This window comes from Delphinapterus leucas, chromosome 9 (genome assembly GCF_059928025.1).
Source record: "Delphinapterus leucas isolate spDelLeu-1000000601 "Yukka" chromosome 9, BTC_Dleu_Yukka2, whole genome shotgun sequence".
NCBI lineage: Eukaryota > Metazoa > Chordata > Mammalia > Artiodactyla > Monodontidae > Delphinapterus > Delphinapterus leucas.
Window position 1 is genome coordinate 84,314,844 of NC_143137.1, and position 72,089 is coordinate 84,386,932.

Consider the following 72,089-nt stretch of genomic DNA (forward strand, 5'->3'; position numbering starts at 1 on the left):
CAGCTGATAAATAATAGCACACACAGATAACAAAATGGTATGACTTTGATATTTATTACTACACTGTAAATGTGATTTACTTAGGGCTATGGTCAAAGTAGGCCTTAAATGATGAGGAGGGGCAGGGAAGGAGAATATTTCTCCCCAGAGCTCACCTTGTATTTTCCTGTTGATAATGCTACTTTTAAAGAAAGGATGAAATGTGAGAGAAGATTGAAGAAGGGAAAGAGTAACGGGAAGCTAAAGAAAACGTTGAGAAAACTTCTCTAAACTGAGTTTTGTTACTTCAAACCTGGGGAAATTATATTAAGGATCTAAAATAAAAGCCTGTCACTCCTTTTGGTCCCCTACTTTGAGTACTACATAGAGCATATAATTCTGAAGCAAGAGAATGTTTTGTTTAGTAAGAAATGCCTCAATATGTTTGGCAAGCTACCAAATACATATTCATTATTAGGATGGTTGTTATCCTAAAAAGACTAACACAAAATTAAAATACATTGACTCTAGTATTATTGTAATACCCATGTTCATCAAAAAATCATATTTCTCTAAGGAATATAGGAATGATTAAGGATAATATAATATCTCTGCCTTGTAAAAAACAAAAACACCTGTTTTTTAAAAATGTATCAGTAAAATACTATGTGTTAAACTAAATTGTGACACTGGATTGGGATGAAACAATCTCTGTGGTTTATCTTTTAAATCTTGCTTTCTTAGCATTTAGCAATAATGAGCGCACAGATACATACTTTAAAACGTAAAAGATGGTCTTAGAGAATAATTAATTTTGTAAGTTGGCTTTTCCAAGACAACAGCTCTTCAAAATGAAAAGAGTAATTCCTGGAGTGTACGGAATAGCAAACACTCAGAAATATGAGGTATCTTCTTAAATTGGGAAGGGCCTAAATCATCAAAAAAAGTAGTGTGAGAATCTAAGCATTCTTATTTGTTCAAGTCTTGAACATTAGGGGTTTCCCCCCCTCTTATTCTCCTTTTATTCTATTCTGCCGTAGTAGAAGCAGCATATTATGAATTCATTTAGCTTTATGTTTGTTTAAATGTGTTTCTATAATGGAATTATATCTTTTGCGACCATACAATCATTTGGAAGAGAAATTACCTCATTTTTTATAATAGGTTTTTGTGAGAATATTACTTTTCTAATTTTTAATTTTATTGCATATACTTTTTATTACTGAATAGGTGGTATTGATATTGACATTGCCCTTACCCGTAGCTTGCAGGTCACTAGTGGCTTAGAATTAGTGAAAACAGTATCCTTAAAACTTCTAACTCATGTTCTGAAATACACCATATTCTTGATTCATAAGGAACAAATGTGATCTGTAAACTTATTTATAGTTTGAAGAGGGAACTAAGTCAGTTTGTATATAACACTAGTTGATTTTTGGATGAATCCTGTAATCTTGTCCTCAGGTACACCACTGACAATATTCTGCACCTCTAATTAAACTTCATTTCCTTTTGGAAAACAAGAATGACGATGGTTGTAAATGCAGAGTTGTTTACAACCTATGGAGATCATGATTTATTACTTGTCCTGTATGTCTAGTGCCTTACAATTTATAAATGGATTTCACATATATCACTTAATCTGTGGGAAGGCAGTGTAGGAATTCTTAGGTAAGATTCAGATTAAATTTCATATATATACTCATAACAACATATATATATTCATATACATATATGTGCGTGTATATATATATACAAAGGTATATATCTGTAACACTGGAGCAAAGCTTACTCTTTCTCTTTGATGCTTTTAAATTCTGCATCTTGATGGAATAAACATCTACGGCAATCTAAGTCAATAGCCTCTCTTCTCTCTCTCCTTCATTTCTTCTTCCTCCCTTCTGCCTGCCTTCACTAGCTTGAACTTCCTGTTTCTCAGTCATTCATTTTCTTACTTTCTTATTCGTTTTTCACTGTATAAAATCACATATCCTCAAGAAAGCCCCTTTTCATAGGCATGAAAAGACCATTAGCTCTTTTCATTGTCTGGAAATTGCATCAATCTGATAAATTTTGTTTGAGGGAACTGATTACAAAAATAATGGATGTGTCTTTGCTTCTTTGAGGTAATCTCCAGCAATACTAAATTTAACTACTAGGTCGTATGTATTTACTGATAGCCATCTAAAGTTTGGGGCCTTTTGACCCAGATTTATACTGCTGAAAATAAATACTACAAGAGATAAAGATAATGATGTGTCAGTTCAATCTAATCTAAGAGAGCAAACTTTGTCCAAATTTTCTTCCTTCTTCATTAAAATTTTAAACATGATTACCCTCTTTCCTTAGGAGCTATTTGTATTTCAGGAACATGCCAAATCATTTACTTTTTCCCTCCAAATCTTTTCATATATATATTTGAAATATAATTCAAAATAAACAGTTTCAGTTCCTTCAGTCTTAAACTTATATTAATTATATTAGACAAACTCTAATAACTGATTTTTTTTTTAATTTGTTCCCTTGGATTTTAGCATCAGGTGGTTTAGTATAATCTCTGATTTTGTCAATTTGTAGTTTCTATTTCTATATTTAACAGTTTAGTTAAGGAAATGTGTTTATGCTTTAAGGATGTTGAGGATAAAATTCTGCATACAATGTGACCCAATGGGTAAATTTTCATTGTTGAGGCGGTGGGTAGAAGGAGCTCTGGCTGTTTCAGGCACAGAAAGGTCTGAACTCGCGTCTTACCCAGTTTCTTAACTTCCCTAAGCATGTTTTCTCAATTCTAAAATGAGAGGAGTGCTTCCCAGAATTATTGCAATGATCTAACTATATTACATAGGTCAAAAGGATTTCTAAAGGTTTACTCATAGAAGGCAATTGCTACTGCAAGACTCATAAGTTCTTTTTTTTTTTTTAATTGGGATATAGTTTCTTCACAGTGTTGTGCTAGTTTCTGCTGTACAGTGAAGTGAATCAGCTATTTGTATACATACATCCCCTCTTTTTTGGATTTCCTTCCCATTTAGGTCACCACAGAGCACTGAGGAGAGTTCCCTGTGCTATACAGCAGGTTCTCATTAGTTATCTATTTTATACATAGCAGTATATATATGTCAATCCCAATGTCCCAGTTCATCCCACCTCCCCCTTCCCTCCTTGGTGTCCATACGTCTGTGTCTCTATTTCTGCTTTGGAAATAGGTTCATCTGTACCATTTTTTCTAGATTCCACACGTGTTAATATATGATATTTGTTTTTCTCTTTCTGACTTACATCACCCCATATGACAGTCTCTAAGTCCATCCACATCTCTACAAATGACCCAATTTCCTTCCTTTTATGGCTGAGTAATATTCCATTGTGTATATGTACCACATCTTCTTTATCCATTCCTCTGTTGATGGACATTTAGGTTGCTTCCATGTCCTGGCTATTGTAAATAGTGCTGCAACAAACATTGGGGTACATGCGTCTTTCTGAATTATGGTTTTTCTCAGGGTATATGCCCAGGAGTGGGATTGCTGGGTCATATGGTAGTTGTATTTTTAGCTTTTTAAGGAACTTCCATACTGTTCTCCATAGTGGCTGTATCAATTTACATTCTCACCAACAGTGCAAGAGGGTTCCCTTTTCTCCACACGCTCCCCAGCATTTATTTTTTGTAGATTTTTTTGATGATGGGCATTCTGACCTGTGTGAGGTGACACCTCATTGTAGGTTTGATTTGCATTTCTCTAATAATTAGTGATGTTGAACATCTTTTCGTGTGCCTCTTGGCCATCTGTATGTCATCTTTGGAGAAATGTCTATTTAGGTCTTCCACCCATTTTTTGATTAGTTGTTTGTTTTTTTGATATAGGGCTGCATGAGCTGTTTGTATATTTTGGAGATAAATCCCTTATCAGTGGCTTCGTTTGCAAATATTTTCTCCCATTCTCAGAGTTGTCTTTTTGTCTTGTTTATGGTTTCCTATGTAAGGTTTTATACATGTGAAGCAAACAAAAATAAAGTCCTTATAATTTGGTGTCGTAGAAAGGAGGAATTCATTTTACTAGCTCAAACTTAATTTCATTTTCTTTATAGGAATTAATTTTGCTTGTTTTTGTATGGTGTCTGGTTTTTCTCAGTACACATTCATTCCCAGTTCACCGAGTCACTGGGTAGTCTCTGCTACTGTGCTGTGGGCCACCACGGTTAATAGCATGAGCCTGGAGCCAGGCTGCAAGGTACAACTCATTCTTCTATTGCTTTCTAGATGTGTGACTTCAGACTACTTACTCAACCCTTTGTGCCACAGTTGCTTCATTTGTGTGCTGGAATCAAAACAAAACCTCCCTTTTAAGCTTGTGCACTTAAAGGAGTTAATATATACAAAGTACTTAAAGCGTGGCACATAAAAAGCACTGTGTAAGTGTTTCTAATACTAAAATGATTACACTATAGAAAAACATAGATAAACACACCTCAGACTTCCTACTACTATTGCTTCTAACCTCTCTTCATCATCCTAGAGTCATAAATTGCAAAGGTGAAGCAAGAGGATTTATGATTCACATTGATTAAAAACTGATGAGGGGGCTTCCCTGGTGGCGCAGTGGTTGAGGGTCTGCCTGCCGTTGCAGGGGACACGGGTTCGTGCCCCTGTCCGGGAGGATCCCCCATGCTGCGGAGCGGCTGGGCCCGTGAGCCATGGCCGCTGAGCCTGTGTGTCCGGAGCCTGTGCTCCGCAACGGGAGAGGCCACAACAGTGAGAGGCCCACATACCGCAAAAAGAAAAAAAAAAACAAAACAAATGATGAGGCAAAGTGTTAAAGTATGGAATACATGTTTTTACCATGTTTTTAGCTATCAAATTCACAATGTTTAGTTTTGCAGCATTAATTTGGGAGAATCTGGGGCCTAAAATCAGGCACCTCACATATGATGGACATGCCATAAATATTTGCTTTTGCTATTGATTATTTGAAATCCCTTCCAACTAGAGAAGATCCTGTTCTCTTCTGATTTAGGATCAGTCTACTTGATGCCAAAATCGTCTATTAACTAAACACTCTGCTGTACAACCATGTATAATAAAAATGCTTTACTGGGGACTTCCCTGGTGGTCCAGTGGTAAAGAATCCGCTTTACAATGCAGGGGATGCAGGTTCGATCCCTGGTCAGGAAACTAAGATCCCACATGCCGCAGGGCAACTAAGCCGGCGTGCCACAACCACTGAGCTCGCGCACCTCAACTAGAGCCCACGTACTGCAAACTGCAGAGCGCATGCGCTCTGGAACCCATGTGCCACAACTACAGAGCCCATGTGCCCTGGAGCCTGGATGCCACCACTAAAGAAGAGAAAAACCCGCACACCACAGCTAGAGAGAAGCTCGAGCGCCACAACGAAGAGCCTGCGCACTGTGAAGAAAGATCCCGCATGCCTCAAGGAAAATCCCTCGTGCCGCAACTAAGACTGGATGCAGCCAAAAATAATAAATAAAATAAATAATAAATAATTTTTTTAAAAACATGAATATAAAACAAAATGCTTTACTGTTTGGATGGATTTTTCATTTATTTCCAGTTGAATTAGTACTATGCAAAAAAGCCAATCTCCTTATTAACTTTTAACTTACAGAGTTTTATTTATATATAAAAGGTACACAATAGAGCAAAGAACATTGACTGCCTAACATCGGCAATGTTCTACATGGTAGTGATTGGCTACTTTAATTTAAATCAGCAGGTCATTTCTTAGTGTCTACAATGTACTCTGTTTGTACTTCATTCATAGGACTCTTATGAATAGTATTAACCACATCATGTCCAATAAAAGTGAAACAATGAGCATTTGAAATATTGGTAAGGATGTTTAAATAATTCTGGTGGGAAATGAAAATAGAAATTTAAAAATGACAGTGATGGTTAATTTTTTGCGTCAACTTGACTGAGCCATGGGGTGCCCAGATACTGGGTCAAACATTATTCTGGGTGTATCTGTGAAAGTGTTTGTAGAAAAGATTAACATCTTAATTGGTGGACTGAGTAAAGCAGCAGATTGTCCTCCCTAATGTCCTCATCCAGACAGTTGAATATCTGAAAAGAACAAAAAAATGCTAACTCTCTTAAGTAAGAGGGAACTCCTCCTGCCTGATTGTCTTAAGCTGCAGTGTGTTTTTTCCTGCTTTAGTACCCCATTTGAAACATTATCTCTTCTTGGGTCTGGAGCCTGCTGGCTTTCAGACTAGAATTTACACCATTTCTGGTGAGTCTCCAGCTTGCCAACTGCAGATTTGGGACTTCTCCAACCCCATAATCAAATAAAGTAATTAATTAATTAATTCTGTTTCTCTGGAGAGCCCTGACTAAAACAGTGACCAAAAGCGTTTTTAAAAATTTTAATATCATTAATGAGATTAGTCATTGACATATTGTAATGGTTTCTGTGATGGATCCAAAATGAAATACATATGTGAAATTTGAACTCTATGTAATTGATAGATTGATAGATTGTACTGGTGATCAATAAGTGCTGAAGCAAAGTGATTGGTTAAGTTGAAAAGGAAAACTTTGGAAGATTAGTTTTAACAACAGATGGGTTAGTAATTTAATTCAGAAGAAGGCTAAACATTTATTCCAAACTTTCATAGACTAATCATGATAAAAGTCATGGGTAGAAATTGTTGCAAACTCCCAGATGTTTCCAGCAGTCCTGGTTTTGTCAGACTCTCATAACTTGGAGACAGTGGCGAGGGGTCAGACCTTTGAAGGGAGTGGTCCACAAACTTATATGCATCAGAATCACCTAAATGGCTGGTTAAAATGCAACTTGTTGGGCTCCAACCAGGGTTTCTGATTCAGTAGGCCTGAGGTGGGGCCCAACATTTTGCATGTCTGACAAATACCCAGATAAAGCTGATGTTCCTGGCCTATGAGAACCACATTTTGAGAACCACTGTTCAAACTAAGGTGTTTCCTGAAATATCTTTATCATTAATCATGGTTGTTAAATGCCTCAACAGGTTTTCTTCAGAGAGATGAAATTGACTTTTTTGCAAAAAGATTCTTGGTCGAATGGGTATCAATAGAAAGAAGACCATACCTTCTTCTTTCTTCCTGCCTTATTTAAAGGTCTTTCAAACATGTAAACATTTGTAAGAACAATGGATACTTCTACATAATGAAATGCTTTGGGAATTGCAGTCTTAAACTTACCTTAAAAACAATTCAAATTTAATCACTCTGCACTTAAAAAACAATGAGAATTATGAATCACTTTTTGGAATCTGTTCATAAGTAGAGAAGCTGCTTTTTATGCACAGCTTCAATTTAGCTGCCCAATTAATGTCGTCACATAGAAATATAGAGGTAAAGCATGGTATCTTCATTTTTAAATTTCCTGGAAGTACTTGTAAATGTGTAGCTTCATGACTTGGTTTTAAATAATCACAGACTTGGTGAAGAAAATCTGATGACTCTTTCTATATACTGGCTCTAAACAGGGCATTTAGAATCCAAAAACAACAAGTATCAGATGGTTTTAGCTGTGTTTACATTTCCTGTGGAATTCTTTCTTTATGCAGTGCCAAATGATTATAGTTAACTTTCATTTCCTTGGGGATTATCAAGTTTGAGGATACTTCTGTTTCATGTCTTCCCTCCTTTACCCACTGGCTGGCTCCAAAAATGGCAAAGCTCAAATCAACCAGTTTTTCTGCAAATAACAGTTTTGTTTAAATGAGAGGTCAAAATTGCTTTTTGAAATTAAATGTGGGGCACATCCGTGGATTTCAGTCACATGTGCTATCTCTGCCTTCCCCTACCATAGAAAACTAAGAGTTGATTGTAATTATTTTATGCACTTTACATTTAAAAAATTTTTCCTTGTTGTTCTGAGATACAGAGTAACTCCTTGGGGAGAAAAAAATAGCCAAGTTATTGACTATTTTTAAAGAAAAGAGGCATAATTAAATATTACTCTGCAAGCCTGTGGAAGAAGCAAATCATGTATACATGATTTGCTCGTTGTATACAACTGCTGTGCAGTTGTCTGGAGATGGGAATTTGAGGGTCAACATAATAAGCAAATTTAGAAGTTATTATAACAGAAAGCAAATTGATCAAATGCATGAGAATAGTATTGGTGATTAGACTTGATAAACTTCTGCTAAAAATGCTCTGTAACTTAGTTTTTCCTTGCAATGTCCCTTAAATGGCATCAGGATCAATTGATTAACATTAAAATTTATTAGAAAGTGCTGGTGTCATGGAGTTCAAAAAGAAAGCCCTTTCAGCTTGGCTTTGGCTTCATCTATTCTGTTCTATTTGACATAGTTGAATACATATTTGGAACCCCCAGTGGTCTAAGTAAGCACTTGAAGTTTTTAATGATGGGTTGGAATGTCCACAGACTTATTGCTGTTTGATGTCTTTTACTAAAAGGTTAGACAGCTTCAAAGCACGATTTGTTTTCTTTTCATACTTGTCTTAAACACCCAACATGGACTCTAAAATATGCTGTGGTTTAAAATATGGTTTCCATGGTCTTTAAGAGTTTTTCCCATGTGTAGGGGTCTTTCTGACCATTCTGATCACTCAGAAAGAATGTCCAGAGGTGTTAAGGAAACTGATATTAGTGGAATATCACAAGTATCAGTGGAGAGTCTGAAGACCTCACGTCTAGTATGACACAGTTATTAGATGGGTGACCCTAGGCAAGGCATTTCACATTTTAATTCTTCAACTCATTCTGTTCAATCAACTAGCTTTTAGTTTTCATTTGAAAACCAATCTCAGATACTCAGATACAGATACCACCGTAATAGGGTGTGTTGACCCTGTTTCTTTCTTGTGGAACTGTGAGCTCCAAGAGGATATGAACCATACCTCTCTGATTCATAATCATGTTCCCAGTATTTAGAGCAGTGCCTGACATCTAATAGGTGCTTGATGAATATTGGTTGAAGGAGTAAATGATTGAATGAATACATGAATTAGTAAAATAAAGTATAATTGTTTCCACGTATTCTCTTGATATTTAACACCAGATATGGGATTCCTTTTTTTCTCTCCTATTAGTTTGATGATATGGTTGTTCTAAGACTGCGTAAATTCTCAAAGCAGATTTTACATTTGTTTTCAAGAGGTTATGTTCTCTATAAAGCCGAACAGCATAGTTTTCAAGTAATCCTTAAATGCCAAACCCATCTACTTTAGATCCATAAAGGTTATGATGGAACTAAAAGTCTTGAGCCAGTTCTGGCTCCCTTCCCAACCAGATCATCAATATACAATGTACAGCCAGGCAAAGAGTGTTGTATATTAATAGAGCTTGTATTATTTCTTCACCCTCGGCCTCACCTACCTACTTTCCCTGCTTTGCTGCCTTTGACTTCTTTCCCATTTCTAGATGTTGTTATCCACTGTTAAAGAGTAACTATCCCACATAAATATAAAGCCGGATGGATATTTGTGACACATTCCAAGTAGTGCTTTTACTTTATATTTGAAACATTTTTTTCAAGCTTTAATACAGCTTTTTGAAAATAATTTGATACTATATATCAAGAGCCTTAAAACTGTTTATAATCAGTAATGTCACTTCTAGGAATTTAAGGAAATAGTGACAAATATGGGCAAAAATTTGACCTTGTTTGTTGCAGCATGATAAAAGCTGAAACATTTTAGTCTACGCTGAAATGTATACTAATAGGAAAATGATTAAATAAAGCAGGATATATTAGTAGTGTGCAGTGATCAAAATCATGCACTTGAAGACACTGTATGCGTCAGAGAAATTTACATATAATTTGATTGTATCAAAATATCAAATTATATTCATAGAAAGAATATGGAAGAGTAAATCATAGGAGACCATATTCCTCTTAATATTTTCATTATGAGACTATAATATTCTTAAAATCGTAAAAAATTACTTTAAATAAAAATTGCTTTAAGTGTTAATCGTGGCTTAAAGTAATACACTTTTCTTTTCCTTAGAAGCTGCCGGTATACACTTATTTTCTTAAGCATTTATTGACAAGTGTTAGAAAAAAATAACGTAGAATAAAAAAATGTTAACATATCTTAGCATTTTCATTTTATTTAAAAAAAATGTAGAAATCAGGGCACTAACACTAACAATGCAGAGTTAAAGGTTTTTTTTTGTTTGTTTTGGAAGCCAAGTCAGTTTTATTAGAGATCTGTGCCAATAGTACACTTTGTGCCTGCCCAGGATTTTCTTTTTTTTGTTGTTAACTTTTATTGAAATATAGCTGATTTACAATGTTGTGATAACTTCAGATCTACAGCAAAGTGATTCAATTTTACATACAGATATACTGGGCTGGCCAAAAAGTTCGTTCGGGATTTTCCAAAACCTCTTACGGAAAAACCCAAACGAACTTCTTGGCCAACCCAATATATATGCTTATTTCTCCCCTCAATGAGTAGCAGCATCAGTACTGCCAAGTACATTAAGGTATAGTAAGGCATACATAAAACAGAAGATGATTACAGAGTACTGTGAAAGTTCATAATTTACAACCCTTAAGAGTATATGTAGATTTTAGTAATCACAGTAGATAAATATTGCTTTTAAACTATTTACATGAAACTTCTGAAAGAATCAGTCTGTGAAGAAAAGCTTCAAAACATGAAATTTTTTATTCACTGGCATTATCTCTCCTTTTCCAGTAATTAAAGGAAATGTCCTTAAAAGAACTGACAAGAAAAGGACCATCACTTCTTTATAGTAGGCAGATAAAATTCACTACTGATACTGGGTTCCTCTCCCTTCTAAGCATGATAGGCAGAATAATAGCCACATAAAGAATGCATGTCTAACTGTGAATATGTTAAGTTGCACAGCAGAGGGGAATGAAGGCTGCAGATGGAGTCAAATTTGCTAATCAGCTAACCTCAAGATGGGGAGATTATCCTGGATTATCTAGGTGGGATTATCTGCTGTCACAAGGGTCCTTATACATGAAATAGGGAGGCAGGAAAGTCAGTTAGAGACACAACTGAAGATGTGACACTGCTGGCTTTAAAAATGGATTGGGAACCATGAGCCAGGAATGCAGGCAGCCACCAGAAGCTGATAAACTGAGGAAGTAGATTCACTCCTAGAGTCCCCAGAAGGATAACATTTGTTTTTTTCTGTTTTTTTTATAGTGCATGTATCATTTCAAGATAATTAAAAATGTTAATCTCATTCTTAATATTTATACCAAGTAAAGTATTCAAAGTTAGAGAAAAACGAGTACATAAAACTTTATCTCAGAATTATCTCTGAAAGTAAAGCTCCTTTAAATTACGGATGCATGTCTAAAATAAAATTGGATCGTTGAGATGTGCATTTTGCCCAGTTTCCACAGTGGGAGCTACTTCAAGGAGGCAGCCCTGAGAGAGCACTGTGGTGTTGAGACCATCTGGACACAGTACGTGTGACTCAAAGCAGCTGTGTGGCTGACAGTGTCTTGCTGCTCTGGCCTGGTGTCAGGCCTGAGCCTCTGAGGTGGGAAAGCTGAGTTTAGGATATTGGACCACCAGAGAGCTCCTGGTGCCATGTAATATCAATCAGCGAGAGGTCTCCCAGAGACCTCCATCTCAATGCTAAGACGCAGCTCCACCTAATGGCCAGCAAGCTCTAGTGCTGGACGCCCTATGCCAAACAACTCTCAAGGCAGGAACACAACCCCACCCATTAGCAGAGAAGCTGCCTAAAATCATACTTTCACAGACACCCCAAAACACACCACCAGATGCAGACCTGCCCAAGAGAAAGACAAGATCCAGCCCCACCCACAAGAACACAGGCACCAGTCCACTCCACCAGGAAGCCTACACAACCCATTGAAGCGACCTTACCCACTGGGCTGGCACCAAAAACAACAGGAACAACGAACCTGTAGCCTGCGAAAACAAGACCCAAAAAACAGTAAGTTGGGCAAAATGGGAAGACAGAGAAATATGCAGCAGAGGAAGGAGCAAGGTAAACACCCACCAGACCAAACAAATGAAGAGGAAATAGGCAGTCTACCTGAAAAAGAATTCAGAGTAATGATAATAAAGATGATCTAAAATCTTGGAAATACAATGGAGAAAATACAAGAAACATTTAACAAGGACCTAGAAGAACTAAAGAGCAAACAAACAAAGATGAACTACACAATAAAGGAAATTAAAAATTATCTAGAAGGGATCAATAGCACAATAACTGAGGCAGAAGAACGGAGAAGTGAACTGCAAGATAAAATAGTGGAAATAACTACCACAGAGCAGAATAAAGAAAAAAGAAAAAAAAGAATTGAGGACAGTCTCAGAGACCTCTGGGACAACATTAAATGCACCAACATTCGAATTATAAGGGTCCCAGAAGAAGAAGAGAAAAAGAAAGGGACTGAGAAAGTATTTGAAGAGATTATAGTTGAAAACTTCCGTTAACGTGAGAAAGGAAATAATCAAGTCCAGGAAGTGAAGAGAGTCCCATACAGGATAAATCCAAGGAGAAACATGTCAAGAAACATATTAATCAAACTATCAAAAATTAGGGCTTCCCTGGTGGCACAGTGGTTGAGAGTCCACCAGCCGATGCAAGGGACACGGGTTTGTGCCCCAGTCCAGGAAAATCCCACATGCCGCAGAGCGGCTGGGCCCGTGAGCCATGGCCGCTGAGCCTGCGCGTCCGGAGCCTGTGCTCTGCAATGGGAGAGGCCACAACACTGAGAGGCCTGTGTACTGCAAAAAAAAACTATCAAAAATTAAATACAAAAAAAATTATTAAAAGCAGCAAGGGAAAAATAACATACAAGGGAATCCCCATAAAGTTAACAGCTGATCTATCAGCAGAAACTCCGTAAGCCAGAAGGGAGTGGCAGGACATATTTAAACTGATAACAGGGAAAAACCTACAACTAAGATTATTCTACCCAGCAAGGATCTCATTCAGATTCGTCAGAGAAATTAAAACCTTTACAGACAAGCAAAAGTTAAGAGAATTCAACACTACCAAACCAGCTTTATGACAAATGTTAAAGGAACTTCTCTAGGCAGGAAACACAAGGAAAAGACCTACAAAAAACAAACCCAAAACAATTAAGAAAATGGTAATAGGAACATGCATATCGATACTTACCTTAAATGTAAGTGGATTAAATGCTCCAACCAAAGACACAGACTGGCTGAATGGATACAAAAACAAGTCCCATATATATGCGGTCTGCAAAAGACCCACTTCAGACATAGGGACACATACAGAATGAAAGTGAGGGGATGGAAAAAGATATTCCATGCAAATGGAAATCAAAAGAAAGCTGGAGTAGCGATACTCCTATCAGAGAAAGTAGACTTTAAAATAAAGACTATTACAAGAGACAAAGAAGCACCCTACATAATGATCAAGGGATCAATCCAGGAAGAAGATATAACAATTGTATATAGTTATGCACCCAACATAGGAGTATCTCAATAGATAAGGCAAATGCTAGCAGCCATAAAAGGGGAAATCGATAGTAACACAATCATAGTAGGGGACTTTAGCACCCCACTTTCACTAATGGACAGATCATCCAAAATGAAAATAAATAAGGAAACACAAGCTTTAAATAACACATTAACATGATGGACTTAATTGATATTTATAGGACATTCCATCCAAAAACAACAGAACACACTTTCTTCTCAGATGCTCATGGAACATTATCCAGGATAGATCATATTCTGGGTCACATTTCAAGCATTGATAAATTTAAGAAAATTGAAATCGTATCAACAGATTTCAATCGGTTTCCGACCACAACGCTATGACACTAGATATCAATTACAGGAAAAAAAAAACTCCTAAAAAATACAAACACATGGAGGCTAAACAATCTGGTACTAAATAACCAAGAGATCACTGAAGAGATCAAAGAAGAAATCAAAAAAATACCTAGAAACAAATGACAATGAAAACACGATCACCAAACACCTATGGTATGCAGCAAAAGCAGTTCTAAGAGGGAAGTTTATAGCAATACAATCCTACCTCAAGAAACAAGAAACATCTCAGATAAACAACCTAACCTTACATCTAAAGCAATTAGAAAAAGAAGAACAAAAAAATCCCAAAGTTAGCAGAAGGAAAGAAATCATAAAAATCAGATCAGAAATAAATGAAAAAGAAATGAAGGAAACAGTAGCAAAGATCAGTAAAAATAAAAGCTGGTTCTCTGAGAAGATAAACAAAATTGATAAACCACTAGCTAGACTCATCAAGAAAAAAGGGGAGAAGACTCAAATCAACAGAATTAGAAATGAAATAGGAGAAGTAACAATTGACATTTCAGAAATACAAAGAATCATTTGGGATTACTACAGGCAACTCTATGCCAATAAAATGGACAACCTGGAAGAAATGGATAAATTCTTAGAGAAGCACAACCTTCTGAGACTGAAGCAGGAAGAAACAGAAAATATAAACAGATGAATCACAACCACTGAGATTCAAACTGTGATTAAAAATCTTCAAACAACAAAAGCCCAGGACCAGATTGCTTCATAGGCGAATTCTATCAAACATTTAAAGAAGAGCTAAAACCTATCCTTCTCACACTCTTCCAAAATATAGCAGAGGGAGAAATTCTTGAAAACTCATTCTATGAGGCCACCATCACCCTGATACAAAAACCAGACAGAGATGCCATAAAAAAAGGAAACTACAGGCCATGATCACTGATGAATATAGATGCAAAAATCCTCAACAAAATAGTAGCAAACAGAATCCGACAGCACATTAAAAGGATCATACACCATGATCAAGTGGGGTTTATCCCAGAAATGCAAGGATTCTTCAATGTACACAAATCAATCAATGTGATACACCATATTAACAAACTGAAGTATAAAAACCATATGATCATCTCAAGATGCTGAAAAAGCTTTTGACAAAATTCAACACCCATTTATGATAAAAACTCTCCAGAAAGTGGGCAGAGAGTGAACTTAACATAATAAAGGACATATATGACAAACCCACAGCCAATGTCATCCTCAATGGTGAAAAACTGAAACCATTTCCTCTAAAATAAGGAGCAAGACAAGGATGGCCACTCTCTCCACTATTACTCAACATAGTTTTGGAAGTTTTAGCCACAACAATCAGAGGGAAAAAGAAATAAAAGGAATCCAATCAGAAAAGAAGAAGTAAAGCTGTCACTGTTTGTAGATGACATGATACTATACAGAGAGAATCCTAAAGATGCTACCAGAAAACTACTAGAGCTAATCAATAAATTTGGTAAAGTAGCAGGATACAAAATTAATGCACAGAAATGTCTTGTATGCCTATACACTAATGATGAACAATCTGAAGAGAAATTAAGGAAACACTCCCATTTACCATTTCAAAATAAAGAATAAAATGCCTAGGAATAAACCTACCTAAGGAGACAAAACACCTGTATGCAGAAACTATAAGACAATGATGAAAGAAATTAAAGATGATACAGACAGGTGGAGAGATATACCATATTCTTGTATTGGAAGAAGAACATTATGAAAATGACTCTACTACCCAAAGCAATCTACAGATTCAGTGCAATCCCTATAAAACTACCAATGGCATTTTTCACCGAACTAGAACAAAAAAATTCACAATTTGTATGGAAACACAAAAGTCCAGGAATAGTCAAAGCAATCTTGAGAAAGAAAAATGGAACTGGAAGAATCAGGCTCACTGACTTCAGACTATACTACAAAGCTACAGTAAATCAAGACAATATGGCACTGGCACAAAAAACAGAAATATAGATCAATGGAACTGCATAGAAAGCCCAGAGATAAACCCACACACATATGGTCACCTTGTCTTTGATAATGGAGGCAACTATATACAATGGAGAAAAGACAGCCTCTTCAATAAGTGGTGCTGGGAATACTGGACAGCTACATGTACAAGAATGAAATTAGAACACTCCGTAACACCATACACAAAATAAACTAAAAATTGATTAAAGACTTAAATGTAAGGTCTGACACTATGAAACTCTTAGAGGAAAACATAGGCAGAACACTCTTTGACATAAATCACAGCAATATTCTTTTTGACCCACCCCCTAGAGAAATGGAAATAAAAACAAAAATAAACAAATGGGACCTAATGAGACTTAAAAGCTTTTGCACAGCAAAGGAAACCATAAACAAGACTAAAAGACAACCCTCAGAATGGGAGGAAATATTTGCAAACAAAGCAATTGATGAAGGATTAATCTCCAAAATATACAAGCAGCTCATGCAGCTCAATATCAAAAGCACAAACAACCCAATCCAAAATTGCACAGAAGATCTAAATAGGCATTTCTCCAAAGAAGATATACAGATTGCCAACAAACACATGAAAGGATGCTCAACATCACTAATCATTAGAGAAGTGCAAATCAAAACTACAGTGAGGTATCACCTCACACCGGTCACAATGGCCATCATCAAAAAGTCTACAAACAATAAATGCTCCAGAGTGTGTGGAGAAAAGGGAACCCTCTTGCATTGTTGCTGGGAATATAAATTGATACAGCCACTATGGAGAACAGCATAGAGGTTCCTTAAAAAACTAAAAATAGAACTACCTTATGACTCAGCAATCCCACTACTGGGCATATACCCTGATAAAACCATGATTCAAAGAGAGTCATGTACCACAATGTTCACTGCAGCACTATTTACAATAGCCAGGAGATGGAAACAACCTACGTGTCCATTGACAGATGAATGGATAAAGAAATGCAGCACATATATACAATGGAATATTATTCAGCCGTAAAAAAGAAACAATTTCGTTATTTGTAGTGAGGTGGATGGACCTAGGGTCTGTCATACAGAGTGAAGTAAGTCAGAAAGAGCAGAACAAATACCATATGCTAACACATATATATGGAATCTAAAAGAAAAAAATGATTCTGATGAACCTAGTGGCAGGACAGGAATAAAGACGCAGATGTAGAGAATGGACTTGAGGACACGGGAAGGGGGTAGGGTAAGCTGGGATGAAGTGAGAGAGTAGCACTGACATATATACACCACTAAATGTAAAATAGATAACTAGTGGGACACAGCTGCATTGCATGGGCAGATCATATTGGTGCTTTGTGTCCACCTGGGGGTGGGAGGGAGACGCAAGAGGGAGGGGGTATGGGGATATATGTATACATATAGCTGATTCACTTTGTTATACAGCAAAATCTAATGCAACATTGTAAAGCAATTATGCTCCAATAAAGATGTTAAAAAATAAAATTGATACATATGCAGTGACATTACTGCTAACAGTATGGAAAATGTTTTCATTATTATGTCCACTTTAAAAATTCAATTGTATAATTTATATTCATCAATATGTAATTCTATAAAGTTTACATACAGGCAACGACGAAAAGGAAATCAGAGAATTTTAAGATTTCATTAAATTAAATGTTCGTGCTGCATACTAGATGTTGGTAACTACTGATGAAGAGAGAAATTAAGAATGGCTGGTTGGTGCATGTATGTATGTCTATCAACATGTGTACATACATATATAATGGCTATATAAGTGTGGTTTCTCAATAATATATCAATATTCATAGTTGGAATGAGGGACAATGGACAGGTAAACTCAATAGTTACATAGACACTCTCACGTAGCCTTTGCATATTTTATTCTCCATGTGTTACAAGCTGAAAGGCTGTGAAATATAACCCCTGAAATGTACTGCTTACCCTCCAGTAGCCCCTGATTATTCCTGCCATGTTAGCTCCATGAAAATGTCAAGTAAACATTGAAATGTATCTATTGTGTGAGTTGTTGGTAGCTTTGGCATGATAAAGTTTGTAGCCATTTTGAAAGAAACCTGAAGAATATCAGGAGAAATTCATGTAATAACCACCAAAATATCATGTAATAACCACTAAAAGGGAAATTAGCCGTGATACCTAGGAAGCTTTAAGTGAACTGTATGGTTCATTCACACTTATACAACTTTTGGAAACATTGAGGCTTTCGCTTTCTGTATTTGTTCTTCACTGCTTCTGTTGGTAATAGTGTTAACACTTTCCTTCCATTGAATCAGTTAAGTCAAACCACTGAATCAGTTTATTAAGTAGTACTCTTTAAACATGGTACTTGTTATAGGGTCTCTTAATTACTTATTTAACAGTGAAACCTCCATGAAGTGAAGCCTCAGTTTTTATTCGGAAATCGTTTATGGTCATCTCAGTTATGACTTACAACCATAGTTCCAACTTCAGCAAAAAACTTGGGAACATATCTGTATCATCTATGTTACAAATGAAATAACTGTATTATCAATATAGTTTAATGATGTCTCCATAAAGGTGGTCCCAAAAGCCATAAAGTAGTTAACATTGACTGAAGAACAGGAAAAATAACAAAAGAGGTGAGGGAAAGGATTTACTTGACTCAGTATAATTCTGGGTAAATTATTTAACCCATGTCTCCGTTTTGCTATCTTAAAAACAAATGAAATAATGTATGTAAAAAATAACGTGTAAAGTGCTTCCCAAATATTGTTACTGTTGCTATTGAGAGGGAGAAGGAAGAAGGTCCAGTGAGTGAGACAGAGAAGTTGAAACTGTAGAAGAAAGACAGGAGTGGACACTGTCACAGAGGCCAAAGGAAATGAGTCTCAGGAAATGAGTGTCAGCACCTTCGGGTGTTAAATTTGCAAATCATTGGTGCCCTCTGAGAATGCTACTTGAATAAACGCTGAACTCAGTTATTTAGAACTCAGATAGGTAGAAAAGAATGAGCAGGCAATTGGAAAATGGAAGTAGTGGATATTTTCAAAAAATATATGTCTGCATATATTCTCATGATGAGAGATTAAATTACAGTGGAGGATGGAAAGAAGGGTATATTAACATATTATAAGTAAGGTTAACATGGAAAAATGTCCTAGATAACCAGACTACTCAAGTTCATCCAACATTTGGAAATTGAATACATTCGTTTTACTTAGGAGAGTTTTGAAAAAAATGCTCCAAATTACTGTCATGTCATTTGTGCCTATTATTTTTTCATTGCTACTTAAGCTGTTTTCTTTCATTTTTTTCTTTTCTTCTGCTTGAAACGGTTGCCTACTTTTGAATCCACAATCTTCTGTGAACATTATTTAATATTTAATTGGGCTTTTAGCTCTCTGTTTTCTCTGGTATTAGTCATTTTCTTTTTAAAATCTTCTGTGAATCACGTTGATCTTTTCATGAGAATCACTATAAAATAACCAGTTCAAATGAGTTCAGGGATAATTTCTGTTTTCTTAAAATAATATTGTTTTAAGATATGTCAATATTAGCATATTGAAGAGGTACACTTACCACAAATGAAAATAATAAAGTGGTTGTTGAATATGCCATTCAGTTAACATTTTTTTCAATTAACTTTTTATTCTGACATAATTGTAGATTCACATGCAATTCTAAGATGTAACACATAGAGATTGAATTTACCTTATTCCCACAAAGGTAACATCTTGTGAAAAGGTAGTGCAACATCATAACCAGGATATGAATATTGGCAGAGTCAAGATACAGACATTTTCTTAACCACAAAGATCCCTTTTGGAGCCACAACATTGCCCTCTCACTTAATCCCCCTTTGACAGCCAGTAATCTGTTCTCCATTTCTATAATTTTATCATTTCAAGAATGTTATATAAATGGAATCATTCACTATAAAACCTTTTAGGATTGGCTTTTTTCACTCAGCATAGTTCTCTGGTAGTTGATGCAACCCGTTGAATGCTTTAGTAGCTTGTTCCTTTTCATTGCTAATTAGTATTTCATGGTATGGATATACCATAGTTTGTTGAACCATTCACTGTTGAAGGACAGACACGGGTTGTTTTTAATTTGGGGCTGTTACACATCAAGTGCTATAAACGTTCATGTGCCAGCTTTTGAGTGAACACAGTTTTTCACTTCTCTGGGGTAAATGCCCAGGATTACAATTGCTGGGTTGTATGGTAGTTGTATGTTCAGTTTTTAAAGAAACTGCCAGGTTATTTTCCAGAGTGGCTGTACCATTTTACATCCCACCAACAATTCTATAAGTTACAGAGTTTCTCAGCACCCTTGCCACAATTTTGTGTTTTCACTGTTTCCTTTTAGCCATTGTGGTAGGTATTAAATGTAGTGATATCTCATGGTGGTATTAGTTTGCATTTGTGTAATGGCTAATGATTCTGAACATCTTTTCATGTGCTTATTTGCCATCTGCATTTTTTTTTTATTGGTAAAATGTCTCTATCAGTTGCCCATTTTATAATTGAATTGTTTGTTTTTTACTGTTGATTTTGGGTTCTTTCTTATTCTAGAAGTTAGTCCTTTGTCACATACATGGTTTGCAAATATTTTCTCAGTCTGTACTTTGTCTTTTCATGTTCTTAATAGGGTCTTTCACAGAGCAAATAGTTCTAAATTTTTGAAGTTCAGTTTATCATGTTTTCCTTCTATGTGTTGTGCTTTTGGTGCTAAGTCTAAGAATTCTTTGGCTAGCCCTAGATCTCAAAGATTTTCTCCTCTGTTTTCTTCTAAAAGGTTTATACTTTATAGTTTTACATTTTATATTTGTCTATAATCCATTTTGAGTTAATTTTTGTAAAACATGTGAGGTTTAGGTCTAGGTTCATTTTTAAAATTTATTGTTGATTTATTTATTGCCTATGGATATCCTGTTGCTCAAGCATCTTTTGTTGAAAAAGCTATCTTTCTTCCATTTAATTGCACTTGTCCCTGAACCAAAAATCAGTTGGGCATATTTGTGCTCCTTTTACTGTATTTAAGTATCAGTATATATTGGGGTCCATATATGGAAGGAGGGGCATACTTACTGCTCATTGCCTTCTTTTTTTTTTTTTTTTTTTTACATCTTTATTGGAGTATAATTGCTTTATAATGGTGTGTTAGTTTCTGCTTTATAACAAAGTGAATCAGTTATACATATACATATGTTCCCATGTCTCTTCCCTCTTGCATCTCCCTCCCTCGCACCCTCCCTATCCCACCCCTCCAGGTGGTCACAAAGCACCGAGCTGATCTCCCTGTGCTATGCGGCTGCTTCCCACTAGCTATCTACCTTACGTTTGGTAGTGTATATATGTCCATGCCTCTCTTGCGCTTTGTCACACCTTACCCTTCCCCCTCCCCATATCCTCAAGTCCATTCTCTAGAAGGTCTGTGTCTTTATTCCTGTCTTACCCATAGGTTCTTCATGACATTTTTTTTCTTAAATTCCATATATATGTGTTAGCATATGGTATTTGTCTTTCTCTTTCTGACTTACTTCACTCTGTATGACAGACTCTAGGTCTATACACCACATTACAAATAGCTCAATTTCATTTCTTTTTATGGCTGAGTAATATTCCATTGTATATATGTACCACATCTTCTTTATCCATTCATCCGATGATGGATACTTAGGTTGTTTCCATCTCTGGGCTATTGTAAATAGAGCTGCAATGAACATTTTGGTACATGATTCTTTTTGAATTATGGTTTTCTCAGGGTATATGCCCAGTACTGGGATTGCTGGGTCATATGGTAGTTCTATGTGTAGTTTTTTAAGGAACCTCCATACTGTTCTCAACAGTGGCTGTATCAATTTACATTCTCACCAACAGTGCAAGACGGTTCCCCTTTCTCCACACCCTCTCCAGCATTTATTGTTTCTAGATTTTTTGATGATGGCTATTCTGACTGGGGTGAGATGCTATCTCATTGTAGTTTTGATTTGCATTTCTCTAATGATTAATGATGTTGAGCATTCTTTCATGTGTTTGTTGGCAGTCTGTATATCTTCTTTGGAGAAATGTCTATGTAGGTCTTCTGCCCATTTTTGGATTGGGTTATTTGTTTTGTTGTTATTGAGCTGCATGAGCTGCTTATAAATTTTGGAGATTAATCCTTTGTCAGTTACTTCATTTGCAAATATTTTCTCCCATTCTGAGGGTTGTCTTTTGGTCTTGTTTATGGATTCCTTTGCTGCGCAAAAGCTTTTAAGTTTCATTAGGTCCCATTTGTTTATTTATGTTTTTATTTCCATTTCTCTAGGAGATGGGTCAGAAAGGATCTTGCTATGATTTATGTCATAGAGTGTTCTGCCTATGTTTTCCTCTAAGAGTTTGATAGTTTCTAGCCTTAGATTTAGGTCTTTAATCCATTTTGAGCTTATTTTTGTGTATGATGTTACGGAGTGATCTCATCTCATACTTTTACATGTACCTGTCCAGTTTTCCCAGCATCACTTATTGAAGAGGCTGTCCTTTCTCCACTGTACATTCCTGCCTCCTTTATCAAAGATAAGGTGACAATATGTGTGTGGGGTTATCTCTGGGCTTTCTATCCTGTTCCATTGATCTTTCTGTGTTTGTGCCAGTACCATACTGTCTTGATTACTGTAGCTTTGTAGTATAGTCTGAAGTCAGGGAGCCTGATTCCTCCAGCTCCATTTTTCGTTCTCAAGATTGCTTTGGCTATTTGGGGTCTTTTGTGTTTCCATACAAATTGTGAAAATTTTTGTTCTAGTTCTGTGAAAAATGCCAGTAGTAGTTTGACAGGGATTGCATTGAATCTGTAGATTGCTTTGGGTAGTAGAGTCATTTTCACAATGTTGATTCTTCCAATCCAAGAACATGGTATATCTTTCCATCTATTTGTATCATCTTTAATTTCTTTCACCAGTGTCTTATAATTTTCTGCATACAGGTCTTTTGTCTCATTAGGTAGGTTTATTCCTAGGTATTTTATTCTTTTTGTTGCAGTGGTAAATGGGGGTGTTGTCTTGATCTCACTTTCAGATTTTTCATCATTAGTGTACAGGAATGCAAGAGATTTCTGTGCATTAATTCTGTATCCTGCTACTTTACCAAATTCATTGATTAGCTCTAGTAGTTTTCTGGTAACATCTTTAGGATTCTCTACGTATAGTATCATGTCATCTGCAAACAGTGACAGCTTTACTTCTTCTTTTCCGATTTGGATTCCTTTTATTTCCTTTTCTTCTCAGATTGCTGTGGCTAAAACTAACAAAACTATGTTGAATAAGAGTGGTGAGAGTGGGCAACCTTGTCTTGTTCCTGATCTTAGTGGAAATACTTTCAGTTCTTCACCATTGAGCATGATGTTGGCTGTGGGTTTGTCATATATGGCCTTTATTATGTTGAGGAAAGTTCCCTCTATGCCTACTTTCTGCAGGGTTTTTATCATAAATGGGTGGGTCATAAATGGGTCAAAATGGGTGGGTCATAAATGGGTCAAAATCATAAATGGGTCAAAAGCTTTCTCTGCATCTGTTGAGATGATCATATTGTTTTTCTCCTTCAATTTGTCAATATGGTGTATCACATTGATTGATTTGCATATATTGAAGAATCCTTGCATTCCTGGAATAAACCCCACTTGATCATGTTGTATGATCCGTTTAATGTGCTGTTGGATTCTGTTTGCTAGTGTTTTGTTGAGGATTTTTGCATCTATGTTCATCAGTGATATTGGCCTGTAGTTTCCTTTCTTTGTGACATCCTTGTCTGGTTTTGGTATCAGGGTGATATTGGCGTCGTAGAATGAGTTTGGGAGTGTTCCTCCCTCTGTTATATTTTGGAAGAGTTTGAGAAGGATAGGTGTTAGCTCTTCTCTAAATGTTTGATAGAATTCGCCTGTTAAGCTATCTGATCCTGGGCTTTTGTTTGTTGGAAGATTTTTAATCACAGTTTCAATTTCAGTGCTTGTGATTGGTCTGTTCATATTTTCTGTTTCTTCCTGATTCAGTCTTGGCAGGTTGTGCATTTCTAAGAATTTGTCCATTTCTTCCAGGCTGTCCATTTTATTGGCATAGAGTTGCTTGTAGTAATTTCTCATTATTTTTTGTACTTCTGCAGTGTCAGTTGTTACTTCTCCTTTTTCATTGCTAATTCTATTGATTTGAGTCTTCTCCCTTTTTATCTTGATGAGTCTGGCTAATGGTATATCAATTTTGTTTATCTTCCCAAAGAACCATCTTTTAGTTTTATTGATCTTTGCTATTGTTTCCTTCATTTCTTTTTCATTTATTTCGGATCTGATTTTTATGATTTCTTTCCTTCTGCTAACTTTGGGGTTGTTTTGTTCTTCTTTCTCTGATTGCTTTAGGTGCAAGGTTAGGTTGTTTATTCGAGATGTTTCCTGTTTCTTAAGGTAGGATTGTATTGCTATAAACTTCCCTCTTAGAACTGCTTTTGCTGCATCCCATAGATTTTGGGTCGTCGTGTCTCCATTGTCATTTGTTTCTAGGTATTTTTTTATTTCCTCTTTGATTTCTTCAGTGATCACTTCGTTATTAAGTAGTGTATTGTTTAGCCTCCATGTGTTTGTATTTTTTACAGATCTTTTCCTGTAATTGATATCTAGTCTCATAGCGTTGTGGTCGGAAAAGATACTTGATACAATTTCAATTTTATTAAATTTACCAAGGCTTGATTTCTGACCCAAGATATGATCTATCCTGGAGAATGTTCCATGAGCACTTGAGAAAAATGTGTATTCTGTTGTTTTTGGATGGAATGTCCTATAAATATCAATTAAGTCCATCTTGTTTAATGTATCATTTAAAGCTTGTGTTTCCTTATTTATTTTCATTTTGGATACTCTGTCCATTGGTGAAAGTGGGGTGTTAAAGTCCCCTACTATGAATGTGTTACTGTCGATTTCCCCTTTTATGGCTGTTAGTATTTGCCTTATGTATTGAGGTGCTCCTATGTTGGGTGCATAAATATTTACAATTGTTATATCTTCTTGGATCGATCCCTTGATCATTCTGCAGTGTCGTTCTTTGTCTCTTGTAATAGTCTTTATTTTAAAGTCTATTTTGTCTGATATGAGAATTGCTACTCCAGCTTTCTTTTGGTTTCCATTTGTATGAAATATCTTTTTCCATCCCCTTACTTTCAGTCTGTATGTGTCTCTAGGTCTGAAGTGGGTCTCTTGTAGACAGCAAATATATGGGTCTTGTTTTTGTATCCATTCAGCCAATCTGTGTCTTTTGGTGGGAGCATTCAGTCCATTTACATTTAAGGTAAGTATCAATATGTATGTTCCTATTCCCATTTTCTTAATTGTTTTGGGTTCGTTATTGTAGGTCTTTTCCTTTTCTTGTGTTTCTTGCCTAGAGAAGTTCCTTTAGCAGTTGTTGTAAAGCTGGTTTGGTCGTGCTGAACTCTCTCAGCTTTTGCTTGTCTGTAAAGGTTTTAATGTCTCCATCAAATCTGAATGAGATCCTTGCTGGGTAGAGTAATCTTGGTTGCAGCTTTTTCTCCTTCATCACTTTAAATAAGTCCTGCCACTTCCTTCTGGCTTGCAGAGTTTCTCCTGAAAGATCAGCTGTTAACCTTATGGGGATTCCCTTGTGTGTTATTTGTTGTTTTTCCCTTGCTGCTTTTAATATGTTTTCTTTGTATTTAATATTTGATAGTTTGATTAATATGTGTCTTGGCGTATTTCTCCTTGGATTTATCCTGTATGGGACCCTCTGTGCTTCCTGGACTCGATTAACTATTTCCTTTCCCATATTATGGAAGTTTTCAACTATAATCTCTTCAAATATTTTCTCAGTCCCTTTCTTTTTCTCTTCTTCTTCTGGAACCCCTATAATTCGAATGTTGGTGTGTTTAATGTTGTCCCAGAGGTCTCTGAGGCTGTCCTCGGTTCTTTTCATTCTTTTTTCTGTATTCTGCTCTGCAGCAGTTATTTCCACTATTTTATCTTCCAGGTCACTTATCCGTTCTTCTGCCTCAGTTATTCTGCTATTGATCCCATCTAGAGTATTTTTAATTTCATTTATTGTGTTGTTCATCATTGCTTGTTTCATCTTCAGTTCTTCTGGGTCCTTCTTAAATGTTTCTTGCATTTTCTTCATTCTATTTCCAAGATTTTGGATCATCTTTACTACCATTACTCTGAATTCTTTTTCAGGTAGACTGCCTATTTCCTCTTCATTTGTTTGGTCTGCTGGGTTTTTACTTTGCTCCTTCATCTGCTGTGTGTTTCTCTGTCTTCTCATTTTGCTTATCTTACTGTGTTTGGGTTCTACTTTTTGCAGGCTGCAGTTTCGTAGTTCCCGTTGTTTTTGGTGTCTGTCCCCAGTGGCTAAGGTTGGTTCAGTGGGTTGTGTAGGCTTCCTGGTGGAGGGGACTAGTGCGTGTGTTCTGGTGGATGAGGCTGGATCTTGTGTTTCTGGTGGGCAGGTCCACGTCTGGTGGTGTCTTTTGGGGTGTCTGTGGACTTATTATGATTTTAGGCAGCCTCTCTGCTAATGGGTGGGTTTGTGTTCCTGTCTTGCTAGTTGTTTGGCATAGGATGTCCAGCACTGTACCTTGCTGGTCGTTGAGTGAAGCTGGGTGCTGGTGTTGAGATGGAGATCTCTGGGAGATTTTCGCCGTTTGATATTATGTGGAGGTGGGAGGTCTCTTGTGGACCAGTGTCCTCTGAAGTTGTCTTTCCCACCTCAGAGGCACAGCACTGATTCCTGGCTTCTTAATTTGGGATGATTCGTTGTCTATTCATGTATTCCACAGATGCAGGGTACATCAGGTTGATTATGGAACTTTTAATCCGCTGCTTCTGAGGCTGCTGGGAGAGATTTCCTTTTCAATTCTTTGTTCTCACAGCTCCCAGGGGCTCTGCTTTGGATTTGGCCCCGCCTCTGCGTGTAGGTCGCCGTAGGGCGTCTGTTCTTCGCTCAGACAGGACGGGTTTAAAGGAGCCGCTGATTCGGGGCCTCTGGCTCACTCAGGCTGGGGGGGAGGGAGGGGCACGGAGTGCGGGGCGGGCCTGCGGCGGCAGAGGCCGGCGTGACGTTGCACCAGCCTGAGGCGCGCCGTGCGTTCTTCCGGGGAAGTTGTCCCTGGATTCCGGGACCCTGGCAGTGGCGGGCTGCATAGGCTCCCCGGAAGGGGGGTGTGGACAGTGACCTGTGCTCGCACACAGGCTTCTTGGTGGCGGCAGCAGCAGCCTTAGCGTCTCATGCGCGTCTCTGGGGTCCGCGCTTTTAGCCGCGGCTCGCGCCCGTCTCTGGAGCTCCTTTAAGCAGCGCTCTTAATCCCCTCTCCTTGTGCACCAGGAAACAAAGAGGGAAGAAAAAGTCTCTTGCCTCTTCGGCAGGTCCAGACTTTTCCCCGGAATCCCTCCTGGCTAGCCGTGGCGCACTAACCCCCTGCAGGCTGTGTTCTCGCCGCCGCCAGTCCTCTTCCGGAGCTCCGACCGAAGCCCGAGCCTCAACTCCCAGCCCCGCCCTCCCCGGCGGGTGAACAGAGAAGCCTCTTGGCCTGGTGAGTGCCGGTCAGCCCTGATCCTCTGTGCGGGAATCTCTCCGCTTTGTTCTCCGCACCCCTGTTGCTGTGCTCTTCTCCGCGTCTTCGAAGCTTTCCGCCTCCGCCACCCACAGTCTCCGCCCGCGAAGGGGCTTCCTAGTGTGTGGAAATCTTTTATTCTTCACAGCTCCCTCCCACTGGTGCAGGTCTCGTCCCTATCCTTTTGTCTCTGTTTATTCTTTTTTTTTTTGCCCTACCCAGGTACGTGGGGAGTTTCTTGCCTTTTGGGAGGTCTGAGGTCTTCTGCCAGCGTTCAGTAGGTGTTCTGTAGGAGTTGTTCCATGTGTAGATGTATTTCTGGTGTATCTGTGGGGAGGAAGGTGATCTCCGCGTCTTACTCTTCCGCCGTTTTACCGGAAGCCCCCTCATTGCCTTCTGAGTGATGCTGCCCTGAAGGCTGTTTCAAATATATAATCTGTACTATAAAGAGACAGTTATCTGTTTTTCTTAGAAGCCAGGGCACTGAGCTATAGGGAAGAAAGGCAGGGAAACTTCCCTTCAGGTTTCCCCTCCTTGCTGAGTTTAAGTATGTTGTAGTTCACTAATTCAGCTCCATTGTCTTTATAGTGATATGAAACTTCTTATTTTGCCACTAGGTTTTCCATCCATCTTGGGTTTTTATACTGCTATGAGGTTTTCTGAGCCTTTTCTACCAGAAAGGTGTTTTTATGGGTGTGCCAGAGGCTTTGTTTGGAGTTGTTAAACCAGCCACCTTTAAAACCACAAGTCCTGAATTTATTGTTTTAAATAACAGTTTACGTTACATTTAAATCAGCATGTTTGGCATTTATGTGGAACTCTGTATAAACAGTTGTGGCAAAATAGTGAGAAAGGGAACAGTAGAGGAATAAATAGAAATTATAGTAAAACCAAAATCCATACCCTCATTCTAGTGGCTCAAAATACATGCATGTAATTGCAGGTATATACAGAGACAAATATGAATATATACAAACGACTGCAGAGCAAAGGAGCCACAGGTGCATATTTAGAATTTGCCGAAATGTGTTAACCAGAACAAGTGCTATAGGGTAGTAACGTCTATTCTGTAGGGGGAAAGGGGTTCTGAAATAGACTTGGAAGTGTTGGTGTAAATACATTTAAACAAGATTCTTTTGGCTAGAAAACTTTTCAAAGCTTTGAATTTACCAATTTTCTGACTCTCCAGAAAATGCAGTATTCCCCAAACCTATCTGATACGTAATTGCATAGAACATCTTGTGGGACCAGGTTTATTCAAGACTCATAGTGGGAGATGCTGATATTATATATTTATTTAACAATATTATAGAGTGTTTAGTATGTGCCAGATATCATTTTAAGCAACTTACAAATATCCCATTGAATCCTCATAACAACACTAAGAATGGTAGTATGTTGTTATGACAGTTTACAGGTGAAGAAACTGAAACGCAGAAAATTAAGTACCTTGCCAAGGTCACCCAGATAAGAAATGACAAAGCCAGAATTTGTACTAGGACAGTGTGGTCTAAGAGTTTGTGCTCTTCCCTTCAATGCTGATATGCAAAGTAATTTGTATTAACCCTAATGCTAGAAATGTAGGATAATTTTGGATAATTAAGTTTGTTAGTTAACCAATTAGTTCTTTCTGGTTTTGACCTTGTTACTGAAAAACTGTTAGTTCTTAGCCGAACAGTTTCTTGTAATTTTCAGGCTATCATTGTGAGGAGCAATAGTCATTATCTAGTACTTCCTCATTTATTTTACAACTATTTATTGAGCATGCTCAGTGTTAGATGCTGGGGATACAATGATGAATAAAAAGAAAATTGGAGACTGCAAGGAGCTAAGAGTCTAGTGAGAATGGACAGGAGACGGGTTAAGATTCAGAGACTGAGCTGGATTGACCATTCTGTATCCTCCAAGATACATCAGTGAACAAATTTTTGTCTTATTATTTGCCACCCAAGAGTCAAACACTGTGTAAACAAAAATGTAGTTAATTGAGACTAAATTATTGAATCAGTGAATGAATATTATGGCACCTGTTGGCTAAGAGTGGAGCCAAACTCATGATAAACATTTACAGAATTGAAAGAAGGTGATGGATTTGGGTAGATATTTTAAAATATCTAAGAAGGGCGGAGTATGTCAGGTGATAGATATTAAAGGCATGGCAATAGTAATATGAGAAAAAAAAAAGCATGCCTGTTAGTTTGATTGTTGCAATAAGTCCATGTTAAGAAATCAGTTGAGACTGGAGATCTCTAGGGGAAATTCAAATGTGGAAGGTTTTGGATACTAACCTTCAGAGATGTCTATTTGCTTGCCTGTCTCTCCCACTGGTTGAGGATAGGAATCTTTCCATTACCTGAAATAATGACTGGCTCATCAAACTGAATAGTTGTTTGGCGAAAGAGAGAGATTTCATAAAGACAACCCAAAGTTTGTATTTAATGTCTGTAGTTGCTATGAAATAAACTATAACTTTTCTAAATACTCCTCATGTAAAGAAGTATATACATATACAAATTTCATAGAGCATATCGTTCTGATGTTTCAGATGGTCCTATCTTGGCAAAATCCTTAACCACTAGTGTTTAGTGTCTGGTCTAGTCATAGCACAGGTGGGCTTTTTTTTTTTTTTTTCTTCTCTTTCAGGGTCTGAGGTCTTTGTTGTCTTGTCCTCTACTTTTACATTTAAGAGCAGGGCAGTGGTTACCAGAAAGCTGGAATATGTTCTCTATATAAATTACCAGGTTTTTTTTTTTAATTTTTAAAAAATTTTTGGCCAGGCCTCACAGCTTGTGGGATCCTAGTTCCCCAGCCAGGGATTGAACCTGTGCCCCCTGCAGGGGAAGCGCAGAGTCCCAACCATTGGACCACCAGGGAATTCGCACAAATTACCTGTTTAAAAAGGATCCTCATACTCAAGGTATACTTGACCTTAAAAGTATACATAACTATTGTAATATTACCTTGTTTCAGGGTATTTCAGGATTTCTCAGTGCCTCAGGTCATCATCTTATCCTAATTAAGTACAATAAACATAACCTATTTTATTTTTAAGATAGAACCCCAACTCTTGAACATCTGTAATACTGAAAGGGTCATATTAATGGGAGTTATTTTACTTGGTTGGGTTTCTGGTAACAACATACACATTTGTGAATGATCTGTTTTGCAAAAGTAAACTGCAAAAACAATGTGTATATTAATTAAACATTCTGTGTTTGGGATTCCAGTAATATAGTCCTGTAAGAATGCTTATATACACACTCATGTCCAGTGGTAGTTTAATAAAATAATAAGGCTGCTAATCTAGTTTGTAAAAGTAGTCTCTTTTTTTGTCATTTCATCTATGCAAATGTCAAAAGATTAAAAAAAAACGGACTTTTGGTTGACTTTAGAATCTGATGTATATTATAAATATTGATGTTTTTTAACAAGAAGTCATCTTTGGCTATACTTTATTTAATTTTGAAATCATTTTATTTATTGATTGATTTATTTTATACATCTTTATTGGAGTATAATTGCTTCACAATGCTGTGTTAGTTTCTGTGGTACAACAAAGTGAATCAGCCATAATAACTCAGTACACCCAGACTGTATTTCAACAGAAAGGGAGTTAAAAACAAAGCACACAGAGTGTCTACAGTGGGCAGGCTGAAATAGGGGAGTGATGAATATCCAATGATTTAGGTTAATGTAGGCAATGAAGGAATTAGGAGGAAAAAAAATTTTTATTTTGTTTCTATTTTTTGTGTGTGTGTGAGCCAAGGACAAAGCAGAAAGTTTATGTCTGTGTGTGTCTACCTGTCTTTATTTTTGCTTTGTGTTGTTGTTTGAATTATCTGAAAGCAACTTAAAGTGTTCAACAAGATTCTGCAAGGTCTGCATTATTAGTCTATATAACAGTAGACATACTACTACTGGATCAAAACTACTTCAAAGCCTCATGGAGGCGCTGTTTCCAGGATATATAATGATTGATTTGAAGTAACATGATGTAAGAGATACTACTAAGAATCTTAAAAGATGATAGAGTGTTTTTCAAGCTTCATGAAATATGATGAAAGTGCCTTGTCAAGGATTGCTAAAAGCTTACTCACGAGAAGTCCCTAAATCACCACTGAGAATACATCTATTTCTTGATTGTTTTTGAGAAGCTGCTTGGCAGAATGAGGTGACACTATTTGTTTGCATACGAAAAAAAACAAAGTGACTGTGTGTGTGTACTGTGAGACATCATCATGTCACCTCAGACAGAATAGTATTTAGAGCTGAGTAGGATTTAATTTTATTTCAATATACCTAGATTGGTTTTATCTTTTCATTGTGTTTGAAATGATTAATAGCCAGCAGCAATCCTTAGTGAAGGGAAGACAAAGACTGCTGCTGAACACTGTTATTGACTTGAAATGATAAAGATATATTCTCATTATAACTGCTCATAAAATAAATTTCTTAAGGAAAACAACTTCCTCTCTGCCTGTGCACTTCCCTGTAGGTACTTCATTAAAGGCTGTCTCCTTTTACTATTGACTCAAGAGATACTTCCGGGTTAAATCTCCTGACCCTGAAAGCCTGGTTTGCCTGGTTTTAGTTCTTTTGTTTTCAGTCGCTTTCTTTGCCCCACTCCCATGGAAATGGCATATGGGACATTTGATTTTGGAGACCACTCCCACCGGAGACTTTGGCTCCCCCTGTAGCTCCAAATGCCTGTCTGCCCCTCCCCTGGAATGGGAGTTCAAACAGTAGGAACCGAAGTCACTTTTAAATGTTATTGGGTGAATATATTAAGTCCGTAAACAGGGAGGCTCATATTTTTTTCTAGCATGTGCACTCTTAGTCACTTTCTTTGTGATAACACCCAGGATCTCTCATGAAGGAGTATTAGTAGTTATAGTTTTTGACCAAAATCCAAACCCCTAAAGCAACAAAGATGGAGGCATGGCATATAAGAAGGAAGGACATTTAATCCTTATTGAGTTACTGACTTACCTACTATAGGCCAGGCTAAGCCGTCCAGCTCTTAAGTGTTGTCCATGGATTAGCAGCATCAGCATCACCTGAGAGCTTGTTAGAAATGCACAATCAGGGTTTCCCTGGTGGCGCAGTGGTTGAGAGTCCGCCTGCCAATGCAGGGGACGCTGGTTCGTGCCCCGGTCTGGGAAGATCCCACATGCTGCGGAGCGGCTGGGCCCGTGAGCCATGGCCGCTGAGCCTGCGCGTCCGTACCCTGTGCTCCGCAACGGGAGAGGCCACAACAGTGAGAGAGACCCGCGTACCACACACAAAAAAAAAAAACAAAAAAGAAATGCACAATCTTAGGCCACGCTTAGACCTACTTATCAGAAACTTCATCTTAATAAGATCCTAAGGAGATTCCTGTGCATGTTAGGAGGTGAGAAGTGTTGAGATAAAGCATTTAAAACTATTATATTTTCTCATGTAATCCTCACAGCACTTTCACATGGTTGGCTTTATTATTCCCATTTTACAAATGAGGAATATTAGGACTAGGGAAATTAAATCACATACTCCAATCCAGACTCTAACCTTTTTCCCATACACCACTGTCCCCATCTGTATAATTCTATGCCAATAACAGTAGTGATGACCATGCCAAAACACAAGGCTTTAATAACCTAGGGATAATTTGACAGCTGGGTAGCTACCACCTGCTGTGAAAAAAAAGTTTTGTTAATTACTTCCATAGCCAGGAGTAGTCACAAAGAAAATAGTTTCATTATTTTTAGTCACACCTCTGTTTTGAACCAGATGGTATTAACTTCTTTAATTTATAATCCAAAAGATTCAGTAGATTTCAATCTAAACAAACTTTAACTGCTGTCTCCACAAATAAAATTTACTCTGGGACATTGAAATTTTGCCATGATAGTGGATGTTCCAAAAAGGTGACGCTGATTCTAAAAGCAATTCCCAAAGTAGAATTGTAAAAAAAAAAAAAAAAAAATTAACTAGTGCATAGTCTCCTAAGGTGTAAATACTCATTTTCATGTTCAAGTTCTGATGGTTTTGTTAAAAGTATCTTATAAAAATGCAAATTTTTAAAAAAGTGTCTTACTACTTTTTGATCACAACTTTTACACTCCCAAGAAAAAGGACCAGGCATGAAATGGTAGAGATTGTTTCTTTCAAAAAGTCATTGTGGAAAATAAAACAAGTGCCACTACCCAACAGAAGTGAAGTTTAACAAGGCACTCAAGATTACCTAATGGAACCAGAATGTTTCAGTTAAAGGAAATTAATTACCATATTGGGGCTGACCTGACAGCACGTTACGTAGAACGTGGAAATGTGTAAGAGTATGAGCTTGCAGAACTTCTGAAGTCATGAGACTGGTCACCCAGGGTAAAACTTGTGTAAAGCTTCATTGTATCAGATTTCTGTCGCAAAACGTCTTAGACTGACACCAGCAATCTATATAGCAGGTAGAAGAAGCAAGCGTCAGAATTCCCGGAAACAAAATAAATTTCACTATCGTCCTAAATTTTCAGACTACATAGAAATCAATTGGAAGTCATTTAAAGATTTCAGCTTGCTAATGATAAGCCAAATTACTGATTATATCCCAAGATCAGTGGTCCATAATGCTAGTGGACATGAAAATCACCTGGGAAGCAACCAGTGGACACTAACCCCAAAATTCTGATTTAATTTATCTGAGGTGGAGCCACTAATTTATAGATCTCCTCAGGTGATTCTGATGTGTAGCCAAAATTGAGAGTTCCTATCCTAAATGATGCTGAAATAAGTGAAAAACTAGTGAAGAGACCAGTGTTTGATTTGCTGCTGAAAGAAAATCGTGAGGATTGGCCATATTTCATGTTACAGCTGTTGTATCTTTGGAAGTAAGACTAACGTAAAGACATAGAATATAAGCATGGATTTATGGAGGCTCTTCTTTTCCCAGTACTCTATGTACCAAGCATTTTTAATCAGTAATTGAAAATGATGGGGGAAGAAATTGTTTTATGTTTAGTTTTTTCCTCTATTATAAGGATGCTGCAATGAACATCCTTGTATATACATATTTGGTCTGTGAGACAATATTTGTATGGTAAATTTCTAGAGGTCGAATTATTTGATCAAAATGTTTATACATTTTAAATGTTGGTATTTATTTATTGCTCCTTGCCCATCAAAGAGGTTACAGTAACTTATTTCCAAGTAGCATCTATTTCAACCTGTGTCTAATTATAAGATTGAATATACAAGAGAGACAGGATAACCAAGAGTGTACATATCTAAGAAGGAAGGAGATTTGAAAAGAGAGCAATAGTTTTGAAAAAACTGTAGAGAGAGACGAAGTGAGGTAGTATAATTGTGATTATTGAGCAGTGTTAAAGGACAATTTGAAGCTGTCATAAATGGTCAGATTTTCCTTCAAGTGACAGTTGGCTGTACAGGCAAGGAGAAAGAGTTAGATTCACCTATCTTTTTCAGTATTATATTTGGGATACCCCATTATATTGTTCTATAGCTTTGTAAAGGAAAACTATTGATATAGTAGTGTTTATATTGCTAAGCATATGCAGTAGGAACATGTGCACAGGAGATATACAAAAAATTTTCATTGTGGCATTGTTGGTTGTACTAAAAATTTGGAAACAACATAAATGTCATTGATACTCAACCAATAGGAGAGTAAATAGATTGTGATAAGTTTACATAGTAGAATATCATACACATACATGCGTGCCTGGTATAAATACTTGTTCCCGATGTATTATCTGTTTTTATATTGCTGCATTCCATTTGCTAAAATATTGTAAGAGTTTTTGTTCATGAGGAATATTAGTCTATAATTTCTTTTTCTTCCACTTTTGGCCTTGTTTTGGGATTAGAGTAATGCTAGTCTTGTAAAATGAATTGGATAGTATTGCCTCTTCTTCAGTTTTCTGAAAGAGTTTGTGTAGATTGGTGTTATTTCTTATTTAGATGTTTGGTAGAATTCAACAGGAAAGCTATCTGGCCCTGGAGTTTTCTTTGAGAGATAGTTTTTAACCAAAAACTGAAATATATACACAGGTGTGTGTATGTGTGTGTGTGTGTGTGTGTGTGTGTGTGTATAACTCGGGCTATGTATGTATTTTTAAATGTGCTTTGGTTGTGTCTAGGAATTTGTCCATTTCACCTTAGCTGTCAAGTTTATTGGCCTAAATTTGTTAATTATATCTCATTAATAAGCTTTTAATATCTGTTGAATCTGTAGTGATTTTACTACATTGCTAAATATTGGCAATTTGTCTCTTTTCTTTTTTGATATCAGTCTGGCTAGAAGCTTATTAGTTTGATCCAGCTGTTGGTCTTATTGTCTATTGATCTCTGTTTATTTTATTGACTTCTACTCTGTCTTTATTATTCCCTTTCTTCTTCTTACGTCTTACTTTCGGTTTAATTTGCTACTGGAAGAGGGCATTAAGAGGACATGACTGCCAGTTGACCCGAGAGCTGGACCTGCGCAACGGAAGGCTCTTTACTCCCCTCCCTGTCCTTGGAACGTACATTCTGCCCATCGTTCCCACAGTGGGAGCCATTTTCAAGCACACAGCCTTGAGAAAACAATGTGTTGTTAAGACTCTGTGGACAGTTAACCTCTATATAAATTTTTAAGATTCTGGTGGGCGAGCATGGAGCTATATTCCTCTTGCAACCGCCCAAGACCAAGTCTCATATGTAAGGTCCCTTGCTTGTTAAACCTGCCACATACCTATGTGGAGTGGTTTGTCTCTTTCTTCAGCTTTTCCCTGCCCTGTGTGTGTGAGGTCAGTTTATGAACCAATGTTTGCTCTTCTTTTTCTAGTTCCTGAGGTCGTTGATTTGAGACCTTTCTTATTTTTCAATATTGATATTTTGGATTGTAACTTTCTCTCTAATTCTTGATTTATTACCATCCCACAAATTTTGGTATCTTGTGTTTTCATTTTTACTTAGTTCAGAATAATTTCTAATTACCTTTTTGATTTCTTCCTTGATCTATGCTATTTAGTTTCCAAATATTTGGGGCTTTTCTGTTATTGGTTACTAACTTAATTTTATTATGCTCAGAAAATGTCGTTCTTATTATTTGAACGATATTGAAGCATTGAAATTGTTTTATGACCCAGATATGGTCTATCTTGGTAAATGTTACATGTGCACTTAAAAAATGTATACTATGCCGCTGCCATAGGGTGGAGTATCCTATAAATGTCAGTTAGGTTAAGTTGATAGATAGTGTTCTTCAGGTCTGTATCTTTACTGACTTTCTGTCTACTTGTTCTATCAGTTACTGAAAGAGGTGTGTTGAAATCTGTGTAGAATTGGAGAATTGTAAATTTCTCTTTGTAGTTCTATGTTTTTGCTTCATGTATTTTGACTCTCTGTTATAAGTACATAAACATTTAGGGTTTTTTATGTGCTCTTGATGTATTGACCCCTTTATTATTATGAAATGAGCCTCTTTATCTCTGTTAATATTCTTTGCTCTAAAATCTACTTTTTCTGATGTTATTACAGCATGACAGCCTTCGTTTAATCATAACATGACACATCTTTTTCTGTCCTTACACTTTTAACATTTTTGGTTGTATTTAAAATGTATTTCTTATAGGCAGCATATAATTGGGGCTTGCTTTTTTGGTCTAAATCAATCATTTCTATCTTTTAATTTTGTGTGCCCAGTTTAGAGGTTGCTTTGGGCTTTATATTATACATCTTAATGTATTACGTCAGCCAACAAGTGATATGCCACTTCACATATAAGAAGTTTACAATAGTATACTTCTATTCCCCTCCCCCGAGCCTCTCTTCTCTTGTAATCATACATTTTAATTCACCGTATGTTATAAATCCCACAATATAGTGTTATTATTTTGTGCTTTAAACCATCTCTTATCTTTTAAATTATTTTCAAGATACATTTTATATTTACCATTCTAAATGCTATTTTGAAATAATTATTATACAGGTGGCTGCAATTCTCTGCATCTTAATAACTTGACATTTCCTTCATGACAGAATTTTTTTTTTTTTTTGTCTTTCTAACAGTCAGTATAGGCACCAAATTAATACTTTTTGAAATTTCTACAAGTCACATTTTTATAATGTGATCTGTAAAAGGGACACATGCTCTATCGGTAAGTGAAAGAAGTCAATCTGAAAAGGCTACGTACTGTATGATTCCAACTATAGAAAATCTTGGACAAGGGAAAACTATGGAGACAATTAAAAGGTTGTCACAGGTTTGGGGGGAGGAAGGAATGAATAGGTGGAGCATGGAGGATTTTTAGGGCAGTAAAACTATGCTGCATGATACTGTAATGGTGGATACATGTAATGATACATTTGTCAAAACTTGAAGAATGCACCACAGAAGTGTGAACCCCAATGTAAACTATGGACTTCAGTTGATAATGATGGGGCAGTGTTGGTTCATTAGTTGTACCAAATGTACCACGCTTGGGAGAGATGTAGATGTTGGGGGAGGCTGTGTATTGCGGGGAGAGGAAGGCGGGAACTCTCTGTACTTTCTGCTCAGTTTTGCTGTGACCCTAAAACTGCTCTAAAAAATAAAGTCTATTGAGAAATGTGGAAAAAAGGGGCATATGCTCTAAATAACTAAAACTTCATTCAATTCTTAATATTTTGCAATTTTTCCATTATGAGGAAATTACTACTTTTTCTTCTGCTCAGAGCTCTTTTAAAATGTTTGTAGCATTCCAGTTTTACAAGTTTGGGATTTTCTTTCCAAAGATATCTCTCTTTTGTGCGCTGCAGCTACTTTCTTGGTAATTCTGAATTATCTTTCTGGATATCCCCACCCTAACTCAGTAACAGTTTAGAGAATGTCTTATTTCCTCCTATGCCTCCATAGGATATTTGACTCCTGGTTTTGTTATTCTCTCCTAGTAGAATGCTTGATCTGAATGTGCTCTGAATGGTGGCTTCCCACCTCCCATTCACCAAGCACAGTTCCCTATCACCCCCACCCACTGCTCCCATCCGTCCCTCGTGACAAAGTCTGTATAGAACATTTCATGCGTGAGAGTGGAGTACCCTATTACTTGGGAGCCTGGCTTCTGCAGGTAGACTGACTGGGTTTAAATCCTGACTCTGCCACTTACCAGCCCTGTGACTTGGACAAGTTACTCAAGCTGTAAAATGGATAGAATGCTACCCACCTTATGTTCTTAAGAGAAAAGAGCTAATGCATTCAAAGTGCATAGTACAATGCTTCACACAAGCTTAGAACTCAATACATATTAGTACTTGTTAATGTTATTATTTACACAAGGAAACTTCCCCTACAATTCCTTACTTTGCTATATTCATCAGTCACGTCTTTTTCTTTTTTCTACTAGATAAACATTCATTCTCAAACATTCCATATGTCTTTGGACAAATGATACATTTGTTTAAAAAAGTTTTCAAAAATGTATTACTGAATGTATTACAAATCAGCAGATTGTCTCAGCAGGAGAAATTCCTCTTTAATAAATAAGCTAAGTTATTTTCAATATTTTACTGTAATGAAATATGAAACCAAGTATCATGAATTGCCTAGCCTAAGATAATTCTCTTTTTCTTTGTCTTATTTTCATATATTATGAGAGTTTTACCAAGATATGGTCCTAAATTTAAAGCTTATATTCATGTGTATATTTTTCCGATACAACTTTATCATGTAATTGCTAATTTTTATATCAGAAAATAATAAATTTCTTAGCACATATAAAATGTGAATGTGACTGTCAGTTTCTCCTACAAATCATATGTAACTTGATTCGTGTGGTAGACATATAGCATGTATACAGGGCATTACAGATATAACATGATAAAATTTACATGTGAAGTTCAGAAGCACTTAGAGGCTCAATACTTCTTCCCTGGATTAAATGTTTGCTGAATTCCATAGGCTGCAGAATTATTGCTAATGAAATTATACCCCATGGCAGCAAGGTCAGCAAGTTATCATTATTTTCCACATAAAGATACAGTGCCCTCAGCACAATACCTAGGGCATGGAGAAGCTTGTTCACTGCTTTACTTATAGGAACAGGTGTGTTTCTACTCTTGGTGTAGTGTCACAAATCACATAATTCTCCTTACAATTACGTGTTGAAACTAGTTCAAAGATTGCTTAAGGACAGTCTATCTTGCTTCTTGGGGAACACATACCTGTGTGTCTTTCCAGAGATTTTCCCCCCATTTTTGTGTCTGTGTATTAGAAACCTGCCTAGTTAGTTATGTTTTGAGAATTTTTCAAAGGGATAATGAGCATATATGTGAAACGTTACACTTAATGCTGACCACACCATCAGAAATGGTCATATTTTTCTCTATATTGAGGTGCTGCACTCAAATGCCGGTATTTGAGTTGCATCTTGTTGGTTTACAAGTACAGGTCGAGGAGACAAGAGCATCAAGACACAAAGGATCGAAAGACCTAATGCATGGGCAAGAGAGCTACTGCTTGCAGGTCAAATACAGCCTATTGTCTTGTAAATAAAGTTTTATTGGAAAACAGCCATGCTCATTCCTTTATGTATTATCTGTGGCTGCTCTCACCTAAAATGACAGAATTTAGTAGATACCACAGAGACTTATGCCTGGCAAAGCCTACGTTATTACTATGTGACTCTTTTAGAAAACGTTTGCCAATCCCTATTCCAAAGGGACAATTGGAGTTTAACTGTTTGGAGAGATAAAGAGCTACTTAACTTTGTTCTTGGATGTTAAACCTACAAACAATGTTGACTTTGATGTGGATTCATTAATGCCCTGCAGTCCAGTTTGGAGGCGTTGCCTTTCTAGTTGTCTCAAATACCAGACTCTTTAGCCCTTTTTCTAGAGGACAGTACTTAATACTTTGGGTTTGAAAGCCAGAGACGTGTTAGCTCTCCAGCCATCATGCTACTTTGGGGAGGTTTCTGAGTCAACTGCTGCACTGACGGTGTTCTCATCTCTTTTTCTGTACTTTATCTCAATTAATCCTGGCAGGTAGCCTTGTTTTTTTATTCTCTATAAGGGAGGTAAGGATTTATCTAAAATTACAAATATTCTCTCTGAAGAATCTAATATTTATTTTGATAATTCACTATTTAATTCAATCTCTTGTGTCACAAGTACCTTCAATAGCATTCTTTTGAAATGTCCTTAAAATTTTATTTTGTATTTTATAATTCATGCTTCTCTTAATCTCTCATGATAATTGCAACCCTCAGAAACATGATTTGAGAGTCTATAAAGCCAAAGATATTTGTTACCATGTGGTTTTATTCTGATATTTTTATGTAAATATTTCCAACAAAGGTCACAAAATGAATATGTGACAGTTCACTATACACATTACCTTGTATCACTTTTAATTTGCTGTCCAATCAAGAAGCGAGCACAGTGGCCTGGAAAGAAGACTAGAGGTTCTGGGAGCTTATGACAATTGCATAGAAACTGAGTCCTGCTGCCCTTCAAAATCTAAAGGGTCACATAGATCTAGGGTAGGTTGAGGATGGCTGCGTGTCTGATGTTTAGGTCTTAGAAAGGCAGAAACAGTACTCTGCCTCTTCCCCCCACCCTTTTTGTTTAACATTCAGAGGCATAAAATTGTCTGTTGGCTAAGAAAAAAGAAAAAACATCAAGGTACTTGTGTTTTCTTTTTTCTTGGAATGCTGATTATTTTATTTGATCAAGTCACTTTTCTCCTTTTTCCCTGTTTCTTAAACGGGAGCTGGGTCACACAGCTCAACATTTAATGGCTGGCCCACCCTTCTTCTTTTTTTCCTTCGGTAATTATTTGACGTGTATACTTGAGAACCTCAATAAATAAAAATTGATCACTCAGATACATGATTTGTGCCATGTAATCTGACAAGCATTTCAATATTTTAAAATCCCTGATTAGTTAACTGTCTTCTTACCTTCGTCTGGATTTTTTGGTATTTTATAGACTCTGTATTCTATGATCCACCTTGGGCATTTCAGAATATATCAATAGAATGCTGTAGAGACATACGGTGATACTAAAAGTTAATGTCATTGAAAGATTCTAATAAATATAAAATGATAAAACTATGATTCACTAAACCTTCTGTGCAATGAAGGTCAAAGAGTAGAGTGCATTGCTCAGAGGACTGGTGGTATCTGCACAGTTTAGTTCTGGCCCAGATTAATTTTACATGAGGAAAGTATAAAAACTTCAAACTAAATATATATTGTTTCTATAAAAAGTCAGGACGGATGTTTCCCTTTTTTAGCTCAGCATGTAATTTTGAAACATTATCTGTTGAATAATAAATTAGGGAATCAAAATCTCTTTTTATTAGTCCTATAGAATGTCAGATATGGAATATATCTAAATTAAATATTGGAAAACTAAAATAAAAAGTTCAAAGTGGAATTAATTGGTAACAAAAGGGGCATTCATCTTCTGTTATCTTGAAAAATCAGGAAATTAATAGTCAATTTAAGACTATTAAGATTATGGTTTACTACTGTGTTTTATCAGTGAAGGTACAGTGTTCCTTTATCCTGGAGTTAGGTTTATTATATATTGTGAGAATGGATCAAAAAGCCAAGTACATAGTTGTCTAGGAATCTGATTTTCCTTGGGTGTGTCATTTTACCTAGTCATTTCTCTGTATCTGTGAGTAGTGGATTATTCTAGACTGTGAATGTGAGTGAGATAAAGACAGAATTTTGCTGGAGAAAGTAATTCGTGCAGCTAAAGTTTCCTCAACAATCTGTTGGGTAGAGGAGATGGATTTTGTTGTGAAGGAGTGGTTATTTAGTTTACGAATTCTTTGTCATCAAAGCTGTAATGATTCAAATGATATGCAATTAGGATATAATTCACTTTGCCCCAGCTCTTCCTCAGTGTGTGGGCCGTCAACAGTGACTTGTTACTGTCAGTAATTAAGTATGATCATTTAGTGTAGAAGCCTTAAAATTGGAAATGTATATGCAAGTATCCACTTCAGCAATGATCACCCCGAAACATTGCCTGTCTTTCTTACTTAGTGCCATGGGTTTTGAGTTCAAATGACAAAGGTCAATAAGATAAACTTTGATTTTTGGATGACATTTCTCACCTCTAACCCTTATCTTCTCTGGTTTTTATAGCTGGGGCATAACTCTGAGTGGAATCATAGAACTGATGAAAGGATATGTTTGTCTAAATAATTTGTTCCAACCTAGAGCCTTATGGGTACTAATTCCACAATGTATGCTGCTCATCCCCTGATTTAGTCTGATTAGTATAGTTGTAGACAAACTATAATTTATGATTTAGTGAATCAGATACCTTGGCATAGGGAAATAATGAGGTGTTATTTTTTTCTTACTTGTTGGAGGTCCACAGATTTTTCATTTGTGTCTTCTAGGTTTTTTTTTTTTTAATCCACCACAGTTTTTCTTAGTGCAAGAGATTTTCTGTATTAGATACTTGTTTTTTCTTGCCATATTTGTCATTCCTGGTGAGCAATATTCAAGCCACCTATGTCTTTCAGAATTTAAGCCATATTGTTGCACACATAGGACCAAGATACTTTGTATTACTTCAGATAATAATGAAAGTTATTTATAAGCAAACATAAATGGAGATTTGTCAGTTATTTTCCAAATTCATTTAACTTCTAAGAGAACTATGAAAAAGCAATGTGCAGTAGCATAAGAGAGTACTTTGGTTTTCCGGCGTACCTCTAATGACTCTATTCACCTCTACACCAACAAACGACTAATGAATTGTTTCCTCTGAACCCAGTACACAGCTGTAGATTACTCTAGGGCCAATGACAAGTCATGAACCACATGCTTTGTGAGGTGTTGTGGTTAAATTAACAATGACATTTAAAACATGGCTTTTAGTTTGGGTTCCCTGAGATATGAGTGAGGTTAGAGCAGTGGTTCTCAAATTGTTATCCCTGGACTAAAAGCATCAATATCACCTGGGAGCTTTTTAGAAATGAAGATTCTCAGGCCCCACCCAAGAGCACTGAATCAGAAACTCCAGATGTGACACCCAACAATCTGTGTTTAACAAGCCTCCCTGTAGTTCTGATAAATCCAACATTTTAAGAACCATCCATTTGGGTATTATGCTGCCTCAATCCAAACTGTTAAGATGTAAAACAGTAATTGGTGCCGTATGGGACATTAGTCTGAACCTTTATATCCAGAGATATTCAAGGAGAGATTTCTTCTTCAAAAAAGTCTCGGTGTCTGAAAGATATGTAACATTACTAGTCTATGTCAATTCAGCTTTAAACACTAATGAACAGTATCCTGTTTTAGGGGATAAGAGAGTTTTAAAATAATTCCTGAGGTTTAGAACAATGCACTGTTAAGAAAATAAGTCAAAGTTACTACTGGTGTTTTGCAAATGGATTTGTCTTCAGTATTTTATAAAGCATTCATAGTGTTTTATTGAGGCAATTAATAATCCAATAAAAAACCTAACAGGTGATTAATTGACTTGAATTGTATGTTTTCCTTTCTGACCTTAACCCAGTCCTCCCCCATCAGTTGATATGAAATGTATAAATCTCACATTGCTTTATAATCTCTCTATCACATGGGAATCAGTGGCCCAAACTATATTATTTACTTTGCTTGCTTTAGCTCTGTGTCTGTATAAAATCATACTTCTGGATTTTATATGATTGAAAATGAGTATAATAAAACCTAAGGCCTAGGCTGATTAGGTAAAAAATTGATGAGAGCCATCGGCCAAGGAATCCCCTGAATGTTTTTATTGGAAGTACACAAATCTGTGATGGTGTTCACACTTGCTAATGAGTAACTGACAAACTAAAGAAGTATCTTCAGGAGTCTAATAGTAAGTTAAGGTTGAATCTAGAGGAAGTCACCCTAGCGGTCAAGATTTATTTTATCCAGCTTGCAGTTGAGAAACACCAGGAATAAAGAAAAATATATATTCAGAAACATGCACAAGAAAATAATCCAGTTTCTCAGATTCTCACACAGTGACCCATCTGCCTGTGATGCAATGGGCACTGTGGGACTTTCAGCACATCAAAATAGATCATAGTAGGGCTTCCCTGGTGGCGCAGTGGTTGAGGGTCTGCCTGCCGATGCGGGGGACACAGGTTCGTGCCCCGGTCCGGGAAGATCCCACATGCCGCGGAGCGGCTGGGCCCGTGAGCCATGGCCGCTGAGCCTGCGCGTCCGGAGCCTGTGCTCGGCAACGGGAGAGGCCACAACAGTGAGAGGCCCGCGTACCGCAAAAAAAAAAAAAAAAAAAAATCACAGTAGATGACTGGACTGACTATCATCTAGGTAGTAATACTGTCTTGTAAGCCAATGACTGCTTTTTAAGCATTTTACTAAAATTAGGAACTATCTGAAGGCTGAGGGGAAATGTGCCTTAGGGCTACATTTACCACCCACGTCATGCTCTTTTCTTCCTAAGGCAAAAGGAGAAAAGTTCTTTCATTTAAAAGGTAGAATAATAATAATAAAAAAAAATCCATTGGCACCCCCCAGTTGCCATGGTAACAAAATGACAAGTGACTTTCATGTGCTTTCACTATGCATCAATAATAAGGTAGCCATTTGGGAGTAAATTCATTCTCTTCAGAACATGTCTTTTGAGCACAAGTACCGTACTCGTTCCTTAACTCATGAAAGAGGTGTTATTCATGCTGTACTTAATTTAGCAATTATTAAATAAGTTGTTTTTTTAAAGAAAAGAAGCAATAGGAGATAAAGACTTAATTTAGTACCATTTCCTCCATTTCCATTCCTTTTATTTTTTTCTTTGGATGAGTGGTCAGGAAGACATAGTAAAGAATGAAATACACAAACCATAATTTGGATAATAAAATTTATTTTGGACATTTCTAAGCACCACTTAGGGAAGCGCCAACTAAATATAGAAGAGCAGTAAAAGAAGGTGAGCTTTAGCTTTAGCTATATGATGAATCATCTGTATTTCTTCTTTTATTCTCCCTAGCTTCCACCCTGTTCCTAATGCTGTGTGATTACTTGTTATTACTGCTGAGTCTTGCTTCACTGTCATCTCTCTATTCATAATCTTTTGAGATAGGGAAGTAGCTATAATTATTTCAGCATAAAAATAAAGTAACTGCTTCAGGAAATTCAACTATTTCTCCAGTCTACATATTAATTACCTTTAGCTATAAATTACCATTGTACAACACTTCATTACATTTCATATTATTTGCCTTATTTTTAGAATTGTATTTCTTTACAAAGGGGTGTTCATAGATCACCAGTTTCTCTCTCTTTCTTCAGCCAATTGCTTTCTTCTTCTGGTGGCAACTGATTTAAGACCAACTAATATCTTTTTTTTTTTTTTCTGGTACGCGGGCCTCTCACTGTTGTGGCCTCTCCCGTTGCGGAGCACAGGCTGCGGACGCGCAGGCTCAGCGGCCATGGCTCACGGGCCCAGCCGCTCCGCGGCATGTGGGATCCTCCCGGACCGGGGCACGAACCTATGTCCCCCGCATCGGCAGGCGGACTCTCAACCACTGTGCCACCAGGGAAGCCCCCCAGCTAATATCTTTTCTTCCCGGGCACATAGATCTAAAATCTTACTTTGTGAGTCTTGTTGTTGAAGGTTCTATACCTGAAGGTAAAATTAAATGATCCACTAATCAAGTTTTACGAGCACTTTCACACTTTTCAAATGATTCAGCAAAAGGTAAAAAAACTTATTGCAATCTAGTCCGTAAGCTCTACTGGCCTTAAGTGTCTGTCTAACAAAAGGCAGAGGGTCCTCCTAAATAGTGACTAAATCATTGTGTCCCACATTTTAGTGTGTAATCAAAGGAAATGGATTTCTATCTCAATGTTTCTTTACACCCAGACAGTAAAAAGGGGCAATCTGTGTCTTTAGGCATAAGAACTTTTTCTTCTTAAGAAATTTTAGCCTTAATGAAATTAATTCACTTGAAACTTTAATTATAAAGATTCCAACAATAACATACCATCAATGCTGTTTGTTAGAATTGTATTAATCTTAGTAGTGTATTAATATTACTAAGGAGGAATGCAATCATGTTGCCATAGTGCTCGTGTTTTTACTTTTTATAATACCCTTCTATATCCAGTATTTACCTCACTGCATAATAAGAAAACTGATGATCAGCTAAAGGTTGTTTTAACCCAGAACCACATATCTAAAATATTAAAACAAAAATAAAAAGCAGATGTTCTGAATTTCAGTTCTAAGAATCTTTTTGCCACACGATGCCTTCCACCTTCTTCCTTTAAAAATGAGGGGTGATATGTGTCTATGTGTGTGCACATTTACCAGTCATCAGAACCCACCATGCACTGTCATATTTATCAACCCTATAAAAATAACCTTGGAAGTTCAAAAATACCTGTATTTGGACACCAGTGTATAAGTCAATTGACTTAAGCTAGACCAAGCAGTACGTGAAATAAGTGAAGTTTCTCTCTAGGAATTTAGTGATTCTTTTTAAAATATAACCAGGTTCTTTGTGGAACTCCTGTTGATTCCCAGAGGTCTCTAGCCAAGCTGTCATTCACTCCTCTGAAGCCTGCAGCCCATAAGTATTGCAGATTTTTGCTTCCCTTCAGGTCCTTTACAGTCTTTCTCTTCAAACTTTTGTTCTGTATTGTCTAAGCTAACGGTTAAAAATCTCAGTAATTGTCCCACAGAATAGTCCATAGGTGCTAATGATTTGATTTATGGTCATTTAATAGGATTTAGCCCTTCACAGAATACTATATAACTTAGAAAAAAATTTTCTTTGTTTAGTCTCTTCTCGTTAGAAAGTAAGTTTCATGAAGGAAAGGATTCTATTCTGTGTTCTTCAAAGATATATACCAGGTATCTTGAATAGTGCTTGAATATCACATAATACGTTCTCAATTAATATTTTTGGCAAGAATTCCTGGGGGGACTTCCCTGGTGGTTCAGTGGTTCAGAATTCGTCTTCCAATGCAGGGGGTGTGGGTTCAATCCCTGGTTGGAGAGCTAAGATCCCCCATACCCGGCAGCTAAAAAAACAAAACATAAAACAGAAGCAACATTGTAAAAAAACCAATAAAGACTTTAAAAATGGTCCACATCCAAAAAAAATCTTAAAAATTCATGAGGAAAAAACAACTATTCATGATGTCATCTCTGTTCTTTCAGATAAGAGTACTTAACATATAATCCTTTCTGAGTGCCTAAAATTTTCCAGACATTGTTTTAAGTATATGGGTTATCTCATTTCTTCTTCAAATTAACTTTTTAAATATGCTACTAGTATTATTTCCATTTTACAGGTAAGAAAACTAGAGTTTATAGAGATGAAGAACCTTCCTCAAAATATTGCTCATAGCATCAACAAGCTCAGACAGTTTGATTCCATGGCTCACATTCCTATCTACTATAGCATATGTTTTAAAGGTAGTTTCTATTTTGGCTAAACTGAAGAGTAATTCCAATGGTGGAAAATTTAGGCTAAAAGGAAAGGAGATTGACACATGGCAGTACAGGAAGGAAAATATTTCTGAAGCAGAAAATTCTTGTATTATGTCCTCTCACATGTTCCGTCAAGGCAGGTCCCCCTAGAGAGACTCTGTAACCTGGCATATCATGAGAGTTGACTTTATTGTCAATAACAGAATCTGAGCCTCTTCTGACTCTTTTTAACTAACAGTATTTTCCTCTCCTTACCTTTTTCAGCCAAGTTTCTTGACTAGAGATTGGGTAGATAAGCCCTTTGGAGAGGGTATGTGATACGCCTCATGCTGTACCAGGGCTAATCGGGTAGTGCAATGATAAACTAAGAGGGGGAGGCAGGCACACCAGTGAAGTAGCAGTTTCTTAGTCCAGGAGGGCAGTGTTTGAGCAGAGATAGTGCAGAAGAGAAGGATGACATTGTAGAGTTACAGGGCATAGAATTTGCCAGCTATTTGGTGAGGGAATAAAAGAATGAGGGAGACCTCAAATGTGACCCTGAGGGAAAGTTTCAGGGCATGCATGACAGGAAAAGTGGTGGTGATGTTAACAGAGGAACAGGATGGAAATAATATGTTTTCATTATATTTTCCTGAAATGCCAAGTCAGATTTGCTACCCGTGAGGGTTGAATAAAGACATTTTCATACATGCAAAGCCTCAAAAATGTAGCTCCCACGCAACTTTTGACAGAAAGTTTCTGACAGTTGTGTTCTGCCAAAATGAGGGAATGGACTACAAAAAGAGATATGGGATCTGGGAAAGGGGGGTTACAACACAGGGAAGAGGCAAGGTGAATCCCAGGATGACGGCAAAAGGTGATCCCAGGATGGCAGCTGTGTGATAGGCCAACACAGTCCAGATTGGAGCAGGTCAGAAGGCTCCAGGAGAAATTTCTTCAGTAGGATAAACTTGACAAAATATCAAATATATTTGTATATTCTGAGAGGAGATTTGTTTATCCAAGGAGAGGGTTAATTAATTGAAATATTGATCAGTATGTGGAAATTTGGAAAATAAAACATTAAATTTAGAGTAAACAAAAAATTACACAAGAATGGAAAATTAATCAGCACAGTACACGGTTCTGCTGGAAATAGATTTACATAGTATTATTATTGTAAATGCTAAATAGTAACCTAACATAAGTTTGTTCTACTGGGAGAATGCGAGAAGGGAAAAAGGAGGAAGTGATGTGAAGAAGTGTGGGCAAAAACAGCTAAATCTTCATTTTCTTATCACAATCAATAGTGACTAAAATAAAAAACAACAACAAGAGCCATCATAAGTATTGATAAATTATTTAAAGACATGAAGGTAAAACAAAAGAATCAGCTAAAAGAGTTAAAAGTGTTTACCGCTGGATAAAATGAAAGGTGTGTGTGTGTGTGGGGTGATGACAGTCTACTTAAAAAAAATAACATAGAGTTGTAGAATAACAAACCTTGTAGAAGTGTAGAATCTGTAAAATATCTGTATAACTTTGATAAAAAATAAAAACTAGACTTTGAAAGAAAGCAGAGGAGAAGGGATTAGTCTTAGCAAGATGGATGGATGATTACAATTAAGGATAAGATAATGCAGATGAAGGAGGTAGAAATTAGGAAACTTTAAGGAATTTTAATTCAGAGTATCTCTCATATTACCAGAAAGAGAATGAGCTAATGTCTTCTGCTGAAAAGTCAAAGCCCTTGAGTATTAGAACATGGTGGGTCAAAGAGGGAAGAAGACACTTTTTAAAAGGATTGCCATGCATCAGTTGAATCAAACTAACATTAGAGGGGGGAGGGAGAGGCATGGACTGGGAATTTGGGATTGGTAGATGCAAACTATTACATTTAGAATGGATAAACAACAAGGTCCTACCGTATACCACAGGGAACTATATCCAGTCTCCTGGGATAAACCATAATGGAAAAGAATTTTTAAAAAGAGTGTGTGTATGTGTAAAACTGAGTCACTTTGCTGTACAGCAGAGATTGGCACAGCATAGTAAATCAACTCTACTTCAATTAAAAAAAAACTGAAATGAATAAACAAAAACTTGTCCAACAACAACAGCAAAACTAACATTAGAAAGCCTAAATCTGTAGGGTACTTTGTCAGTGAAAGTTCATGGTTTTCTATAGCAGCTGCAGTCTCTGAATGAAATAGCCAATAGGGAACTTGGAGACTTGTTAAGACGTGGAAAATGGTGAAGATGAACTAAAGGAAAGAAGACATGTTAGATTCCCAGTCCCTTAGTAGAAAGGCAAATGAAGTCAAATATGGGGAACATCATGGAAATTAGGAGCCATCAGGAGACTGGAGGTTATAATTCGACAGAAGAACAGAATGAGAGAAAAGGATGGAAGATTGATGTCAAAGATGGGAAATGCAGCTTTTAAGATTGTAGTGTAGAACTTCTTCAGGCAACAGCGAGGTAGGCGAACCCCCAGTCCAAATGGGCAGCCAGCAACAAGCAGGTCAACAGCAACAGGTGACACTGATGCAGCCACAGGGGAGGCCGAATCCCTAAGGCAGAAAGTCAGTCACATTGGCCTGAGATGTAAGACGTAGATGGAAAAACAACCAGTGAACCAAAGTACTCATGGTCCTTGCAAGAAGAGCACAACCCCAAACACGCTCACTAGAATTTGGTGCAGGCGAGTCACTCTAGTCAAGTCAGCAGCCCTGGAAATTGCCCTTAAGCTCGTGGTCTTGTGCTCACATTGTGCTGGGAATGCATTACTGCACTGCAGGCAGTTAATTAATCAAAGCGTGTAGCTTCTGAAATATGCAGATAAATTAGGAAGGAAAATTGAAACTGTGTTATGTGATTTTTCTCAATGATTAGAGTGTGTTCTAAAGAAACAGAAAAACAAATTGATTGCCGAAAACCATGTTAATGTGCTTTTAATTCACAAGGGTTAAGCATATAATAGTCAGGATATTGAAAGTTAAGGTTCTCATAGAAACATTAATTTGACAACATTATGCATACTAGGTGTGGGAGGTTTATATTTTATAACATTAAAAGCAGTAGGGAATATTATAAAATGTGACTCAGTTAAACAAAATAAAATAACAAATTCAGGGGAAAGTCATTAAACATGACTATGGGGAAAAAATTGTTTTGCAACCCCCAAAGAAGGTTGTAAAATTTAATTTTAGAACATAATGCCTTCAAATTTTAAGAAATGTTTTCAATGGAAATTAATGATTTTTACCAAAAATGAATTTCCCTAACATATTGTACATTCTGATATTAGTTTAGGCCTCTCATTTGCAGTCCAGATTTGATCCTAATAGACTAAAAGGAGAACTGACTGGCTATTACATGGCCTAGTTGATAAAGATTTTGGAGAGTGAAAATAAATTTAAGGGTTTGAAATACTTTTTGTTTAGTTTATAGAGAATAGTATAGTATACATGTGAATAAGCCTGCCAGTGTACTAATACTTTGTTTACACATTTGCCTTCTGTGTACTTCTGCATACTATTTGCATGTATGCATTACGAAAATTCCAATCCGACATGCAAAATGTCTTATGTAGGTGGCATAGAAAAAGAAAAGAAGCTTAAGGCATGTTCAGGGAAGGAAGTATTCCAGAAAACAAACCCACAGCCTTTAATATGTCTCTGTTTTGGTTCCCACCTCACAAACTGGATAGCAGGTCTGGGAGACTGACTTCTCCAGTGGAGCTGTACTGAGCCACAGGCTGCTGTTCCTGTCACCCTGGTCACAGAAGCTGTTTACTCTATAGGTGATGCAGGAAACAAGAGTGGTGGACCCATGCAGTAATCCCTTGGAGTGTGTCACCTCCCAATTCAGTCAGAATTAAAGGCAATAATGAAAGAAAGAAAGAAAGGAAGGAAGGAAGGAAGGAAGGAGGGAGGGAGGGAGGGAGGGAGGGAAGGAAGGAAGGAAGGGAGGAAGGGAGGGGGAAAGAAAGAGGGATGGAGAGAAGGAGGGAGGAAGGATACTATATTACTAACATAATACTAATTTAATTATTACTCAATTCTAATTATTATTTAGTTATTTAATTTTAAGTAATAATAAAGCCTTTCTTATCCTTTAAATCAAATATAAGCTATTATTTGGCACAAAATTAACAAATGGCAACAACCTCCCCCCCATAAAGGAGCAGATCATGAAAGTATAAAGGTAAATTGACATTTTGCTAACATTTCTATTCTCCATTGTATTTTATGTCATAGCAAAGCACTCTACAGAACAATAGAGGTCCATTCATGGAAGAGAGATATGTAAATTCCTGAGCTAGCAGACTCCTGGCCCAATATTCAAGCCACCTCTTCAAAAAGGGCACAATGGTCTGCATTTTTCACTGAAAAACCTATGCAGCCACATTCCATGGCAATGAACTCTTTATAAACTTGATGAAGAAAAATGCTTTGTATGTTTACTTTAATCTTAACCCCCTGCTATTTTCTGTTTCCAAACAAACAGAAGGACAAATGCAAACTGCCAACTCGCAGGATGTACAAACAAGTGTTATTGAATATTCAGAAGTATGGTGGTATTTCTAAAGTTCAGCAACAAATCACTTAGAGTCTTTCTTTTGTTTTTAATTTTCCTTATTCAGGCACCACAAGGCCACATAAGGAGGGTGAGGTTCCTGGAGTGGACTATATTTTCATCACTGTTGAAGATTTTATGGAATTGGAGAAAAGTGGTGCTCTCCTAGAAAGTGGGACTTATGAAGGTAAGCACAGCACTACTGCTGAATTTATTTCTCATCACATCACATTTTTCTCCTTTGTCTGAAATGCATTAGAACACCAGATTACTAATGTGCTGTTGTTTTGGTTTGAGAGCTTTAATGAGGTCACTTTAGAAGTGTATTTTGTAAAGAAAAATTAAAATATATCTGTGTTAATTCTACTCTTAAGATGCCAAGAGAAATGTGTACGTACATACCCATTGAAGTATTCTTGTGATCAGGATATCCTGAGGCTAAGCTGTGATCGTCCAGATAAATTATCTTCATCTCTAGGTAGCATCTAAAGAGCACAGGGCTTGAGTTCCAGTCCTGTCACTACCTCTGTGTAGTTTTCTCCGGTTGCTTCACTTCACTTGCCTTTACTTGCCTGTCATGCAAAATGATGGTGTAGGAAAATATGATCTGTGGGTGAACTCCAAAGCTCTACCACACGTTTCCTTGTGTGCCTGTGTCAAACATGAACAAATGAAATTAAAACCTTGAAGGTGGGACATATGATTCAGTGGAAAAAGCACTGTAACCTAAGCCAGAATCTGCTTCAGTTCCAAACCTGGCTTTACTACTTACCCACTATGAATATTAAGTAACCCAGTGAGTATCTCTGAACCTCAGTAGTCTTATCCATAAGAGGAGAAATGATAGCGTTGAAAAATACAAATAAATAACATGCTTGCATGTATATGTTCAAGTAACATCTACATGTATGTAGTTTATGTCTGATGAAGTTACAGATCTGTGTCTGTATAATGAAATTTTAAAGTAATATAACTAAAAAACAGTAGAAAATAATACCTTTATTCTTATGTCACAGTTACTGTACGTGTAAACTATATTTATATGTATTATTACATCCAAAGGTGAATCTAGTGTTACTGAACTGCAGTTAATAGTGAGTGATATTAAAAGCAAAACTCATATGCATTGCTGCTTAGCCCATCAAATGTCAGAGGTCCACCATGAGCAACCAAACTGGGTTTGTAACAGCTGGCCCTCCTCTTCCTCCTTCATTTACTTGTAGAGGCCCAGTGGACTATAGTTATTTAAGAACTCCGTATTTTTAAGTTGTTAGAAGTATTAAAATCCCTTTTTACTTCACACTCCTAAGGCAATTTAGGCTGACACATGTGCCTAAGTTATGGGTCAGACATTTAGTTGCTTATTTCCACATTCATAGGACATAGGCAAAAATACCCAAGAAAAGAAAATGGTTTTATATGAGTGTTGTTTCCTCTTCTAATTGTCAAAAATGAATGATAGTGAAGATTGATTGAAAATATTATATTTATTGCAGTATAGTTGTTTTACAGTATTATATTAATTTCAGGTTTTCACAGCATAGTGATTCAGTATTTTTATACATTATACTCCATTAAAAGTTATTACAAGATAATGCCTGTAATTCTGTGTGCTATGCAATATATTCTTGTTGCTTATCTGTTTTATACATAGCAGTTAAATGAAAAAGCTGTGTTGATCATATAAGCTGCCTTAAATTATCTATGAAAAATAACTTATAAATATAGAAAATAATGATATCAAAGAAGTCAGAGTAAATTGACAATAAGTTGTGTAGTATGTTTTCCCGTGGGCTTTGCAACATGATTTAGTGGCATTCATTAGTTTACATGTCTGCTAATAATAATGCCTTTGTATTTAGTTACCGTATTTAAATGTCATATATATGTAGCAAAGAACAAATGCCTTAATATCCACAAGCATTCCAAGAGTAGCATGATTAACAAATATGACCTTTCCTTTCTTTTTTTTGTTAAATAAAGATTGTATTAACTGTATAGAAAGTGAAAAAATTAAATCCCATGTTCATGTTAAATTTCCTGTATTCTCATGATAAACTAGATGTCATGAAGTTTAATATCAATATTTAAAAATAAAGCCTAGCTTAAATTTTAGGTTTCAGTTAAATTTTGAGGGAAGTTTCCTGAAACCATACAAACATAACCAAGTTTTGTGAGTCGGGGTGGGTTATCCTGAATCTCCTTCAGACGTTTTTTCAGCACTGAGAGTAGAGTTGGCTAAATTGGTGCCAAATTGTTAATTGCCCAAGCATGCATAGAGCTGATCTTTGAATAATACGGCTGATTTACACACATGACTCTGGGGAATCAATACTATTATTTACAGATACATACTGTGTACTTGGATAAATAAGAAGCTTTTTTCTCAGGTCGCATAACCATCTGGGTGGACACCTAGGGAGCCTTCTCAAATCTCAGAATCTTCAGATTTTCCAACAGTTACAGCTGAGGAACCAGTAGAATTGGCCTTCTAATAAAAATCACTGCTGTTCCTTCAGTATTAATCACTAGCTCCAGACTCAGAGCTACCTGAGTTGTGTTATTAATGTGTTATTCATCAAGGAAGCCTAGGGAATGCCTTTTCTGCTGTTGGTGCTTTAAGAACATACAGAGTAACAATCATGTACTACTCAACTAGTTAAAGAAGGACCTCAGAGCTTTCATATTTGTCAAACTTTCGTGATATCACTCTCTCATAAAATAATAAAATACCAGTTTCTCTGTTATATGTTCTCCCTTCTGCAGTGTTTTGGGCCATTGTTGTCCTTCCTCCTCCTTGCTAGATCATTCTCATGCTTTCTCAGTACTCTTTAGAGCTCTCAGCCAGGCTAGAAAATTCATTTCTGATATCTGTGAATCCACTAAAGAAATTAAAAAGAAATTAAGTTCCTCTGAGCATTAAGGTCACAGACCTGTTAACCATGTAGGATCCGTAAGACTGATATACGTATGTATATACTTCTGTCTTGTTGTCAATAATTCTAATTTTAATCTGGAATTTGTCCTTTGATTAGAAACGAGTTAGACTATCCTGAATTGTAGTTCTGCTTCTTAGAAACTGGCCCAAAGTCCTTGCTCCAGAAGAACAATTCTGTTATCACCAGAGGCTGCAAGGAAGGCCTTAATATGCTTGTGTTACCTTCTACAGTTAGGCCACATGCCGCTAGGCAGAATTTTAGCAGATTCTTAAAAGGCTTTTTCTGCATCACCAACCCCTCATCTAGTATGAGCACCTCATTTCAGTTTGTTATACAACAGCTGCTGAATGGCTCTGCATGTAAATGGCCCAGAGGACTTGACTCTAATGGACCATCAGGTGTTGGTAAAGACTCTTCCATGACTTGGATGACCTCATCTTCATCTTTTCATATTCAGTCAGGTTGAAAATTAAGTTAATATAACAAGGCCTAGTGACAAGCCTGACATAACCTCAAGTACCAGGAAGAACACCATGAACCTTCCTGTCAGGACTGAAGATGTAGGCTTCATGTGAAACACAGACCACAGAGCTCTGTGGATGAATGCAGACAATTCCTTTGGGATTAAGGTCACATGCAGGTATAAATGTGACACTGCGAGGTAGAATTAAATAAGTAGGTTTGGTTATCTAAAGGTTAAGTACTCTAAGTACCTGGAAGGAAGCAGTGCCCTTGGGAACTGTCTGAAGTGCTGAATTACCCAGTCACTGACCACTCCCACTGCCTCATCCTGCGTTCTGAATGACATCTTTAACAAACCCATGTCCCCTGAGCTGCACCTGCACTCTTATTTCATTTAATTCATCTAGTGAGATCATCCACAGTCATATTCCAGAGCAGCAGTTCTGTTGTGACATTTGCTATCATATTTTGCTGTTCTGCTTTTAAATCGAAACAAAGCTATCTTTCTATCTACTGAAGAAACCCTTAAAGTTTCTTAAAGTTAAAGGTTTTCTTTAAATAGATGTAAGCTCAATTGTAATAGTCCTTCAGTTTTTAAGAGGACCAAATCAAACCCAGCAAGTTATTAGGGCATCTGTAGAATATAGTGCAAATATGGCACTCACCTTCACCTTGATACTGTGGTTTGTCCTACTCATGGACCTTAATGTATATGGACTTGAGCCAACTGTAAACAGCCCACATAGTTTCTTAAACAATTTTATTACAAGGACTCTGAAATTCAAGTTTTCTCACAACTGTACATAGTGCTGTTCTTCCTGGTATAGCACATACAATCCTATAAAATTTTAAGTATTAAGGACAAATAATTTTCTAGGAAAATAAGCCGATAACTCCTATGATGAGAGAAGAGATACAACAAATTTTACATAAATCCATTTAATTTTACTAACTAAAATCCACATCTACTTTTTTTAGTATGACCTTTGGGCATTTATTATTGAAATTTTGAATCTATTTCCAATCAAGATAGCACTGGTGACAGAGAGATGATCAATCCAATAAAAAATCATTATTAGTACTATAAATAGTCTTCAGAAAAACCATTCTTCTATCAGTCCAAGTTTCTATCCACTGAAATGTAAATATTTCCTGAAGGGCAGATCAATGCTTCAATTGATGCTAAGATTGCTCTCATTCCAGGAGACCAAAAAAGAGATAAAATGTCATTGTTTCTCTTTCCCTTATACTCTATTATAAGAGAAAATTTTTACTAAGTAAGTAATAACCTCCACAACAACAGTAGATTCTTGGAGCTTGCAGTTAAAAGGGTCCAGCTATTATTACATATTGTAAGATTTTTTTTCTTTTGATATTTTCTTCTTTTTCTTTTGGCAATTTTCCTATTGTGGAAGATTCTAAGCCGTGCATTTGGGTGTTCATTTTAGAAACACTAAACACTTGCACATAAAATTCAGTATGTGTTTATTTGACCAGTAAAGGAAAAACACATTTAGTGAAGTTTTACACCCCTTTGAGATATTACAATGCCAGAGGTTTTTTTTGTAAGTGGTTCATTATGTGTTCAAAGGTATTTGCAGAGAGCATATGATTTTTGCATGCTGCTTTGCTCCTGTGTATGGCACTAAGACTGGAAGTGTTACTGTGCATTAAAATGTGATAAAATTCCCTCTTGGTTTGGGACTTTTGTAAGCCCAGCTTTTTCCAAAGTATGTCATGCAAATGCCTATTTCTAAGTACTCTTTTTTTCCCAAAAGGAACTAGAAGGAACAGACCAATCAATTAACTAATTTAATATTATCATATAAATTATAACTTGAAGTCCGAAGTCAAGGAAAATATTACCTAAACTGCAATGTTAACCAGTTTCCTGTTAGTTCTATATTTTTTTGTTCAGTGTAGCTGAAAGGAACAGGACCAACCTTTTTGGAGTATATCATTAAAATAAAGCCAGTATTCTTGGGCATAAGACTCACTTCTTTGACTCTCTCACAACCCATAATGATATTAGGTAAAGCTGAGGATTCCAAAACTGTGATATTTGAGGTTTCCTTAATTTCCCTCAAGTTTGTGTCTTTAATTACAATGATTTTCTAACTCCTGTACACATCCTTTATAAATTTTTATCGGAAACAAATTGAGATTTCACATGAAATAAATATCATGCCCCTCATTTAGTGGGAAGAAAACCTGCATGACTTTAAAATTTTTACTTATATTTCTCTTCACTACTTCAACAAGCAGAACCTATTTGCCTTTGCTGATTGGGTGAATATTTTCGCCTCTGAGTTGTTTTTCTGAGTGGACAAAAATGGATAACAATATTGATAATAAATATTTTATAATGTTTATTTGTGTATTGCTGCAGCTGTGAATATATATTGAAAAATATTTACTGGATCTTACAATTCCATGACTAACAAAGACAGTAAATTCACTCATTCCACACGATCGATTCTTGATCAAATTGATTACAACAGTCTTCTGCATGAGGGTTCATGTTTCTCTAAAATAGCATCAACATAGTGATGATCAATGGCTCTTGCCATTAGTCTTAGATTAGACATATAGACCTTCCTAAAGGAGAAGTTTCATTTACTCCAGTTATTCTCAGTGATGCCCTAATGTCCCCTTCCTGTCAAACTTTTTTCAGAGACTTGTTTCATACATTAGTTATTTGAAAACTATAACCTAACATCCTACTCTACAAAAGCTATTTTTATATCTGAATTTCAAATCTGAAAAATAAAACTTCCTGAGACATTCTTTCCTTATCCATATTTCTGATCTAATAGACAGTGGAGTCTAGAATCTGATAAACCACAGATCTTTTATTTCTCTCAGGGGGAATAGAAATCATCAAAAAATAGGAAAGGTGTGTCCTAATTTTTATTACTAAATACTGTATTTCAGAACATTGATCTCAATCTCCAACAAACTTACAGTAGATGTAGATGGTTTTATGAATTGTTTTTATAAACTGCAACTTTCATTCATCCTGTGCACAAAACAATATCTGAAACGTTGAGGCTTCCATTGATCGTGCTGCAAAGTATACAGATACATTGAGTGCTTTGATTAAAAATTAGTCAAACTAAAAAAAAAAAAAAAAAAATTGGTCAAACTGTAACTGAAGTAACAGTTCTCAAAAATACCCTGCTGTCCTTATATTTAAAAGCAATCATGTTGTATAAGATTCATACCATATGAATTTGTGCCATGTAAGATTCATATATATGAATTCATACCATATAAGATTCATACCATATGAAAGCTCTTCCTTATTGAAGGCTTCAAACTCTGACAATTATGGAAAATCATTCATAACATTAGGTTAAAATTTAATATGCGAAGCAGTTAGTCCCTCTTTATATAATAATCGGCTGTCTTAGATCTGTTATGGGCTGTATGTGTATGAATGTAACAGCAAGATAAAAATTAGGATCAAGTGGTCAACATATCTTGTCTGCATGGGATTTTCTCCATAAAAATTAATTCTTAAAGACACAAAGTATGAATTTTTAGGGATCAGTAAAAACAGAAATTGATACTTGTTATTAGTTATAACAAAATGGGAAGTTATACTGTCGTCAGCCTATTTATATTAGCTATTCTGGCTTCCTTTCTGTTCCTCAAACAGAACAAGCACATTCTCATCTACTTGGGATCTTGAATTTGTCATTTCATTTTCCTAGACTACTTGTCTTCCAAATAACCACATATTCCTTTTTCTTACTTTGAGATATTCATCTAAGAATCTTCAGGAAACTCTTACCTGACAACCTTATCCAAAATAACACCTGCTGACATTCTCCATTCCCTTCCTCTGATTTCTTTTCTTTTCTTTTAATTAATTATTTATTTATTATTTATTTTTGGCTGCATTGGGTCTTTGTTGCTGAGCGCGGGCCTTCTCTAGTTGCGGTGAGCGGGGGCTGCTCTTTGTTGTGTTGCACGGGCTTCTCATTGCGGTTGCGGAGCACGGGTTCTAGGCACGCAGGCTTCAGTAGTTGCAGCACGTGGGCTCAGGAGTTGTGGCTCGCGGGCTCTAGAGCGCAGGCTCAGTAGTTGTGGTGCATGGGCTTAGTTGCTCCGCGGCATGTGGGATCTTCCCGGACCAGGGCTCGAACCCGTGTCCTCTGCACTGGCAGGGAAGCCCTAATTTATTTTCTTTATTGTACTTTATTGTACTGACTATAACTGAAAATGCATTCTGTGTCCATTTGTTTATTTGATTATTGTCAGTGTCCACCCACTAGAATGGAGACTTCTCAAGAGGCCAGATAATTTGAACCACTGCTAATTCTTGATCTTAGAATGGTTCTGGTACCTAGGAAGCACTCAGTGAATATAAATTGAATGAATGCCTAAGTTCCTTCCTTGAAGCAAACAATGGGAACCCCTTAATCCCTATGTAGAAGTTCAAACAGAATTGAAACCCTGGAACACATCTACTTCCTAATTCAGAATGCTCTAGGTCAGAAGTTTAGAGCTGCAGCATCAATTTGGCTTCAGAATCTTGTCCTAGATTACCTTGTATTATAATTGTAATCATTTTGTTCTTGTCTTAAATCTCGTTGTTAACCTCATGGGTCCCTGTTCTGAGTTCCCATACCTGTTTTTCTCTCAATAACCTCTACACTGTGACACTTTGTCCAGAATATAGTTCTTATCTTTCTGTGGCCATTCCCTGTAGTCTGGTTTTCACTGCAGTGATTCATTGTTGGTCAGGTTTCCGGAACTGAAAGCCTAGTAAACTTAGTCAAGAAAACGGTATCTTCCAGTAAACCTCCCCCACCCCACCAGCTCCACCTCCCAAGTTCCATTGACGGTACCACCTACATACTTCTTGAACTAATAATTACCCTGTCTTATAACTCCTGTCTTTGTTCATGCTTGCTTTAATCTTTTTCAAAAGCCTTACAAAGACATTCTTGATTTCTCTACCTCTAGTATAGAAAGTCAGTAGAGAGTTGGAGAACAGAAGTAATGAGGCCAAACCTACAGGAGAGATAGAAAGGTCCTGGGATATGGGCTTCCCTGGTGGCGCAGTGGTTGAGAGTCCGCCTGTCGATGCAGGGGACACGGGTTTGTGCCCTGTTCCGGGAAGTTCCCACATGCCGCGGAGCGGCTGGGCCCGTGAGCCATGGCCGCTGAGCCTGCGCGTCTGGAGCCTGAGCTCCGAAACGGGAGAGGCCACAGCAGTGAGAGGCCCGCGTACCGCCAAAAAAAACCCCAAAAACCAAAAAAAGGTCCTGGGATATATTGGAAAATATGCAAATTCAGAATGTTATTTTAAAACAAAGGAACTAGTATGTGTGTTCTCTCAAAGAAATGTGAAGGCATTCTAATTAACATGGACATATGGTACTTGGTAAAGTATAAGAGAGCATGAGTTTGTTTATTATTCTTTTATTCTTAGGAGGCTTAATGGAAAGGAAATGAAAATCAAATTTTATTCAATTATTAATTATACATTGCTAATAAGATTTCTACTCCCACTTTCTCTCTCTTTCTTTCTCTTTTACATTAGGATGGCTTCTTTAAATTTTCTTACAATAGGTGAAAGTTTGATTCCTTTCATTAAACAGTTAATGGGTAAAATGATAATTCTGAAAAATTTATATTTTAAATTTGATTACTGATGGTAAACCAAATACTTAACACAACATGAAGAGTCAATAAACAAAAAAGTTTTAAACAATATATAGGAAGCTCAAACTGACATGAACCTTATGAAGGTAAATAAAAGGTAAAGACTTGATTAAAATTTTTCCACTGAGCTTTCTTTCTTTTACTCCCCTACCTCCATGACATATCTGAGGATATTACAGCAGGGGACTTGCATTTACCTAGAGAAACCTGTCCTTTGGCATTGTGACCTGATATTGGAGGGTGCTGTTTCCCAAAAGGATCTCTTCCCTCAGGGCTAGCCCATAAGAACAGAAAGGTTCTCCAGGCCAGATCCCTCATGATCCTTCCCAGAAGGATTAGATACTTCTGACTTCTGCTCCCAATCTCTGAGGGTGAGAGTCAATCGTTTCCATAAAACTTACAGAGAAAAATCTTCTGATGCAGCCATCTGGTTTCTCTGGAGATGAAGCAAGTATTATTATACTTGAAGTGAAGTATAACCCACTGCAACAAGGGCATTTCCTATCATTTCTACCTTCAAGTATGTGCAGGAATATCCATTTTACAAATAATATTTGCAGATTTGTTAACTTTAACTTCTTTCCTCCCTCTTCCCCTATCTTCCCTCAATTTAATAAGAGTCTCCCATTTAGGGTAAAATGTAGCAGCAAATTAGAAGAAGATGCGTGCAATGGTTTATGTGAGGGAGGGATGGGAGAGGATGGAGACTCCTAGAGGCCGGCATGCTGACAGCCTCACAGGGGTTTAGGACAGGGGAAAAGTACAAAAAATGTACAGATGAAATTTAAAAACCAGAGTCGTCTAGGGTCATTTGTTATAGTGGGAGCAGTCATCAGTCTCCCAGATGACAGCAGAGTATTGCAACCCAGCACAGCTATTGATTTTCCTAATAATGACCCTGAGCTATCCAGAAAAGGTTAAGGTATATGCAAAAACATAATATTTGAGAAAGATTTGCTTCAAAGGTGATTAAAATTTAAAAGTTTCAACTTCTAAAGGGGAAAGGCTAGACTATTCACCTAAGTAGAGTACTACACTCCCTGAAAATGCCAAGCAAATGGAACACATATCTTGTTATAAAATATTTTAACTATCTTCTGTCTAGAAGCAATTTATAATATGCATTCAAATTTATATTCGAATTAACATGATTAAACTATCGATAATTAATTTATGAATGTATTCTATAAATGCAGATAAACCTGATGTTCTTATATGCCCCAAACATTTTAGGCACATATAAATATACTTTAGAAAAATGACTAGATTGTAATGAAGTTGGAAACAACATATTCTTTGGCCCCAATAATGTTTGTCATTTTTTGAATATGTTAGATTTAAAATAGATCTATAAAACTATCAGTGCATTACCAAACTGTTAAAATCAATGTATCAATAAAATGCACATTTACAAGTTCATCTGCTCTTTTTTTAAATCTTAACATACTAGTTTGTAGATTTTTTTTCACTTTTTGAGACACCCACCTGTCCCCCAGGAATCTTAAGGAGTGATAGCTGCAGGCTACTTTTTCAAAGCCTATATTTACAACTTGGGGGGTAAATAATACATCATTATCTTGGTTTATTTTCATGAAAAGTTCACCTTCAGAGAGTGTTATATATACTCATCTTAGAAGCAAAACATATTAATCAGAAGTTAAAGATATCCTACACTGGGAAGCTTTCTTGCAACATTATGTTATCATGTTTTTCCTTCACATTCTTGGTCCTGCCTTTGCACTAACCTTCATTTTAGTACTCTTCTTGCTTGTTTTCCTTTTAATATTTAGCTCCTGTAATATTGTTATTCTCTCACAATTTAGGTTTTCTTTTTGCTGATCTTTCAAGAGTTTTGTTTATACCAGCAGCCCACTGACACTATTCTCTTTCTTTATTCTTGCTTTGTTTACCTTTTGATTTCTCCTGAAAACTGAGAAGCCTACATGGATCCTCTGCTGTGTTCCTACTCTGTGTCCTAAAAATCTTCCTCTTTTGGGATATGCTACATTTTATACTTCAAATGGTCTTATATCTTGGCCCTGGATCTTACATTTCAATTCTTTTTTTTTTTTTTTTAACCTGTATTGCTATAAGGAACAATGAGAATAATGGAGATGATATTTATAAATGTTCCCACAAGGCAATGACTTGTTGAATAGAGTGGAAATTTAACTAAAATGACTTCTCTGTCCTGCATAGGAAGCAACACTGTCTTAGAAATGGGCATGCTCGTGGGAGTTTTGTTCAAACACAAGTTGTATGGTTTGTCATGGTGTATGTCTAAAAACTGATGTAATTTACCCCAATTCACTACACTTTTCATGTTATTCAGTAAGTCCAGTGGTATATTGGAATCTGCCCTCTTGGCAAATGGGTCCTACATACTTAATATTTGCTTGAATGGAAAAAATTATTTCAATTGATATTTATCTCATGTTCTCGTTATAATTTAATAAATTACATCATATCCCTGTAGTTTAGTAAATATAACATTTTCTTTTTATTATTCTTTCATCTTCAAATCCTTATCCTATTATCTACACAGGCCTTCTTAGTAGTAATTAGGAGGCTATTGAGGGAATAAAAATGTTTGTCTCTGAGTATATGAAAATACTGAGCTAACAAAGGAAGAGAAGCATTTCATTTATTCTTATTTTATTCTTTTTTTTCCCTAAGAAATGCCTTTTAAGTAAATAAAGCTCAAATGCAGGTGCTCTAATCGGCAGCATCCAGTCCTTCCTGTGTCATCGTCCCCATCCCCCCCTTCTTTAATTTAAAATTTTACTTCATTTTTAAACCATCCCCTGTGAATACTCATTCTCATCTCAGAGAAACACATCCCATGTATTCTTGTTGCTTATTACTTTCTATTCTTGAGTATTCTTACAGTTACCGTTGATTTAATTCTATTATATGTAATTTGAGACCACACTTGCTCCTTGGTAGACTCCAATAACTTCTTATTATAGAATTGGATTCAAAAATAATATTTAATAGAATTGTTTATATCCTTCCAACATGGGTTTGTAGTAACTTGAAAAGTATTTTTGTTTATGTGTTTCATTTAAATTTTACATAACTCCTCTATTAATGAAAAAATGCATCCTCATGGCATCTATTTTTCATAAACAATAGTAGAAGTAGAAATCATATGAGAGAGTAGAACATTCCCAAGAGTGCATGAAAGTAGATCACGGCTGCCTCAAAATAAGAAAATATTGATCAAGATCTTGCCAAAGGTAACAAAATACATTAAATGTGAGCATGAAAATATTGAGCCAGCAGGTTGAAAAGCTGGTGTTTGGGTTTTAAAAGGAAGATGCTGGCGCGGGGGGACTATCAGGTTGCTAGAGAGGGAACTGGCTTTGACAGGCCTTGCTAAGGCAGGGTAGATTCAAGTCCTAAAATAGTCATTTGCAACTTTTTTGTGCTAGCAGTGTACTTTCAAGTACAAGAATTATTGGCACTTGAAGGAATTAAATAGAAGTATACTACTGCAATGTTCAGAGCTGGGTGATTGTCTGAGGGAGTGGTTTGCATCCAGGCTGCACCTGAGTGTTCCAAAAAGTTCTGGTCTCTTAGATGTCAACTAAATCATACCACCATGCCCATCATATTTTCTGAAAAATAACACTGGAACAGAATCTGTCTCATTTGCAGCCAAAAAAAAAAAAAGGTCTAAAAATGTATTAAAATACAAAGAATAGCTAGTGAAGGGCTGACTGCAGTGCTCCAGAGAAACAAGGCATTGGTGGGGAGCAACTGTGGCCTAGAGGAAGCCAAGAATTATTTGTTCAAATATGCATTTGAGGCCTAGGAATTGCAAGGCCAAATGCTAATCTTGGATTTGTCTTGAACTTCATGTGGGACTGAAAGAGCTCTAGGATTACATGAGCACTGTGTTTAAATGACTGATGAGTGGGACATCATAGAGAAATGAGACTTGTTCTGTGTGACCTTAAAGAGTGGGACTAGGACAAGTAATAGATAAAGAGACAAAGATTGTGGTCAGATATAAAGAAATACTATCTAATAACCAGGGCTGATGAAATAATAAACTCAATGCGTTGGTAAATAGTTGCTGGGATTGCCAAACATCAGCTAAGAACTCTCTTGTAGGGTTGTTCTAACTGGGATACACAAATGGATAAACACTTAGGCTGAAATAGCTACAACATCAAAAGATCAAAAACAGTACCAGATGTGACGATTAATTTATGTGTCAATTTGACTGGGCCTTGGGATGCCTAGATATCTGGTTAAACATTGTTTATGGGTGTGTCTACAAACGTGTTTCCAGAATAGATAAGCATTTGAATTGGTGAATTCAGTAAAGCATATTGGCCCTCCCAAAGCACCAGTCAACATGTTGAGAGCCTGAGTAGAAGAAAGAGGTGAAGGAGGATTGAATTTGCTCTCTGCCTGACTGAGTTGGACATCCATCTTCTCCTAACACTTGGTACTCCTGGTTTTTAGGCCTATGAATCCTATTTGTTCTTTCTCTAGATAATGCTGACTAATACACTAGGCTTCATGCTTTGCATATGCTATCTGTAATTTTCACAGTGTTTCTTCCATGAAAGTATTATTCTAATGCTTTTTACAAGGAGGAATCTGAAGCTCAAAGATGTTTAGTAATTATAAGAAGTCTCTCAGGTAGTAAATGACAAAATTGAAATTGCTTCCAGCCTTGTTTGACACAAAGTCTGTGCTTGAAGGAACATTTTCCCATTGGGAAAGTATTCAGTCAATGTAATGTAAGGCCTAATTAGGAAAATAATTTCCTTTACAATAGCACCAAAAAGAATAAAATACTTAAAAAAAATTAACTAAGGAAGTGAAAGACCAGTCTACAGAAAACTACAAAACATTGATGAAAATATTTTTAAAAGACATAAACAAATGGAAAGATATTCCATATTCATCAATTTTGGAAGATTTAATATTGCTAAAACATCCAAACTATCCAAAGTGATCTACAGATTCAGTGCAATCCCCATCAAAATCCCAATATCATTTTTTTACAAAAGTAGGAAAAAACAATTTTATATTTCACGTGGAACCACAAAAGACCACAAATAGCCAAGTCAATCCTTAGAAAAAAGAATGATGTTGGAAGCATCACTCTTCCTGATTTCAAAATACATAAAAAGGTTAAAAGAATCAAACAGCATAGTACTGGCATAAAGACAGACATGTATACCAACGGAACTGAATAAAGATCCCAGAAATAAATCTACACATGTATAGTTAACTGATGTTCGACAAGGCTGCCAAGAATATAAAGAGTAAAGCATGGTTTCTTCAACAAATGGTGCTGGGAAAACTGGATATCCATATGCAAAAGAATGAAATTGGACCATTATCTTTTTAAAAATTTTTTATTTACTTTATTTGTTTATTTTTGGCTGTGTTGGGTCTTCGTTGCTGGTGCGGGATTTTTCTAGTTGTGGCAAGCAGGGACTACTCTTTGTTGCGGTGTGCGGGCTTCTCATTGCAGTGGCTTCTCTTGTTGTAGAGCATGGGCTCTAGGCACACGGACTTCAGTAGTTGTGGCATGCGGGCTCAGTAGTTCTGGCTCACAGGCTCTAGAGCACAGGCTCAGTGGTTGTGGAGTACAGGCTTAGTTGCTCCGCGGCATGTGGGATCTTCCCGGACCAGGGCTCAAACCCATGTCCCCTGTATTGGCAGACAGGTTCTTAACCACTGCGCCACCAGGGAAGTCCTTGGACCATTATCTTATACACAAAAAATAACTCAAAATGAATTAAAGAATTAGACATGTGATTTGAAACCATAAAACTAGGAGAAGAAAACATAGGGGGAAAGCTTCATGACATTGATCCTGGCAATTTCATGAATGACACCAAAAGCCCAGGCAACAAAAACAAAAAACCAAGTGAGACTACATCAAACTAAAAACCTGCACAGCAAAGGAAACCATCAACAGAGTGAAAAGACAACCTACTGAATGGGAGAGAATATTTTCAAAGTATATATCTGATAAAGGGCTATATCCAAAATATATAAAGAACTCATACAACTCAATAGCAAAACAAACAAACAAACAAACAAACAAAAACACTGATTTAAAAATGGGTAGATCTGAATAGACATTTTTCCAAAGAAGACATACAGATGGCCAACAGGTACATGAACAGATGCTCAGTGTCATTAATCATCAGGAAAGTGCAAATCAAAACCACATGAGGTATGACCTCACACCTTTTGGAATGGCTATTATTAAAGAAGACAAGAAATAACAAGCACTGAGGAGCTGGAGGAATCAGGCTCCTTGACTTCAGACTATACTACAAAGTTACAGTCATCAAAACAATATGGTACTGGCACAAAAACAAAAATATAGATCAATGGAGCAGGATAGAAAGCCCAGAAATAAACCCATGCACCTGTGGTCAATTAATCTGTGACAAAGGAGGCAAGACTATGCAATGGAGAAAAGACAGTCTCTTCAATAAATGGTGCTGGGAAAACTGGACAACTATATGTAAAAGAATGAAATTAGAACATTCTTTAGTACCATACAAAAAAATAAACTGAAAATGGAATAAAGACCTAAATGTAAGACTGGATACTATAATATATAGTATATATATTATATATATAGTATATATAAATATATACTATTTATAAATATATACTATATATAAATATATAATATATAAAATATATATAAATATATAAATATATATTTATATATATAAATATATAAAAATATATAAAAATATATATTATATATAATATATAAAATATAAATATATAAAATACAGTATATATATAGTATATATATATATATAGGGGAAAATATAGACATAACACTCTTTGACATAAATCACAGCAATATCTTTTTTGATTTATCTTCTAGAGTAATAGAAATGAAAACAAAAAATAAACAAATGGACCTAATTAAACTCAAATGCTTTTGCACAGCAAAGGAAGCCATAAACAAAAGGAAAAAAACCCCACAGAATGGGAGAAAATATTTGCAAACAATGCAACTGACAATGCATTCATCTCCAAAATTTACCATCAGCTCATGCAGCTCAATATCCAAAAAAAACAAAACAAACAAACAAAAAAAAACGGTCAAAAAACGGGCAGAAGACCTAAATAGACATTTCTCCAAAGAAGACATACAGATTGCCAAAGAGGCACATGAAAAGATGCTCAACATCGCTAATTATCAGAGAAATGCAAATCAAAACTACTATGAGGTATCACCTTACACGGGTCAGAATGGCCATCATCAAAAAGTCTACAAACAATAAATGCTAGAGAGGGTGTGGAGGAAGGGGAGCCCTCTTGCACTGTTGATAGGAATGTAAATTGGTACAGTCATTATGGAAAACAGTATGGAGGTTCCTTAACAAACTAAAAATAGAGTTACCATATGATGCAGCCACCCCACTCCTGGGCTTATATCCAGAGAAAAACCTGGCTGGAAAAGATATATGCACCCCAATATCATTGCAGCACTGTTTATAATAGCCAAGACATGGAAACAACCTAAATGTCCATGGACAGATGAATGGATAAAGAAGACGTGATACATATGTACAATGGAATATAACTCAGCCATTGAAAAGAATGAAATAATGCCAATTGCAACAACATGGGTGGACCTGGGGATTATCATACTAAGTGAAGTAAATCAGACAGAGAAAGACAAATATCATACAATCTCACTTATATGCGGAATCTATTAAAAAAAATGATACGAAGTTATTTACAAAACCGAAACAGACACACAGACTTAGAAAATGAACTTATGGTTACCAGCAGGGAAGGGTTAGGGGAAGGGATAGATTGGGAGTTTGGGATTGACATGTACACACTGCTATATTTAAAATAGATAACTAATAAGGACCTACTGTATAGCACAGGGAACTCTGTTCAATACTCTGTAATAACCTAAATGGGAAAGGAACTTGAAAAAGAATAGATACATGCATATGTATAACTGAATCACTCTGCTCTACACCTGAAACTAACACAACATTATTAATTAACTATACTCCTATATTAAATAAAATTTCTAAAAAAACAAAATGGAAAAAATAAATTTAAAACTTTAATGGATTTGGAAAAGAAAAGAAAGAAGCACTGGCAACGATGTGGCCATGCTCATCCTTGCTCTGTTGGTGGGAATTGTAGCCACTATAGAAAATAGTATGGAGTTTCCTCAAAAGATTAAAAATAAAATTACCATATGATCCAACAATTCTACTTCTGGGTATTTTTCAGAGAAGAACAAAAACATTAACTTGAAAAGATATCTGCACCCCTGTATTCCTTGCATCATATTTACAATAGCCAGAATATATGGAAGCAACCTAAGTATCAATTGATGGAAGAATGGATAAAGAAATTGAAATACACACACTCACATACACACACACACATACACACAGACAAATATTATTCAGTCATAAAAAAAATAATGAAATCTTGGCCATTCACAACAACATGGATGAAACTTGAGGGCATTATGCTAAGTGAAGTAAGTCAGACAGACAAAGAAAAATATTGTATGAACTTTCTTATATGTATAACCTAAAAACAATTTTTTTTAACAAAACCAAACAAGCTTATGGATACAGAGAACAGATTGGTGGTTGCCAGAGGCAAGGGTTGCTGGTGGGAAAAATGGGTGAAGTCAAAAGGTAAAAAAACTTAATACAGTGAGCAATAATTACTTTTGGAAGACAGGGATTGAGGGAAGGAAAGAGAGAACAAAGGTTTATTGACAATCAAATTCTGTTGTAATCATCTTTTTATATGTCTTTCCAACTGGGCTTTAAGCCCTTTGCTTCAGGGAGAGTTTCTTATTTATATTTATAGGCCTAAAACCCACAGTAGCTGGCACACAGTAATCAATAAATTGCCTTGGAAGGTGGGGAAAAAAGAGTTAATCAACAAAATATATAAGGAACTCCTACAACTCAAGAGAAACAAAAAACAAAAAAACTAATAACCCAATTTTAAAATGGGTTAAGGACTTAAATAGACATTTCTCCAAAGAAAACATACAAATGGCCAAGAGGTATATGAAAAAATGCTAAATGTCACTAATCAGCAGGACTATGCTTAACTACTAATGAATGGACTATATGGTGCCATGTTCATACACAGGACATTTTTTTTTTAACATCTTTATTGGAGTATAATTGCTTTACAATGGTGTGTTAGTTTTTGCTGTATAACAAAGTGAATCAGCTATATGTATACATATATCCCCATATCCCCTCCTTCTTGTGTCTTCCTCCCACCCTCCCTATCCCAGCGCTCTAGGTGGTCACAAAGCACTGAGCTGATCTCCCTGTGCTATGTGGCTGCTTCCCACTAGCTATCTGTTTTACATTTGGTAGTGTATATATGTCCATGCCACTCTCTCACTTCGTCCCAGCTTACCCTTCCCCCTCCCCGTGTTCTCAAGTCCATTCTCTACATCTGCGTCTTTATTCCTGTCCTGCCCCTAGGTTCTTCAAAACCTTTTTTTTTTTTTTTTTTTTTTTTAGATTCCATATGTAAGTGTTAGCATACGGTATTTGTTTTTCTCTTTCTGACTTGCTTCACTCTGTATGACAGACTCTAGGTCCATCCACCTCACTACAAATAACTCAATTTCGTTTCTTTTTATGGCTGAGTAATATTCCATTGTATATATGTGCCACATCTTCTTTATCCATTCATCTGTCAGTGGACACTTAGGTTGCTTCCGTGTCCTGGCTACTGTAAATAGAGCTGCAGTGAACACTGTGGTACATGACTCTTCTTGAATTATGGTTTTCTTAGGGTATATGCCCAGAAGTGGGATTGCTGGTCGTATGGTAGTTCTATTTTTAGTTTTATAAGGAACCTCCATACTGTTCTCCGTAGTGGCTGTATCAATTTACATTCCCACCAACAGTGCAAGAGGGTTCCCTTTTCTTCACACCCTCTCCAGCATTTATTGTTTGTAGATTTTTTGATGATGGCCATTCTGACCAGTATGAGGTGATACCTCATTGTCATTTTGATTTGCATTTCTCTAAAGATTAGTGATGTTGACCACCCTTTCATGTGTTTGTTGGCAGTTTGTATATATTCTTTGGAGAAACATCTATTTTGGTCTTCTGCCCATTTTTGGATTGGGTTGTTTGTTTTTGTGATATTGAGCTGTGTGAGCTGCTTGTATATTTTGGAGACTAATTCTTTGTCAGTTGCTTCATTTGCAAATATTTTCTCCCATTCTGAGGGTTGTCTCTTCGTCTTGTTTATGGTTTCCTTTGCTGTGCAAAAGCTTTTAAGTTTCATTAGGTCCCAGTTGTTTATTTTTGTTTTTATTTCCATTTCTCTAGGAGATGGGTCAAAAAGGATCTTGCTGTGATTTATGTCATAGAGTGTTCTGCCTATGTTTTCCTCTAAGAGTTTGATGGTTTCTGGCCTTACATTTAGATCTTTAATCCAGTTTAAGTCTATTTTTGCATACACAGGACATTTAATATAAATAAATAACTATGTTGAGTATCTCTGACTTCTATCAACTACTAGGACCGCCAGCTTTCAAAACTGGACCCTACAACTGGACCACTGCTACTGGACAGTAGATCACATTCTCAGCTCTCTCTGCTTCTTTTGGTCAGTCACTCCAGGTTCAGAATTCTCCGCAAGAGTATCTGATTGACTGACGTTAGGTTGCATGACTG